The following is a 67,371-nucleotide window of genomic DNA, read 5'->3' as shown; positions in this document are numbered from 1 at the left end:
CACACCCAGATGCTGACTCCGTGAGCGCCCAGAAGGTGCCTGACAGACGTCATTTCCAGAGTGCTCTCCTCCCCAGCAGAGACGTGTGCAGGAGGTTGGGGCCTGCCCCTGCGTGTCTGGGCTCCCGCCCACAGCCCCAGCTCAGGGGAAGCGGCCCCTGAGCCAAGACCTGCAGGAGGCGTGGGGCGTCCCTGCCTGGAAGCCACGTGCACAGTTTGCGGGGAAGCGAGCCTCCTTGGACGAGTCGGGGGAGCCAAGCCGCTTGCAGCTGCAATCCCTGCTTTTGCGGATCCGAGTGCGCCTCCAGTACGGCAGAGCTCCAGCTCTGCTCACAGGCTGGATCTTGTCAAGTTCCTTTTGCGAGGCTGCTCTGCCCTAGGTGAGACTTGCCCAGGCTTGCCTCGCTGCTAGCCTTCCTGCCCAGGAAGGAGCAGGCTGTGCGATGCTGGGAGAGGCCACTGGCGCCTTCCTGGCCTCAGCTCCGCTCCTGCCTTGCCTTAGCAGCCAGGCCCCAGGCGTCCTTGGGGACGGCTTTGGGGTCGGTGCCTTCACCCTGCCAGGCGCTCCAGCAGTGAGGGCTCTATTAGAGGAAGGGGAGGGCAAGTGCAGGGCTCCTCCCGCGCTTGCTTGGCCGCCCAGACTCAGCGCCGCACGGAGAGCACAAGGCTCCCAGGTCCCCTGGCTGTGGTCTGCTGCCCCACACACCCGGAGGCTGACTCCGTGGGCACCCAGAAGTTGCCTGACAGACGTCATTTCCCTAGCGCTCTCCTCCCCAGCAGAGACGTGTGCAGGTGGTTGGGGCCTGCCCCTGCGTGTCTGGGGTCCCGCCCACAGCCTCAGCTCAGGCGAAGCAGCCCCTGAGCCAAGACCTGCAGGAAGCCCGCTGCGCCCCCTCCTTGAAGCCTAGTGCACAGCATGCTGGCAGGGAGCGTCCTCGGGGGAAGAGGAGGCACCCCAGCTGCGTGTGGCAGCAATCCCTTGGGCGGAGCCCAGTTTGCCTCCAGTACGGCAGAGCTCCAGCTTTGCTTAGAGGCCCGATCTGGCAGAGTTGCTGGCGTGAGGCTGCTCTTACCTGGGCGAGCCTGGCCCAGACTTGCCTCGCGTCTAGGCTTCCTGACCAGGAAGGAGCAGGCTGCGCGAGACTGGGAGACGCTACAGGCGCCTTCCTTGCCTCAGCTCCGCTCCTGCCTTGCCTTTGCAGCCAGGCCCCAGGCGTCCTTGGGGACGGCTTTGGGGTCGGTGCCTTGCACCCTGCCAAGCGCTCCAGCAGTGAGGGCTCTATTAGAGGAAGGGGAGGGCAAGTGCAGGGCTCCTCCAGCGGTTGTTTGCTCGCCCAGACACAGCGCCGCATGGAGTGCACAAGGCTCCCAGGTCCCCTGGCTGGGGTCTGCAGCCCCACACACCCGGAGGCTGACTCCGTGAGCGCCCAGAAGTTGCCTGACAGACGTCATTTCCCTAGCGCTCTCCTCCCCAGCAGAGACGTGTGCAGGTGGTTGGGGCCTGCCCTTGCGTGTCTGGGCTCCCGCCCTCTGCCACAGCTCAGGCGAAGCAGCCCCTGAGCCAAGACCTGCAGGAAGCGCGGGGCGCCCCTTCCTGGAAGCCTAGTGCACAGCATGCTGGCAGCGAGCCTCCTCGGGGGAAGAGGAGGCAGCCCAGCTGCTTGTGGCTGCAATCCCTTGGGCGGAGTCAGTGCGCCTCCAGTAGGGCAGAGCTCCAGCTCTGCTCAGAGGCCCGATGTGGCAGAGTTGCTGGCGTGAGGCTGCTCTGCCCTGGGCGAGCCTGGCCCAGACTTGCCTCGCGTTTAGGCTTCCTGACCAGCAAGGAGCAGGCTGCGCGAGACTGGGAGACGCTACAGGCGCCTTCCTGGCCTCAGCTCCACTCCTGTCTTGCCTTTGCACATAGTCCCCAGGCGTCCTTGCAGTGGGTTTAGGGGCCGGTGTGTTGCACACTGCCAAGGGCTCCAGCAGTGAGAGCTCTGTCATAGGGAAGGGAATGGCACTGCAGGGCTCCTCCAGCGGTTGCTTGGCCGACCAGACTCAGCACAGCACGGAGAGCACCAGGCTCCCAGCGCCCCTGGCTGGGGTCGGCAGCCCCACACACCCGGAGGCTAACTCCGTGAGCGCCCAGAAGGTGCCTGACAGACGTCATTTCCCGAGTGCTCTCCTCCCCAGCAGAGACGTGTGCAGGAGGTTGGGGCCTGCCCCTGCGTGTCTGGGCTCCCGCCCACAGCGCAGCTCAGGGGAAGCGGCCCCTGAGCCAAGACCTGCAGGAGGCGCGGGGCGTCCTTGCCTGGAAGCCATGTGCACGGTTCGCGTGGAAGCAAGCCTCCTTGGAAGAGTCGGGGGAGCTAAGCCGCTTGCACCTGCAATCCCTGCTTTTGTGGAGCCGAGTGCGCCTCCAGTACGGCAGAGCTCCAGCTCTGCTCAGAGGCCGGATCTAGTCAAGTTCCTTGCTCGAGGCTGCTCTGCCCTGGGCGAGACTTGCCCAGGCTTGCCTCGCTGCTAGCCTTCCTGTCCAGGAAGGAGCAGGCTGTGCGATGCTGGGAGAGGCCACTGGCGCCTTCCTGGCCTCAGCTCCGCTCCTGCCTTGCCTTTGCAGCCAGGCCCCAGGCGTCCTTGGGGACGGCTTTGGGGTCGGTGCCTTGCACCCTGCCAAGCGCTCCAGCAGTGAGGGCTCTATTAGAGGAAGGGGAGGGCAAGTGCAGGGCTCCTCCAGCGGTTCCTTGGCCGCCCAGACTCAGCGCCGCTCGGAGACCACAAGGCTCCCAGGTCACCTGGTTGTGGTCTGCAGCCCCACACACCCGGAGGCTGACTCCGTGGGCACCCAGAAGTTGCCTGACAGACGTCATTTCCCTAGCACTCTCCTCCCCAGCAGAGATGTGTGCAGGTGGTTGGGGCCTGCCCCTGCATGTCTGGGCTCCCGCCCACAGCCCCAGCTCAGGCGAAGCAGCCCCTGAGCCAAGACCTGCAGGAAGCGCGGGGCCCCCCTCCTGGAAGCCTAGTGCACAGCATGCTGGCAGCGAGCCTCCTCGGGGGAAGAGGAGGCAGCCCAGCTGCTTGTGGCTGTAATCCCTTGGGCGGAGCCCAGTGCGCCTCCAGTACGGCAGAGCTCCAGCTCTGCTCAGAGGCCTGATGTGGCAGAGTTGCTGGCGTGAGGCTGCTCTGCCCTGGGCGAGCCTGGCCCAGACTTGCCTCGTGTCTAGGATTCCTGACCAGGAAGGAGCAGGCTGCGGGAGACTGGGAGATGCTACAGACACCTTCCTGGCCACAGCTCCACTCCTGCCTTGCCTTTGCACATAGTCCCCAGGCTTCCTTGCAGTGGGTTTAGGGGCCGGTGTGTTGCACACTGCCAAGGGCTCCAGCAGTGAGAGCTCTGTCATAGGGAAGGGAATGGCAAGTGCAGGGCTCCACCAGCGGTTGCTTGGCCGCCCAGACTCAGCACAGCACGGAGAGCACCAGGCTCCCAGCGCCCCTGGCTGGGGTCGGCAGCCCCACACACCCGGAGGCTGACTCCGTGAGCGCCCAGAAGGTGCCTGACAGACGTCATTTCCCGAGTGCTCTCCTCCCCAGCAGAGACGTGTGCAGGAGGTTGGGGTCTGCCCCTGCGTGTCTGGACTCCTGCCCACAGCCCCAGCTCAAGGGAAGCGGCCCCTGAGCCAAGACCTGCAGGAGGCGCGGGGCGTCCTTGCCTGGAAGCCATGTGCACAGTTCGCGGGGAAGCAAGCCTCCTTGGAAGAGTCGGGGGAGCTAAGCCGCTTGCAGCTGCAATCCCTGCTTTTGTGGAGCCGAGTGCACCTCCAGTACGGCAGAGCTCCATCTCTGCTCGGAGGTCGGATCTAGTCAAGTTCCTTGCGCGAGGCTGCTCTGCCCTGGGCAAGACTTGCCCAGGCTTGCCTCGCTGCCAGCCTTCCTGCCCAGGAAGGTGCAGGCTTTCCGATGATGGGAGAGGCCACTGGCGCCTTCCTGGCCTCAGCTCCGCTCCTGCCTTGCCTTTGCAGCCAGGCCCCAGGCGTCCTTGGGGACGACTTTGGGGTTGGTGCCTTGCACCCTGCCAAGCGCTCCAGCAGACAGAGCTCTATTAGAGGAAGGGGAGGGCAAGGGCAGGGCTCCTCCAGCGGTTGCTTGGCCGCCCAGACTCAGCGCCGCACCGAGAGCACAAGGCTCCCAGGTCCCCTGGCTGTGGTCTGCAGCCCCACACACCCGGAGGCTGACTCCGTGGGCACCCAGAAGTTGCCTGACTGACGTCATTTCCCTAGCGCTCTCCTCCCCAGCAGAGACGTGTACAGGTGGTTGGGGCCTGCCCCTGCGTTTCTGGGCTCCCGCCCACAGCCCCAGCTCAGGCGAAGCAGCCCCTGAGCCAAGACCTGCAGGAAGCGCGGGGCGCCCCCTCCTGGAAGCCTAGTGCACAGCATGCTGGCAGCGAGCCTTCTTGGGGGAAGAGGAGGCAGCCCAGCCGCGTGTGGCTGCAATCCCTTGGGCAGAGCCCAGTGCGACTCCAATACGCCTCCAGTACGGCAGAGCTCCAGCTCTGCTCAGAGGCCCGATGTGGCAGAGTTGCTGGCGTGAGGCTGCTCTGCCCTGGGCGAGCCTGGCCCAGACTTGCCTCGCATCTAGGCTTCCTGACCAGGAAGGAGCAGGCTGCGCCAGACTGGGAGACGCTACAGGCGCCTTCCTGGCCTCAGCTCCACTCCTGCCTTGCCTTTGCACCTAGTCCCCAGGCGTCCTTGCAGTGGGTTTAGGGGCCGGTGTGTTGCACACTGCCAAGGGCTCTAGCAGTGAGAGCTCTGTCATAGGGAAGGGAATGGAAACTGCAGGGCTCCTAGAGCGGTTGCTTGGCCGACCAGACTCAGCGCTGCACGGAGAGCACCAGGCTCCCAGCGCCCCTGGCTGGGGTCTGCAGCCCCACACACCCGGAGGCTGACTCCGTGAGCGCCCAGAAGGTGCCTGACAGACATCATTTCCCGAGTGCTCTCCTCCCCAGCAGAGACGTGTGCAGGAGGTTGGGGCCTGCCCCTGCGTGTCTGGGCTCCCTCCCACAGCCCCAGCTCAGGGGAAGCGGCCCCTGAGCCAAGACCTGCAGGAGGCGCGGGGCGTCCTTGCCTGGAAGCCATGTGCACGGTTCGCGTGGAAGCAAGCCTCCTTGGAAGAGTCGGGGGAGCTAAGCCGCTTGCAGCTGCAATCCCTGCTTTTGTGGAGCCGAGTGCGCCTCCAGTACGGCAGAGCTCCAGCTCTGCTCAGAGGCCGGATCTAGTCAAGTTCCTTGCGCGAGGCTGCTCTGCCCTGGGCGAGACTTGCCCAGGCTTGCCTCGCTGCTAGCCTTCCTGCCCAGGAAGGAGCAGGCTGTGCGATGATGGGAGAGGCCACTGGCGCCTTCCTGGCCTCAGCTCCGCTCCTGCCTTGCCTTTACAGCCAGGCCCCAGGCGTCCTTGGGGACGGCTTTGGGGTCGGTGCCTTGCACCCTGCCAAGCGCTCCAGCAGTGAGGGCTCTATTAGAGGAAGGGGAGGGCAAGTGCAGGGCTCCTCCAGCGGTTGCTTGGCCGCCCAGACTCAGCGCCGCTCGGAGAGCACAAGGCTCCCAGGTCCCCTGGCTGTGGTCTGCAGCCCCACACACCCGGAGGCTGACTCCGTGGGCACCCAGAAGTTGCCTGACTGACGTCATTTCCCTAGCACTCTCCTCCCCAGCAGAGACGTGTGCAGGTGGTTGGGGCCTGCCCCTGCGTGTCTGGGCTCCCGCCCACAGCCCCAGCTCAGGCGAAGCAGCCCCTGAGCCAAGACCTGTAGGAAGCGCGGGGCGCCCCCTCCTGGAAGCCTAGTGCACAGCATGCTGGCAGCGAGCCTCCTCGGGGGAAGAGGAGGCAGCCCAGCCGCGTGTGGCTGCAATCCCTTGGGCGGAGCCCAGTGCGCCTCCAGTACGGCAGAGCTCCAGCTCTGCTCAGAGGCCCGATGTGGCAGAGTTGCTGGCGTGAGGCTGCTCTGACCTGGGCGAGCCTGGCCCAGACTTGCCTCGCGTCTAGGATTCCTGACCAGGAAGGAGCAGGCTGCGGGAGACTGGGAGATGCTACAGACACCTTCCTGGCCACAGCTCCACTCCTGCCTTGCCTTTGCACATAGTCCACAGGCGTCCTTGCAGTGGGTTTAGGGGCCGGTGTTTTGCACACTCCAAGGGCTCCAGCAGTGAGAGCTCTGTCATAGGGAAGGGAATGGCACCTGCAGGGCTCCACCAGCAGTTGCTTGGCCGCCCAGAGTCAGCACAGCACGGAGAGCACCAGGCTTCCAGCGCCCCTGGCTGTGGTCGGCCGCTCCACACACCTGGAGGCTGACTCCGTGAGCGCCCAGAAGGTGCCTGACAGACGTCATTTCCCAAGCACTCTCCTCCCCAGCAGAGATGTGTCCAGGTGGTTGGGGCCTGCCCCTGCGTGTCTGGGCGCCCGCCCACAGCCCCAGCTCAGACGAAGCAGCCCCTGAGCCAAGACCTGCAGGAAGCGCGGGGCGCCCCCTGCTGGAAGCCTAGTGCAAAGCATGCTGGCAACGAGCCTCCTCGGGGGAAGAGGAGGCAGCCCAGCTGCCTGTGGCTGCAATTCCTTGGGCGGAGCCCAGTGCGCCTCCAGTACGGCAGAGCTCCAGCTCTGCTCAGAGGCCCGATGTGGCAGAGTTGCTGGCGTGAGGCTGCTCTGCCCTGGGCGAGCCTGGCCCAGAATTGCCTCGCGTCTAGGCTTCCTGACCAGGAAGGAGCAGGCTGCGCGAGACTGGGAGACGCTACAGGCACCTTCCTGGCCTCAGCTCCACTCCTGCTTTGCCTTTGCACATAGTCCCCAGGCGTCCTTGCATTGGGTTTAGGGGCCGGTGTGTTGCACACTGCCAAGGGCTCCAGCAGTGAGAGCTCTGTCATAGGGAAGGGAATGGCAACTGCAGGGCTCCTGCAGCGGTTGCTTGGCCGACCAGACTCAGCACAGCACGGAGAGCACCAGGCTCCCAGGGCCCCTGGCTGGGGTCTGCAGCCCCACACACGCAGAGGTGACTCCGTGAGCGCCCAGAAGGTGCCTGACAGACGTCATTTCCCGAGTGCTCTCCTCCCCAGCAGAGACGTGTGCAGGTGGTTGGGGCCTGCCCCTGCGTGTCTGGGCTCCCGCCCTCTGCCCCAGCTCAGGCGAAGCAGCCCCTGAGTCAAGACCTGCAGGAAGCGCGGGGCGCCCCCTCCTGGAAGCCTAGTGCACAGCATGCTGGCAGCGAACCTCCTCGGGGGAAGAGGAGGCAGCCCAGCTGCCTGTGGCTGCAATTCCTTGGGCGGAGCCGAGTGTGCCTCCAGGACGGCAGAGCTCCAGCTCTGCTCAGAGGCCCGATATGGCAGAGTTGCTGGCGTGAGGCTGCTCTGCCCTGGGCGAGACTGGCCCAGACTTGCCTCGCGTCTAGGCTTCCTGCCCAGGAAGGAGCAGGCTGCGCGAGACTGGGAGACGCTACAGGCGCCTTCCTGGCCTCAGTTCCACTCCTGCCTTGCCTTTGTACATAGTCCCCAGGCGTCCTTGCAGTGGGTTTAGGGGCCGGTGTGTTGCACACTGCCAAGGGCTCCAGCAGTGAGACCTCTGTCATAGGGAAGGGAATGGCAACTGCAGGGCTCCTCCAGCGGTTGCTTGGCCGACCAGACTCAGCACAGCACGGAGAGCACCAGGCTCCCAGGGCCCCTGGCTGGGGACTGCAGCCCCACACACCCAGATGCTGACTCTGTGAGCGCCCAGAAGGTGCCTGACAGACGTCATTTCCAGAGTGCTCTCCTCCCCAGCAGAGACGTGTGCAGGAGGTTGGGGCCTGCCCCTGCGTGTCTGGGCTCCCGCCCACAGCCCCAGCTCAGGGGAAGCGGCCCCTGAGCCAAGACCTGCAGGAGGCGTGGGGCGTCCCTGCCTGGAAGCCACGTGCACAGTTTGCGGGGAAGCGAGCCTCCTTGGACGAGTCGGGGGAGCCAAGCCGCTTGCAGCTGCAATCCCTGCTTTTGCGGATCCGAGTGCGCCTCCAGTACGGCAGAGCTCCAGCTCTGCTCACAGGCTGGATCTTGTCAAGTTCCTTTTGCGAGGCTGCTCTGCCCTAGGTGAGACTTGCCCAGGCTTGCCTCGCTGCTAGCCTTCCTGCCCAGGAAGGAGCAGGCTGTGCGATGCTGGGAGAGGCCACTGGCGCCTTCCTGGCCTCAGCTCCGCTCCTGCCTTGCCTTAGCAGCCAGGCCCCAGGCGTCCTTGGGGACGGCTTTGGGGTCGGTGCCTTCACCCTGCCAGGCGCTCCAGCAGTGAGGGCTCTATTAGAGGAAGGGGAGGGCAAGTGCAGGGCTCCTCCCGCGCTTGCTTGGCCGCCCAGACTCAGCGCCGCACGGAGAGCACAAGGCTCCCAGGTCCCCTGGCTGGGGTCTGCAGCCCCACACACCCGGAGGCTGACTCCGTGGGCACCCAGAAGTTGCCTGACAGACGTCATTTCCCTAGCGCTCTCCTCCCCAGCAGAGACGTGTGCAGGTGGTTGGGGCCTGCCCCTGCGTGTCTGGGGTCCTGCCCACAGCCCCAGCTCAGGCGAAGCAGCCCCTGAGCCAAGACCTGCAGGAAGCCCGCTGCGCCCCCTCCTTGAAGCCTAGTGCACAGCATGCTGGCAGGGAGCGTCCTCGGGGGAAGAGGAGGCACCCCAGCTGCGTGTGGCAGCAATCCCTTTGGCGGAGCCCAGTTTGCCTCCAGTACGGCAGAGCTCCAGCTTTGCTTAGAGGCCCGATCTGGCAGAGTTGCTGGCGTGAGGCTGCTCTTACCTGGGCGAGCCTGGCCCAGACTTGCCTCGCGTCTAGGCTTCCTGACCAGGAAGGAGCAGGCTGCGCGAGACTGGGAGACGCTACAGGCGCCTTCCTTGCCTCAGCTCCGCTCCTGCCTTGCCTTTGCAGCCAGGCCCCAGGCGTCCTTGGGGACGGTTTTGGGGTCGGTGCCTTGCACCCTGCCAATGCTCCAGCAGTGAGGGCTCTATTAGAGGAAGGGGAGGGCAAGTGCAGGGCTCCTCCAGCGGTTGTTTGCTCGCCCAGACACAGCGCCGCATGGAGTGCACAAGGCTCCCAGGTCCCCTGGCTGTGGTCTGCAGCCCCACACACCCGGAGGCTGACTCCGTGAGCGCCCAGAAGTTGCCTGACAGACGTCATTTCCCTAGCGCTCTCCTCCCCAGCAGAGACGTGTGCAGGTGGTTGGGGCCTGCCCTTGCGTGTCTGGGCTCCCGCCCTCTGCCACAGCTCAGGCGAAGCAGCCCCTGAGCCAAGACCTGCAGGAAGCGCGGGGCGCCCCCTCCTGGAAGCCTAGTGCACAGCATGCTGGCAGCGAGCCTCCTCGGGGGAAGAGGAGGCAGCCCAGCTGCTTGTGGCTGCAATCCCTTGGGCGGAGCCCAGTGCGCCTCCAGTACGGCAGAGCTCCAGCTCTGCTCAGAGGCCCGATGTGGCAGAGTTGCTGGCGTGAGGCTGCTCTGCCCTGGGCGAGCCTGGCCCAGACTTGCCTCGCGTCTAGGCTTCCTGACCAGCAAGGAGCAGGCTGCGCGAGACTGGGAGACGCTACAGGCGCCTTCCTGGCCTCAGCTCCACTCCTGCCTTGCCTTTGCACATAGTCCCCAGGCGTCCTTGCAGTGGGTTTAGGGGCCGGTGTGTTGCACACTGCCAAGGGCTCCAGCAGTGAGAGCTCTGTCATAGGGAAGGGAATGGCAACTGCAGGGCTCCTCCAGCGGTTGCTTGGCCGCCCAGACTCAGCACAGCACGGAGAGCACCAGGCTCCCAGCGCCCCTGGCTGGGGTCGGCAGCCCCACACACCCGGAGGCTAACTCCGTGAGCGCCCAGAAGGTGCCTGACAGACGTCATTTCCCGAGTGCTCTCCTCCCCAGCAGAGACGTGTGCAGGAGGTTGGGGCCTGCCCCTGCGTGTCTGGGCTCCCGCGCACAGCCCCAGCTCAGGGGAAGCGGCCCCTGAGCCAAGACCTGCAGGAGGCGCGGGGCGTCCTTGCCTGGAAGCCATGTGCACGGTTCGCGTGGAAGCAAGCCTCCTTGGAAGAGTCGGGGGAGCTAAGCCGCTTGCACCTGCAATCCCTGCTTTTGTGGAGCCGAGTGCGCCTCCAGTACGGCAGAGCTCCAGCTCTGCTCAGAGGCCGGATCTAGTCAAGTTCCTTGCTCGAGGCTGCTCTGCCCTGGGCGAGACTTGCCCAGGCTTGCCTCGCTGCTAGCCTTCCTGTCCAGGAAGGAGCAGGCTGTGCGATGCTGGGAGAGGCCACTGGCGCCTTCCTGGCCTCAGCTCCGCTCCTGCCTTGCCTTTGCAGCCAGGCCCCAGGCGTCCTTGGGGACGGCTTAGGGGTCGGTGCCTTGCACCCTGCCAAGCGCTCCAGCAGTGAGGGCTCTATTAGAGGAAGGGGAGGGCAAGTGCAGGGCTCCTCCAGCGGTTCCATGGCCGCCCAGACTCAGCGCCGCTCGGAGAGCACAAGGCTCCCAGGTCCCCTGGTTGTGGTCTGCAGCCCCACACACCCGGAGGCTGACTCCGTGGGCACCCAGAAGTTGCCTGACAGACGTCATTTCCCTAGCACTCTCCTCCCCAGCAGAGATGTGTGCAGGTGGTTGGGGCCTGCCCCTGCATGTCTGGGCTCCCGCCCACAGCCCCAGCTCAGGCGAAGCAGCCCCTGAGCCAAGACCTGCAGGAAGCGCGGGGCCCCCCTCGTGGAAGCCTAGTGCACAGCATGCTGGCAGCGAGCCTCCTCGGGGGAAGAGGAGGCAGCCCAGCTGCTTGTGGCTTCAATCCCTTGGGCGGAGCCCAGTGCGCCTCCAGTACGGCAGAGCTCCAGCTCTGCTCAGAGGCCTGATGTGGCAGAGTTGCTGGCGTGAGGCTGCTCTGCCCTGGGCGAGCCTGGCCCAGACTTGCCTCGTGTCTAGGATTCCTGACCAGGAAGGAGCAGGCTGTGGGAGACTGGGAGATGCTACAGACACCTTCCTGGCCACAGCTCCACTCCTGCCTTGCCTTTGCACATAGTCCCCAGGCTTCCTTGCAGTGGGTTTAGGGGCCGGTGTGTTGCACACTGCCAAGGGCTCCAGCAGTGAGAGCTCTGTCATAGGGAAGGGAATGGCAAGTGCAGGGCTCCACCAGCGGTTGCTTGGCCGCCCAGACTCAGCACAGCACGGAGAGCACCAGGCTCCCAGCGACCCTGGCTGGGGTCGGCAGCCCCACACACCCGGAGGCTGACTCCGTGATCGCCCAGAAGGTGCCTGACAGACGTCATTTCCCGAGTGCTCTCCTCCCCAGCAGAGACGTGTGCAGGAGGTTGGGGTCTGCCCCTGCGTGTCTGGACTCCTGCCCACAGCCCCAGCTCAAGGGAAGCGGCCCCTGAGCCAAGACCTGCAGGAGGCGCGGGGCGTCCTTGCCTGGAAGCCATGTGCACAGTTTGCGGGGAAGCAAGCCTCCTTGGAAGAGTCGGGGGAGCTAAGCCGCTTGCAGCTGCAATCCCTGCTTTTGTGGAGCCGAGTGCACCTCCAGTACGGCAGAGCTCCATCTCTGCTCAGAGGTCGGATCTAGTCAAGTTCCTTGCGCGAGGCTGCTCTGCCCTGGGCAAGACTTGCCCAGGCTTGCCTCGCTGCCAGCCTTCCTGCCCAGGAAGGTGCTTCCTGTGCGATGATGGGAGAGGCCACTGGCGCCTTCCTGGCCTCAGCTCCGCTCCTGCCTTGCCTTTGCAGCCAGGCCCCAGGCGTCCTTGGGGACGGCTTTGGGGTTGGTGCCTTGCACCCTGCCAAGCGCTCCAGCAGACAGAGCTCTATTAGAGGAAGGGGAGGGCAAGGGCAGGGCTCCTCCAGCGGTTGCTTGGCCGCCCAGACTCAGCGCCGCACCGAGAGCACAAGGCTCCCAGGTCCCCTGGCTGTGGTCTGCAGCCCCACACACCCGGAGGCTGACTCCGTGGGCACCCAGAAGTTGCCTGACTGACGTCATTTCCCTAGCGCTCTCCTCCCCAGCAGAGACGTGTACAGGTGGTTGGGGCCTGCCCCTGCTTTTCTGGGCTCCCGCCCACAGCCCCAGCTCAGGCGAAGCAGCCCCTGAGCCAAGACCTGCAGGAAGCGCGGGGCGCCCCCTCCTGGAAGCCTAGTGCACAGCATGCTGGCAGCGAGCCTTCTCGGGGGAAGAGGAGGCAGCCCAGCCGCATGTGGCTGCAATCCCTTGGGCAGAGCCCAGTGCGACTCCAATACGCCTCCAGTACGGCAGAGCTCCAGCTCTGCTCAGAGGCCCGATGTGGCAGAGTTGCTGGCGTGAGGCTGCTCTGCCCTGGGTGAGCCTGGCCCAGACTTGCCTCGCATCTAGGCTTCCTGACCAGGAAGGAGCAGGCTGCGCCAGACTGGGAGACGCTACAGGCGCCTTCCTGGCCTCAGCTCCACTCCTGCCTTGCCTTTGCACATAGTCCCCAGGCGTCCTTGCAGTGGGTTTAGGGGCCGGTGTGTTGCACACTGCCAAGGGCTCTAGCAGTGAGAGCTCTGTCATAGGGAAGGGAATGGCAACTGCAGGGCTCCTAGAGCGGTTGCTTGGCCGACCAGACTCAGCGCTGCACGGAGAGCACCAGGCTCCCAGGGCCCCTGGCTGGGGTCTGCAGCCCCACACACCCGGAGGCTGACTCCGTGAGCGCCCAGAAGGTGCCTGACAGACGTCATTTCCCGAGTGCTCTCCTCCCCAGCAGAGACGTGTGCAGGAGGTTGGGGCCTGCCCCTGCGTGTCTGGGCTCCCGCCCACAGCCCCAGCTCAGGGGAAGCAGACCCTTAGCCAAGACCTGCAGGAGGCGCAGGGCGTCCCTGCCTGGAAGCCACATGCACCGTTCACGGGGAAGCAAGCCTCCTTGGAAGAGTCGGGGGAGCCAAGCCGCATGCAGCTGCAATCCCTGCTCTTGCGGAGCCGGTGCGCCTCCAGTACGGCAGAGCTCCAGCTCTGCTCAGAGGCCGGATCTTGTCAAGTTCCTTGCGTGAGGCTGCTCTGCCCTGGGCGAGACTTGCCCAGGCTTGCCTCGCTGCTACCCTTCCTGCCCAGGAAGGAGCAGGCTGTGCGATGCTGGTAGAGGCCACTTGTGCCTTCCTGGCCTCAGCTCCCCTCCTGCCTTGCCTTTGCAGCCAGGCCCCAGGCGTCCTTGGGGACGGCTTTGGGGTCGGTGCCTTGCACCCTGACAAGCGCTCCAGCAGTGAGGGCTCCATTAGAGGAAGGGGAGGGCAAGTGCAGGGCTCCTCCAGCGGTTTTTTGGCCCCCCATACTCAGCGCCGCACGGAGAGCACAAGGCTCCCAGGTCCCCTGGCTGTGGTCTGCAGCCCCACACACCCGGAGGCTGACTCCGTGGGCACCCAGAAGTTGCCTGACAGACGTCATTTCCCTAGCGCTCTCCTCCCCAGCAGAGACGTGTGCAGGTGGTTGGGGCCTGCCCCTGCGTGTCTGGGCTCCCGCCCTCTGCCCCAGCTCAGGAGAAGCAGCCCCTGAGCCAAGACCTGCAGGAAGCGCGGGGCGCCCCCTCCTGGAAGCCTAGTGCACAGCATGCTGGCAGCGAGCCTCCTCAGGGGAAGAGGAGGCAGCCCAGCTGCGTGTGGCTGCAATCCCTTGGGTGGAGCCCAGGGCGCCTCCAGTACGGCAGAGCTCCAGCTCTGCTCAGAGGCCCGATGTGGCAGAGTTGCTGGCGTGAGGCTGCTCTGACCTGGGCGAGCCTTGCCCAGACTTGCCTCGCGTCTAGGCTTCCTGACCAGGAAGGAGCAGGCTGCGCCAGACTGGGAGATGCTACAGGCGCCTTCCTTGCCTCAGCTCCACTCCTGCCTTACCTTTGCACATAGTCCACAGGCGTCCTTGCAGTGGGTTTAGGGGCCGGTGTTTTGCACACTCCAAGGGCTCCAGCAGTGAGAGCTCTGTCATAGGGAAGGGAATGGCAACTGCAGGGCTCCACCAGCGGTTGCTTGGCCGCCCAGAGTCAGCACAGCACGGAGAGCACCAGGCTCCCAGCGCCCCTGGCTGTGGTCGGCCGCTCCACACACCTGGAGGCTGACTCCGTGATCGCCCAGAAGGTGCCTGACAGACGTCATTTCCCAAGCACTCTCCTCCCCAGCAGAGATGTGTGCAGGTGGTTGGGGCCTGCCCCTGCGTGTCTGGGCGCCCGCCCACAGCCCCAGCTCAGACGAAGCAGCCCCTGAGCCAAGACCTGCAGGAAGCGCGGGGCGCCCCCTGCTGGAAGCCTAGTGCAAAGCATGCTGGCAACGAGCCTCCTCGGGGGAAGAGGAGGCAGCCCAGCTGCCTGTGGCTGCAATTCCTTGGGCGGAGCCCAGTGCGCCTCCAGTTCGGCAGAGCTCCAGCTCTGCTCAGAGGCCCGATGTGGCAGAGTTGCTGGCGTGAGGCTGCTCTGCCCTGGGCGAGCCTGGCCCAGACTTGCCTCGCGTCTAGGCTTCCTGACCAGGAAGGAGCAGGCTGCGCCAGACTGGGAGACGCTACAGGCGCCTTCCTGGCCTCAGCTCCACTCCTGCCTTGCCTTTGCACCTAGTCCCCATGCGTCCTTGCAGTGGGTTTAGGGGCCGGTGTGTTGCACACTGCCAAGGGCTCCAGCAGTGAGAGCTCTGTCATAGGGAAGGGAATGGCAACTGCAGGGCTCCTAGAGCGGTTGCTTGGCCGCCCAGACTCAGCGCTGCACGGAGAGCACCAGGCTCCCAGGGCCCCTGGCTGGGGTCGGCAACCCACACACCCGGAGGCTGACTCCGTGAGCGCCCAGAAGGTGCCTGACAGACGTCATTTCCCGAGTGCTCTCGTCCCCAGCAGAGACGTGTGCAGGAGGTTGGGGCCTGCCCCTGCGTGTCTGGGCTCCCGCCCACAGCCCCAGCTCAGGGGAAGCGGCCCCTGAGCCAAGACCTGCAGGAGGCGCGGGGCGTCCCTGCCTGGGAGCCACGTGCACCGTTCACGGGGAGGCAAGCCTCCTTGGAAGAGTCAGGGGAGCCAAGCAGCTTGCAGCTGCAATCCCTGCTCTTGCGGAGCCGGTGCGCCTCCAGTACGGCAGAGCTCCAGCTCTGCTCAGAGGCCGGATCTTGTCAAGTTCCTTGCGTGAGGCTGCTCTGCCCTGGGCGAGCCTGGCCCAGACTTGCCTCGTGTCTAGGATTCCTGACCAGGAAGGAGCAGGCTGCGCGAGACTGGGAGACGCTACAGGCACCTTCCTGGCCTCAGCTCCACTCCTGCTTTGCCTTTGCACATAGTCCCCAGGCGTCCTTGCATTGGGTTTAGGGGCCGGTGTGTTGCACACTGCCAAGGGCTCCAGCAGTGAGAGCTCTGTCATAGGGAAGGGAATGGCAACTGCAGGGCTCCTGCAGCGGTTGCTTGGCCGACCAGACTCAGCACAGCACTGAGAGCACCAGGCTCCCAGGGCCCCTGGCTGGGGTCTGCAGCCCCACACACGCAGAGGCTGACTCCGTGAGCGCCCAGAAGGTGCCTGACAGACGTCATTTCCCGAGTGCTCTCCTCCCCAGCAGAGACGTGTGCAGGTGGTTGGGGCCTGCCCCTGCGTGTCTGGGCTCCCGCCCTCTGCCCCAGCTCAGGCGAAGCAGCCCCTGAGTCAAGACCTGCAGGAAGCGCGGGGCGCCCCCTCCTGGAAGCCTAGTGCACAGCATGCTGGCAGCGAGCCTCCTCGGGGGAAGAGGAGGCAGCCCAGCTGCCTGTGGCTGCAATTCCTTGGGCGGAGCCGAGTGCGCCTCCAGTACCGCAGAGCTCCAGCTCTGCTCAGAGGCCCGATATGGCAGAGTTGCTGGCGTGAGGCTGCTCTGCCCTGGGCGACACTGGCCCAGACTTGCCTTGCGTCTAGGCTTCCTGACCAGGAAGGAGCAGGCTGCACGAGACTGGGAGACGCTACAGGCGCCTTCCTGGCCTCAGTTCCACTCCTGCCTTGCCTTTGCACATAGTCCCCAGGCGTCCTTGCAGTGGGTTTAGGGGCCGGTGTGTTGCACACTGCCAAGGGCTCCAGCAGTGAGACCTCTGTCATAGGGAAGGGAATGGCAACTGCAGGGCTCCTCCAGCGGTTGCTTGGCCGACCAGACTCAGCACAGCACGGAGAGCACCAGGCTCCCAGGGCCCCTGGCTGGGGACTGCAGCCCCACACACCCAGATGCTGACTCCGTGAGCGCCCAGAAGGTGCCTGACAGACGTCATTTCCAGAGTGCTCTCCTCCCCAGCAGAGACGTGTGCAGGAGGTTGGGGCCTGCCCCTGCGTGTCTGGGCTCCCGCCCACAGCCCCAGCTCAGGGGAAGCGGCCCCTGAGCCAAGACCTGCAGGAGGCGTGGGGCGTCCCTGCCTGGAAGCCACGTGCACAGTTTGCGGGGAAGCGAGCCTCCTTGGACGAGTCGGGGGAGCCAAGCCGCTTGCAGCTGCAATCCCTGCTTTTGCAGATCCGAGTGCGCCTCCAGTACGGCAGAGCTCCAGCTCTGCTCACAGGCTGGATCTTGTCAAGTTCCTTTTGCGAGGCTGCTCTGCCCTAGGTGAGACTTGCCCAGGCTTGCCTCGCTGCTAGCCTTCCTGCCCAGGAAGGAGCAGGCTGTGCGATGCTGGGAGAGGCCACTGGCGCCTTCCTGGCCTCAGCTCCGCTCCTGCCTTGCCTTAGCAGCCAGGCCCCAGGCGTCCTTGGGGACGGCTTTGGGGTCGGTGCCTTCACCCTGCCAGGCGCTCCAGCAGTGAGGGCTCTATTAGAGGAAGGGGAGGGCAAGTGCAGGGCTCCTCCCGCGCTTGCTTGGCCGCCCAGACTCAGCGCCGCACGGAGAGCACAAGGCTCCCAGGTCCCCTGGCTGGGGTCTGCAGCCCCACACACCCGGAGGCTGACTCCGTGGGCACCCAGAAGTTGCCTGACAGACGTCATTTCCCTAGGACTCTCCTCCCCAGCAGAGATGTGTGCAGGTGGTTGGGGCCTGCCCCTGCATGTCTGGGCTCCCGCCCACAGCCCCAGCTCAGGCGAAGCAGCCCCTGAGCCAAGACCTGCAGGAAGCGCGGGGCCCCCCTCCTGGAAGCCTAGTGCACAGCATGCTGGCAGCGAGCCTCCTCGGGGGAAGAGGAGGCAGCCCAGCTGCTTGTGGCTTCAATCCCTTGGGCGGAGCCCAGTGCGCCTCCAGTACGGCAGAGCTCCAGCTCTGCTCAGAGGCCTGATGTGGCAGAGTTGCTGGCGTGAGGCTGCTCTGCCCTGGGCGAGCCTGGCCCAGACTTGCCTCGTGTCTAGGATTCCTGACCAGGAAGGAGCAGGCTGTGGGAGACTGGGAGATGCTACAGACACCTTCCTGGCCACAGCTCCACTCCTGCCTTGCCTTTGCACATAGTCCCCAGGCTTCCTTGCAGTGGGTTTAGGGGCCGGTGTGTTGCACACTGCCAAGGGCTCCAGCAGTGAGAGCTCTGTCATAGGGAAGGGAATGGCAAGTGCAGGGCTCCACCAGCGGTTGCTTGGCCGCCCAGACTCAGCACAGCACGGAGAGCACCAGGCTCCCAGCGACCCTGGCTGGGGTCGGCAGCCCCACACACCCGGAGGCTGACTCCGTGAGCGCCCAGAAGGTGCCTGACAGACGTCATTTCCCGAGTGCTCTCCTCCCCAGCAGAGACGTGTGCAGGAGGTTGGGGTCTGCCCCTGCGTGTCTGGACTCCTGCCCACAGCCCCAGCTCAAGGGAAGCGGCCCCTGAGCCAAGACCTGCAGGAGGCGCGGGGCGTCCTTGCCTGGAAGCCATGTGCACAGTTCGCGGGGAAGCAAGCCTCCTTGGAAGAGTCGGGGGAGCTAAGCCGCTTGCAGATGCAATCCCTGCTTTTGTGGAGCCGAGTGCACCTCCAGTACGGCAGAGCTCCATCTCTGCTCAGAGGTCGGATCTAGTCAAGTTCCTTGCGCGAGGCTGCTCTGCCCTGGGCAAGACTTGCCCAGGCTTGCCTCGCTGCCAGCCTTCCTGCCCAGGAAGGTGCTGCCTGTGCGATGATGGGAGAGGCCACTGGCGCCTTCCTGGCCTCAGCTCCGCTCCTGCCTTGCCTTTGCAGCCAGGCCCCAGGCGTCCTTGGGGACGGCTTTGGGGTTGGTGCCTTGCACCCTGCCAAGCGCTCCAGCAGACAGAGCTCTATTAGAGGAAGGGGAGGGCAAGGGCAGGGCTCCTCCAGCGGTTGCTTGGCCGCCCAGACTCAGCGCCGCACCGAGAGCACAAGGCTCCCAGGTCCCCTGGCTGTGGTCTGCAGCCCCACACACCCGGAGGCTGACTCCGTGGGCACCCAGAAGTTGCCTGACTGACGTCATTTCCCTAGCGCTCTCCTCCCCAGCAGAGACGTGTACAGGTGGTTGGGGCCTGCCCCTGCTTTTCTGGGCTCCCGCCCACAGCCCCAGCTCAGGCGAAGCAGCCCCTGAGCCAAGACCTGCAGGAAGCGCGGGGCGCGCCCTCCTGGAAGCCTAGTGCACAGCATGCTGGCAGCGAGCCTTCTCGGGGGAAGAGGAGGCAGCCCAGCCGCGTGTGGCTGCAATCCCTTGGGCAGAGCCCAGTGCGACTCCAATACGCCTCCAGTACGGCAGAGCTCCAGCTCTGCTCAGAGGCCCGATGTGGCAGAGTTGCTGGCGTGAGGCTGCTCTGCCCTGGGCGAGCCTGGCCCAGACTTGCCTCGCATCTAGGCTTCCTGACCAGGAAGGAGCAGGCTGCGCCAGACTGGGAGACGCTACAGGCGCCTTCCTGGCCTCAGCTCCACTCCTGCCTTGCCTTTGCACATAGTCCCCAGGCGTCCCTGCAGTGGGTTTAGGGGCCGGTGTGTTGCACACTGCCAAGGGCTCTAGCAGTGAGAGCTCTGTCATAGGGAAGGGAATGGCAACTGCAGGGCTCCTAGAGCGGTTGCTTGGCCGACCAGACTCAGCGCTGCACGGAGAGCACCAGGCTCCCAGGGCCCCTGGCTGGGGTCTGCAGCCCCACACACCCGGAGGCTGACTCTGTGAGCGCCCAGAAGGTGCCTGACAGACGTCATTTCCCGAGTGCTCTCCTCCCCAGCAGAGACGTGTGCAGGAGGTTGGGGCCTGCCCCTGCGTGTCTGGGCTCCCGCCCACAGCCCCAGCTCAGGGGAAGCAGACCCTTAGCCAAGACCTGCAGGAGGCGCAGGGCGTCCCTGCCTGGAAGCCACATGCACCGTTCACGGGGAAGCAAGCCTCCTTGGAAGAGTCGGGGGAGCCAAGCCGCATGCAGCTGCAATCCCTGCTCTTGCGGAGCCGGTGCGCCTCCAGTACGGCAGAGCTCCAGCTCTGCTCAGAGGCCGGATCTTGTCAAGTTCCTTGCGTGAGGCTGCTCTGCCCTGGGCGAGACTTGCCCAGGCTTGCCTCGCTGCTACCCTTCCTGCCCAGGAAGGAGCAGGCTGTGCGATGCTGGGAGAGGCCACTTGTGCCTTCCTGGCCTCAGCTCCCCTCCTGCCTTGCCTTTGCAGCCAGGCCCCAGGCGTCCTTGGGGACGGCTTTGGGGTCGGTGCCTTGCACCCTGACAAGCGCTCCAGCAGTGAGGGCTCCATTAGAGGAAGGGGAGGGCAAGTGCAGGGCTCCTCCAGCGGTTTTTTGGCCCCCCATACTCAGCGCCGCACGGAGAGCACAAGGCTCCCAGGTCCCCTGGCTGTGGTCTGCAGCCCCACACACCCGGAGGCTGACTCCGTGGGCACCCAGAAGTTGCCTGACAGACGTCATTTCCCTAGCGCTCTCCTCCCCAGCAGAGACGTGTGCAGGTGGTTGGGGCCTGCCCCTGCGTGTCTGGGCTCCCGCCCTCTGCCCCAGCTCAGGAGAAGCAGCCCCTGAGCCAAGACCTGCAGGAAGCGCGGGGCGCCCCCTCCTGGAAGCCTAGTGCACAGCATGCTGGCAGCGAGCCTCCTCAGGGGAAGAGGAGGCAGCCCAGCTGCGTGTGGCTGCAATCCCTTGGGTGGAGCCCAGGGCGCCTCCAGTACGGCAGAGCTCCAGCTCTGCTCAGAGGCCCGATGTGGCAGAGTTGCTGGCGTGAGGCTGCTCTGACCTGGGCGAGCCTTGCCCAGACTTGCCTCGCGTCTAGGCTTCCTGACCAGGAAGGAGCAGGCTGCGCCAGACTGGGAGACGCTACAGGCGCCTTCCTGGCCTCAGCTCCACTCCTGCCTTGCCTTTGCACCTAGTCCCCATGCGTCCTTGCAGTGGGTTTAGGGGCCGGTGTGTTGCACACTGCCAAGGGCTCCAGCAGTGAGAGCTCTGTCATAGGGAAGGGAATTGCAACTGCAGGGCTCCTAGAGCGGTTGCTTGGCCGCCCAGACTCAGCGCTGCACGGAGAGCACCAGGCTCCCAGGGCCCCTGGCTGGGGTCGGCATCCCCACACACCCGGAGGCTGACTCCGTGAGCGCCCAGAAGGTGCCTGACAGACGTCATTTCCCGAGTGCTCTCGTCCCCAGCAGAGACGTGTGCAGGAGGTTGGGGCCTGCCCCTGCGTGTCTGGGCTCCCGCCCACAGCCCCAGCTCAGGGGAAGCGGCCCCTGAGCCAAGACCTGCAGGAGGCGCGGGGCGTCCCTGCCTGGGAGTCACGTGCACCGTTCACGGGGAGGCAAGCCTCCTTGGAAGAGTCAGGGGAGCCAAGCAGCTTGCAGCTGCAATCCCTGCTCTTGCGGAGCCGGTGCGCCTCCAGTACGGCAGAGCTCCAGCTCTGCTCAGAGGCCGGATCTTGTCAAGTTCCTTGCGTGAGGCTGCTCTGCCCTAGGTGAGACTTGCCCAGGCTTGCCTCGCTGCTAGCCTTCCTGCCCAGGAAGGAGCAGGCTGTGCGATGCTGGGAGAGGCCACTGGCGCCTTCCTGGCCTCAGCTCCGCTCCTGCCTTGCCTTAGCAGCCAGGCCCCAGGCGTCCTTGGGGACGGCTTTGGGGTCGGTGCCTTCACCCTGCCAGGCGCTCCAGCAGTGAGGGCTCTATTAGAGGAAGGGGAGGGCAAGTGCAGGGCTCCTCCCGCACTTGCTTGGCCGCCCAGACTCAGCGCCGCACGGAGAGCACAAGGCTCCCAGGTCCCCTGGCTGGGGTCTGCAGCCCCACACACCCGGAGGCTGACTCCGTGGGCACCCAGAAGTTGCCTGACAGACGTCATTTCCCTAGCGCTCTCCTCCCCAGCAGAGACGTGTGCAGGTGGTTGGGGCCTGCCCCTGCGTGTCTGGGGTCCCGCCCACAGCCCCAGCTCAGGCGAAGCAGCCCCTGAGCCAAGACCTGCAGGAAGCCCGCTGCGCCCCCTCCTTGAAGCCTAGTGCACAGCATGCTGGCAGGGAGCGTCCTCGGGGGAAGAGGAGGCACCCCAGCTGCGTGTGGCAGCAATCCCTTGGGCGGAGCCCAGTTTGCCTCCAGTACGGCAGAGCTCCAGCTTTGCTTAGAGGCCCGATCTGGCAGAGTTGCTGGCGTGAGGCTGCTCTTACCTGGGCGAGCCTGGCCCAGACTTGCCTCGCGTCTAGGCTTCCTGACCAGGAAGGAGCAGGCTGCGCGAGACTGGGAGACGCTACAGGCGCCTTCCTTGCCTCAGCTCCGCTCCTGCCTTGCCTTTGCAGCCAGGCCCCAGGCGTCCTTGGGGACGTCTTTGGGGTCGGTGCCTTGCACCCTGCCAAGCGCTCCAGCAGTGAGGGCTCTATTAGAGGAAGGGGAGGGCAAGTGCAGGGCTCCTCCAGCGGTTGTTTGCTCGCCCAGACACAGCGCCGCATGGAGTGCACAAGGCTCCCAGGTCCCCTGGCTGTGGTCTGCAGCCCCACACACCCGGAGGCTGACTCCGTGAGCGCCCAGAAGTTGCCTGACAGACGTCATTTCCCTAGCGCTCTCCTCCCCAGCAGAGACGTGTGCAGGTGGTTGGGGCCTGCCCTTGCGTGTCTGGGCTCCCGCCCTCTGCCACAGCTCAGGCGAAGCAGCCCCTGAGCCAAGACCTGCAGGAAGCGCGGGGCGCCCCCTCCTGGAAGCCTAGTGCACAGCATGCTGGCAGCGAGCCTCCTCGGGGGAAGAGGAGGCAGCCCAGCTGCGTGTGGCTGCAATCCCTTGGGCGGAGTCAGTGCGCCTCCAGTAGGGCAGAGCTCCAGCTCTGCTCAGAGGCCCGATGTGGCAGAGTTGCTGGCGTGAGGCTGCTCTGCCCTGGGCGAGCCTGGCCCAGACTTGCCTCGCGTCTAGGCTTTCTGACCAGCAAGGAGCAGGCTGCGCGAGACTGGGAGACGCTACAGGCGCCTTCCTGGCCTCAGCTCCACTCCTGTCTTGCCTTTGCACATAGTCCCCAGGCGTCCTTGCAGTGGGTTTAGGGGCCGGTGTTTTGCACACTGCCAAGGGCTCCAGCAGTGAGAGCTCTGTCATAGGGAAGGGAATGGCAACTGCAGGGCTCCTCCAGCGGTTGCTTGGCCGCCCAGACTCAGCACAGCACGGAGAGCACCAGGCTCCCAGCGCCCCTGGCTGGGGTCGGCAGCCCCACACACCCGGAGGCTAACTCCGTGAGCGCCCAGAAGGTGCCTGACAGACGTCATTTCCCGAGTGCTCTCCTCCCCAGCAGAGACGTGTGCAGGAGGTTGGGGCCTGCCCCTGCGTGTCTGGGCTCCCGCCCACAGCCCCAGCTCAGGGGAAGCGGCCCCTGAGCCAAGACCTGCAGGAGGCGCGGGGCGTCCTTGCCTGGAAGCCATGTGCACGGTTCGCGTGGAAGCAAGCCTCCTTGGAAGAGTCGGGGGAGCTAAGCCGCTTGCACCTGCAATCCCTGCTTTTGTGGAGCCGAGTGCGCCTCCAGTACGGCAGAGCTCCAGCTCTGCTCAGAGGCCGGATCTAGTCAAGTTCCTTGCTCGAGGCTGCTCTGCCCTGGCGAGACTTACCCAGACTTGCCTCGCTGCTAGCCTTCCTGTCCAGGAAGGAGCAGGCTGTGCGATGCTGGGAGAGGCCACTGGCGCCTTCCTGGCCTCAGCTCCGCTCCTGCCTTGCCTTTGCAGCCAGGCCCCAGGCGTCCTTGGGGACGGCTTTGGGGTCGGTGCCTTGCACCCTGCCAAGCGCTCCAGCAGTGAGGGCTCTATTAGAGGAAGGGGAGGGCAAGTGCAGGGCTCCTCCAGCGGTTCCTTGGCCGCCCAGACTCAGCGCCGCTCGGAGACCACAAGGCTCCCAGGTCCCCTGGTTGTGGTCTGCAGCCCCACACACCCGGAGGCTGACTCCGTGGGCTCCCAGAAGTTGCCTGACAGACGTCATTTCCCTAGCACTCTCCTCCCCAGCAGAGATGTGTGCAGGTGGTTGGGGCCTGCCCCTGCATGTCTGGGCTCCCGCCCACAGCCCCAGCTCAGGCGAAGCAGCCCCTGAGCCAAGACCTGCAGGAAGCGCGGGGCCCCCCTCCTGGAAGCCTAGTGCACAGCATGCTGGCAGCGAGCCTCCTCGGGGGAAGAGGAGGCAGCCCAGCTGCTTGTGGCTGTAATCCCTTGGGCGGAGCCCAGTGCGCCTCCAGTACGGCAGAGCTCCAGCTCTGCTCAGAGGCCTGATGTGGCAGAGTTGCTGGCGTGAGGCTGCTCTGCCCTGGGCGAGCCTGGCCCAGACTTGCCTCGTGTCTAGGATTCCTGACCAGGAAGGAGCAGGCTGCGGGAGACTGGGAGATGATACAGACACCTTCCTGGCCACAGCTCCACTCCTGCCTTGCCTTTGCACATAGTCCCCAGGCTTCCTTGCAGTGGGTTTAGGGGCCGGTGTGTTGCACACTGCCAAGGGCTCCAGCAGTGAGAGCTCTGTCATAGGGAAGGGAATGGCAAGTGCAGGGCTCCACCAGCGGTTGCTTGGCCGCCCAGACTCAGCACAGCACGGAGAGCACCAGGCTCCCAGCGACCCTGGCTGGGGTCGGCAGCCCCACACACCCGGAGGCTGACTCCGTGAGCGCCCAGAAGGTGCCTGACAGACGTCATTTCCCGAGTGCTCTCCTCCCCAGCAGAGACGTGTGCAGGAGGTTGGGGTCTGCCCCTGCGTGTCTGGACTCCTGCCCACAGCCCCAGCTCAAGGGAAGCGGCCCCTGAGCCAAGACCTGCAGGAGGCGCGGGGCGTCCTTGCCTGGAAGCCATGTGCACAGTTCGCGGGGAAGCAAGCCTCCTTGGAAGAGTCGGGGGAGCTAAGCCGCTTGCAGCTGCAATCCCTGCTTTTGTGGAGCCGAGTGCACCTCCAGTACGGCAGAGCTCCATCTCTGCTCAGAGGTCGGATCTAGTCAAGTTCCTTGCGCAAGGCTGCTCTGCCCTGGGCAAGACTTGCCCAGGCTTGCCTCGCTGCCAGCCTTCCTGCCCAGGAAGGTGCAGGCTGTGCGATGATGGGAGAGGCCACTGGCGCCTTCCTGGCCTCAGCTCCGCTCCTGCCTTGCCTTTGCAGCCAGGCCCCAGGCGTCCTTGGGGACGGCTTTGGGGTTGGTGCCTTGCACCCTGCCAAGCGCTCCAGCAGACAGAGCTCTATTAGAGGAAGGGGAGGGCAAGGGCAGGGCTCCTCCAGCGGTTGCTTGGCCGCCCAGACTCAGCGCCGCACCGAGAGCACAAGGCTCCCAGGTCCCCTGGCTGTGGTCTGCAGCCCCACACACCCGGAGGCTGACTCCGTGGGCACCCAGAAGTTGCCTGACTGACGTCATTTCCCTAGCGCTCTCCTCCCCAGCAGAGACGTGTACAGGTGGTTGGGGCCTGCCCCTGCGTTTCTGGGCTCCCGCCCACAGCCCCAGCTCAGGCGAAGCAGCCCCTGAGCCAAGACCTGCAGGAAGCGCGGGGCGCCCCCTCCTGGAAGCCTAGTGCACAGCATGCTGGCAGCGAGCCTTCTTGGGGGAAGAGGAGGCAGCCCAGCCGCGTGTGGCTGCAATCCGTTGGGCAGAGCCCAGTGCGACTCCAATACGCCTCCAGTACGGCAGAGCTCCAGCTCTGCTCAGAGGCCCGATGTGGCAGAGTTGCTGGCGTGAGGCTGCTCTGCCCTGGGCGAGCCTGGCCCAGACTTGCCTCGCATCTAGGCTTCCTGACCAGGAAGGAGCAGGCTGCGCCAGACTGGGAGACGCTACAGGCGCCTTCCTGGCCTCAGCTCCACTCCTGCCTTGCCTTTACACCTAGTCCCCAGGCGTCCTTGCAGTGGGTTTAGGGGCCGGTGTGTTACACACTGCCAAGGGCTCTAGCAGTGAGAGCTCTGTCATAGGGAAGGGAATGGCAACTGCAGGGCTCCTAGAGCGGTTGCTTGGCCGACCAGACTCAGCGCTGCACGGAGAGCACCAGGCTCCCAGCGCCCCTGGCTGGGGTCTGCAGCCCCACACACCCGGATGCTGACTCCGTGAGCGCCCAGAAGGTGCCTGACAGACGTCATTTCCCGAGTGCTCTCCTCCCCAGCAGAGACGTGTGCAGGAGGTTGGGGTCTGCCCCTGCGTGTCTGGGCTCCCTCCCACAGCCCCAGCTCAGGGGAAGCGGCCCCTGAGCCAAGACCTGCAGGAGGCGCGGGGCGTCCTTGCCTGGAAGCCATGTGCACGGTTCGCATGGAAGCAAGCCTCCTTGGAAGAGTCGGGGGAGCTAAGCCGCTTGCAGCTGCAATCCCTGCTTTTGTGGAGCCGAGTGCGCCTCCAGTACGGCAGAGCTCCAGCTCTGCTCAGAGGCCGGATCTAGTCAAGTTCCTTGCGCGAGGCTGCTCTGCCCTGGGCGAGACTTGCCCAGGCTTGCCTCGCTGCTAGCCTTCCTGCCCAGGAAGGAGCAGGCTGTGCGATGATGGGAGAGGCCACTGGCGCCTTCCTGGCCTCAGCTCCGCTCCTGCCTTGCCTTTACAGCCAGGCCCCAGGCGTCCTTGGGGACGGCTTTGGGGTCGGTGCCTTGCACCCTGCCAAGCGCTCCAGCAGTGAGGGCTCTATTAGAGAAAGGGGAGGGCAAGTGCAGGGCTCCTCCAGCGGTTGCTTGGCCGCCCAGACTCAGCGCCGCTCGGAGAGCACAAGGCTCCGAGGTCCCCTGGCTGTGGTCTGCAGCCCCACACACCCGGAGGCTGACTCCGTGGGCACCCAGAAGTTGCCTGACTGACGTCATTTCCCGAGTGCTCTCCTCCCCAGCAGAGACGTGTGCAGGAGGTTGGGGCCTGCCCCTGCGTGTCTGGGCTCCCGCCCACAGCCCCAGCTCAGGCGCAGCAGCCCCTGAGCCAAGACCTGCAGGAAGCGCGGGGCGCCCCCTCCTGGAAGCCTAGTGCACAGCATGCTGGCAGCGAGCCTCCTCGGGGGAAGAGGAGGCAGCCCAGCCGCCTGTGGCTGCAATCCCTTGGGCGGAGCCCAGTGCGCCTCCAGTACGGCAGAGCTCCAGCTCTGCTCGGAGGCCCGATGTGGCAGAGTTGCTGGCGTGAGGCTGCTCTGCCCTGGGCGAGCCTGGCCCAGACTTGCCTCGCGTCAAGGCTTCCTGACCAGGAAGGAGCAGGCTGCGCCAGAGTGGGAGACGCTACAGGCGCCTTCCTGGCCTCAGCTCCACTCCTGCCTTGCCTTTGCACATAGTCTCCAGGCGTCCTTGCAGTGGGTTTAGGGGCCGGTGTGTTGCACACTGCCAAGGGCTCCAGCAGTGAGAGCTCTGTCATAGGGAAGGGAATGGTAACTGCAGGGCTCCACCAGCGGTTGCTTTGCCGCCCAGACTCAGCACAGCATGGAGATCACCAGGCTCCCAGCGCCCCTGGCTGGGGTCTGCAGCCCCACACACCCGGAGGCTGACTCCGTGAGCGCCCAGAAGGTGCCTGACAGACGTCATTTCCCGAGTGCTCTCCTCCCCAGCAGAGACGTGTGCAGGAGGTTAGGGCCTGCCCCTACGTGTCTGGGCTCCCGCCCACAGCCCCAGCTCAAGGGAAGCGGCCCCTGAGCCAAGACCTTCAGGAGGCGCGGGGCGTCCTTCCCTGGAAGCCATGTGCAAAGTTCGCGGGGAAGCAAGCCTCCTTGGAAGAGTCGGGGGAGCTAAGCCGCTTGCAGCTGCAATCCCTGCTTTTGTGGAGCCGAGTGCACCTCCAGTACGGCAGAGCTCCATCTCTGCTCAGAGGTGGGATCTAGTCAAGTTCCTTGCGCGAGGCTGCTCTGCCCTGGGCGAGAGTTGCCCAGGCTTGCCTCGCTGCTAGCCTTCCTGCCCAGGAAGGAGCAGGCTGTGCGATGATGGGAGAGGCCACTGGCGCCTTCCTGGCCTCAGCTCCGCTCCTGCCTTGCCTTTGCAGCCAGGCCCCAGGCGTCCTTGGGGACGGCTTTGGGGTTGGTGCCTTGCACCCTGCCAAGCGCTCCAGCAGACAGAGCTCTATTAGAGGAAGGGGAGGAGAAGTGCAGGGCTCCTCCAGCGGTTGCTTGGCCGCCCAGACTCAGCGCCGCTCGGAGAGCACAAGGCTCCCAGGTCCCCTGGCTGTGGTCTGCAGCCCCACACACCCGGAGGCTGACTCCGTGGGCACCGAGAAGTTGCCTGACTGACGTCATTTCCCGAGTGCTCTCCTCCCCAGCAGAGACGTGTGCAGGAGGTTGGGGCCTGCCCCTGCGTGTCTGGGCTCCCGCCCACAGCCCCAGCTCAGGGGAAGCGGCCCCTGAGCCAAGACCTGCAGGAGGCGCGGGGCGTCCTTGCCTGGAAGCCATGTGCACGGTTCGCGTGGAAGCAAGCCTCCTTGGAAGAGTCGGGGGAGCTAAGCCGCTTGCACCTGCAATCCCTGCTTTTGTGGAGCCGAGTGCGCCTCCAGTACGGCAGAGCTCCAGCTCTGCTCAGAGGCCGGATCTAGTCAAGTTCCTTGCGCGAGGCTGCTCTGACCTGGGCGAGACTTGCCCAGGCTTGCCTCGCTGCTAGCCTTCCTGCCCAGGAAGGATCAGGCTGTGCGATGCTGGGAGAGGCAACTGGCGCCTTCCTGGCCTCAGCTCCGCTCCTGCCTTGCCTTTGCAGCCAGGCCCCAGGCGTCCTTGGGGATGGCTTTGGGGTCGTTGCCTTGCACCCTGCCAAGCACTCCAGCAGTGAGGGCTCTATTAGAGGAAGGGGAGGGCAAGTGCAGGGCTCCTCCAGCAGTTGCTTGGCCGCCCAGACTCAGCACAGCACGGAGAGCACCAGGCTCCCAGCGCCCCTGGCTGTGGTATGCAGCCCCACACACCCGGAGGCTGACTCCGTGGGCACCCAGAAGTTGCCTGACAGACGTCATTTCCCTAGCACTCGCCTCCCCAGCAGAGACGTGTGCAGGTGGCTGGGGCCTGCCCCTGCGTGTCTGGGCTCCCGCCCACAGCCCCAGCTCAGGCGAAGCAGCCCCTGAGCCAAGACCTGCAGGAAGCGCGGGGCGCCCCCTCCTGGAAGCCTATTGCACAGCATGCTGGCAGCGAGCCTCCTTGGGGGAAGAGGAGGCAGCCCAGCCGCGTGTGGCTGCAATCCCTTGGGCGGAGCCCAGTGCGCCTCCAGTACGGCAGAGCTCCAGCTCTGCTCAGAGGCCCGATGTGGCAGAGTTGCTGGCGTGAGGCTGCTCTGCCCTGGGCGAGCCTGTCCCAGAATTGCCTCGCGTCAAGGCTTCCTGACCAGGAAGGAGCAGGCTGCGCCAGAGTGGGAGACGCTACAGGCGCCTTCCTGGCCTCAGCTCCACTCCTGCCTTGCCTTTGCACATAGTCTCCAGGCGTCCTTGCAGTGGGTTTAGGGGCCGGTGTGTTGCACACTGCCAAGGGCTCCAGCAGTGAGAGCTCTGTCATAGGGAAGGGAATGGCAACTGCAGGGCTCCACCAGCGGTTGCTTTGCCGCCCAGACTCAGCACAGCACGGAGATCACCAGGCTCCCAGCGCCCCTGGCTGGGGTCTGCAGCCCCACACACCCGGAGGCTGACTCCGTGAGCGCCCAGAAGGTGCCTGACAGACGTCATTTCCCGAGTGCTCTCCTCCCCAGCAGAGATGTGTGCAGGAGGTTAGGGCCTGCCCCTGCGTGTCTGGGCTCCCGCCCACAGTCCCAGCTCAAGGGAAGCGGCCCCTGAGCCAAGACCTTCAGGAGGCGCGGGGCGTCCATCCCTGGAAGCCATGTGCAAAGTTCGCGGGAAAGCAAGCCTCCTTGGAAGAGTCGGGGGAGCTAATCCGCTTGCAGCTGCAATCCCTGCTTTTGTGGAGCCGAGTGCACCTCCAGTACGGCAGAGCTCCATCTCTGCTCAGAGGTCGGATCTAGTCAAGTTCCTTGCGCGAGGCTGCTCTGCCCTGGGCGAGACTTGCCCAGGCTTGCCTCGCTGCTAGCCTTCCTGCCCAGGAAGGAGCAGGCTGTGCGATGCTGGGAGAGGCCACTGGCGCCTTCCTGGCCTCAGCTCCACTCCTGCCTTGCCTTTGCAGCCAGGCCCCAGGCGTCCTTGGGGACGGCTTTGGGGTTGGTGCCTTGCACCCTGCCAAGCGATCCAGCAGACAGAGCTCTATTAGAGGAAGGGGAGGAAAGTGCAGGGCTCCTCCAGCGGTTGCTTGGCCGCCCAGACTCAGCGCCGCACCGAGAGCACAAGGCTCCCAGGTCCCCTGGCTGTGGTCTGCAGCCCCACACACCCGGAGGCTGACTCCGTGGGCACCCAGAAGTTGCCTGACTGACATCATTTCCCTAGCGCTCTCCTCCCCAGCAGAGACGTGTGCAGGTGGTTGGGGCCTGCCCCTGCGTGTCTGGGCTCCCTCCCACAGCCCCAGCTCAGGCGAAGCAGCCCCTGAGCCAAGACCTGCAGGAAGCGCGGGGCGCCCCCTCCTGGAAGCCTAGTGCACAGCATGCTGGCAGCGAGCCTCCTCGGGGGAAGAGGAGGCAGCCCAGCTGCGTGTGGCTGCAATCCCTTGGGCGGAGCCCAGTGCGACTCCAGTACGCCTCCAGTACGGCAGAGCTCCAGGTCTGCTCAGAGGCCCGATGTGGCAGAGTTGCTGGCGTGAGGCTGCTCTGCCCTGGGCGAGCCTGGCCCAGACTTGCCTCGCGTCTAGGCTTCCTGACCAGGAAGGAGCAGGCTGCGCCAGACTGGGAGACGCTACAGGCGCCTTCCTGGCCTCAGCTCCACTCCTGCCTTGCCTTTGCACATAGTCCCCAGGCGTCCTTGCAGTGGGTTTAGGGGCCGGTGTGTTGCACACTGCCAAGGGCTCCAGCAGTGAGAGCTCTGTCATAGGGAAGGGAATGGCAACTGCAGGGCTCCTCCAGCGGTTGCTTGGCCGCCGAGACTCAGCACAGCACGGAGAGCACCAGGCTCCCAGCGCCCCTGGCTGGGGTCGGCAGCCGCACACACCCGGAGGCTGACTCCGTGAGCGCCCAGAAGGTGCCTGACAGACGTCATTTCCCGAGTGCTCTCCTCCCCAGCAGAGACGTGTGCAGGAGGTTGGGGCCTGCCCCTGCGTGTCTGGGCTCCCGCCCACAGCCCCAGCTCAGGGGAAGCGGCCCCTGAGCCAAGACCTGCCGGAGGCGCGGGGCGTCCTTTCCTGGAAGCCATGTGCACGGTTCGCGTGGAAGCAAGCCTCCTTGGAAGAGTCGGGGGAGCTAAGCCACTTGCAGCTGCAATCCCTGCTTTTGCGGAGACGAGTGCGCCTCCAGTACGGCAGAGCTCCAGCTCTGCTCAGAGGCTGGATCTTGTCAAGTTCCTTTTGCGAGGCTGCTCTGCCCTCGGCGAGACTTGCCCATGCTTGCCTCACTGCTAGCCTTCCTGCCCAGGAAGGAGCAGGCTGTGCGATGCTGGGAGAGGCCACTGGCGCCTTCCTGGCCTCAGCTCCGCTCCTGCCTTGCCTTTGCAGCCAGGCCCCAGGCGTCCTTGGGGACGGCTTTGGGGTCGGTGCCTTGCACCCTGCCAAGCGCTCCAGCAGTGAGGGCTCTATTAGAGGAAGGGGAGGGCAATTGCAGGGCTCCTTCAGCGGTTGATTGGCCACCCAGACTCAGCGCCGCACGGAGAGCACAAGGCTCCCAGGTCCCCTGGCTGTGGTCTGCAGCCCCACACACCCGGAGGCTGATTCCGTGGGCACCCAGAAGTTGCCTGACAGACGTCATTTCTCTAGCGCTCTCCTCCCCAGCAGAGACTTGTGCAGGTGGTTGGGGCCTGCCGCTGCGTGTCTGGGCTCCCGCCCACAGCCTCAGCTCAGGCGAAGCCGCCCCTGATTCAAGACCTGCAGGAAGCGCGGGGCGCCCCCGCCTGGAAGCGTAGTGCACAGTTGCGGGCAGCTAGCCTCCTCGGGGGAATAGGAGGCAGCCCAGCTTCTTGTGGCTGCACTCACCTCTTGGACGGTGCCCAGGGCGCCTCCAGTACAGCAGAGCTCCAGCTCTGCTCAGAGGCCCGATGTGGCAGAGTTGCTGGCGTGAGGCTGCTCTGCCCTGGGCGAGCCTGGCCCAGAATTGCCTCGCGTCTAGGCTTCCTGACCAGCAAGGAGCAGGCTGCGCGAGACTGGGAGACGCTACAGGCGCCTTCCTGGCCTCAGCTCCACTCCTGCCTTGCCTTTGCACCTAGTCCCCAGGCGTCCTTGCAGTGGGTTTAGGGGCTGGTGTGTTGCACACTGTCAAGGGCTCCAGCAGTGAGAGCTCTGTCATAGGGAAGGGAATGGCAACTGCAGGGCTCCTAGAGCGGTTGCTTGGCCGCTCAGACTCAGCGCTGTACGGAGAGCACCAGGCTCCCAGGGCCCCTGGCTGGGGTCTGCAGCCCCACACAACCGGAGGCTGACTCCGTGAGCGCCCAGAAGGTGCCTGACAGACGTCATTTCCCGAGTGCTCTCCTCCCCAGCAGAGACGTGTGCAGGAGGTTGGGGCCTGCCCCTGCGTGTCTGGGCTCCCGCCCACAGCCCCAGCTCAGGGGAAGCGGCACCTGAGCCAAGACCTGCAGGAGGCGCAGGGCGTCCCTGCCTGGAACCCACGTGCACCGTTCACGGGGAAGCAAGCCTCCTTTGAAGAGTCGGGGGAGCCAAGCCGCTTGCAGCTGCAATCCCTGCTCTTGCGGAGCCGGTGCGCCTCCAGTACGGCAGAGCTCCAGCTCTGCTCAGAGGCCGGATCTTGTCAAGTTCCTTGCGTGAGGCTGCTCTGCCCTGGGCGAGACTTGCCCAGGCTTGCCTCGCTGCTACCCTTCATGCCCAGGAAGGAGCAGGCTGTGCGATGCTGGGAGAGGCCACTTGTGCCTTCCTGGCCTCAGCTCCCCTCTTGCCTTGCCTTTGCAGCCAGGCCCCAGGCGTCCTTGGGGACGGCTTTGGGGTCGGTGCCTTGCACCCTGACAAGCGCTCCAGCAGTGAGGGCTCCATTAGAGGAAGGGGAGGGCAAGTGCAGGGCTCCTCCAGCGGTTTTTTGGCCCCCCATACTCAGCGCCGCACGGAGACCATAGGCTCCCAGGTCCCCTGGCTGTGGTCTGCAGCCCCACACACCCGGAGGCTGACTCCGTGGGCACCCAGAAGTTGCCTGACAGACGTCATTTCCCTAGCGCTCTCCTCCCCAGCAGAGACGTGTGCAGGTGGTTGGGGCCTGCCCCTGCGTGTCTGGGCTCCCGCCCTCTGCCCCAGCTCAGGCGAAGCAGCCCCGGAGCCAAGACCTGCAGGAAGCGCGGGGCGCCCCCTCCTGGAAGCCTAGTGCACAGCATGCTGGCAGCGAGCCTCCTCGGGGGAAGAGGAAGCAGCCCAGCTGCGTGTGGCTGCAATCCCTTGGGTGGAGCCCAGGGCGCCTCCAGTACGGCAGAGCTCCAGCTCTGCTCTGAGGCCCGATGTGGCAGAGTTGCTGGCGTGAGGCTGCTCTGCCCTGGGCGAGCTTTGCCCAGACTTGCCTCGCGTCTAGGCTTCCTGACCAGGAAGGAGCAGGCTGCGCCAGACTGGGAGATGCTACAGGCGCCTCCCTTGCCTCAGCTCCACTCCTGCCTTACCTTTGCACCTAGTCCCCAGGCGTCCTTGCAGTGGGTTTAGGGGCCGGTGTTTTGCACTGTGCCAAGGGCTCCAGCAGTGAGAGCTCTGTCATAGGGAAGGGAATTGCAACTGCAGGGCTCCTAGAGCGGTTGCTTTGCCGCCCAGACTCAGCGCTGCACGGAGAGCACCAGGCTCCCAGGGCCCCTGGCTGGGGTCGGCAGCCCCACACACCTGAAGGCTGACTCCGTGAGCGCCCAGAAGGTGCCTGACAGACGTCATTTCCCGAGTGCTCTCGTCCCCAGGAGAGATGTGTGCAGGAGGTTGGGGCCTGCCCTGCGTGTCTGGGCTCCCGCCCATAGCCCCAGCTCAGGGGAAGCGGCCCCTGAGCCAAGACCTGCAGGAGGCGCGGGGCGTCCCTGCCTGGGAGCCACGTGCACCGTTCACGGGGAGTCAAGCCTCCTTGGAAGAGTCAGAGAAGCCAAGCCGCTTGCAGCTGCAATCCCTGCTCTTGCGGAGCCGGTGCGCCTCCAGTACGGCAGAGCTCCAGCTCTGCTCAGAGGCCGGATCTTGTCAAGTTCCTTGCGTGAGGCTGCTCTGCCCTGGGCGAGCCTGGCCCAGACTTGCCTCGCGTCTAGGCTTCCTGACCAGGAAGGAGCAGGCTGCGCGAGACTGGGAGACGCTACAGGCACCTTCCTGGCCTCAGCTCCACTCCTGCCTTGCCTTTGCACATAGTCCCCAGGCGTCCTTGCATTGGGTTTAGGGGCCGGTGTGTTGCACACTGCCAAGGGCTCCAGCAGTGAGAGCTCTGTCATAGGGAAGGGAATGGCAACTGCAGGGCTCCTGCAGCGGTTGCTTGGCCGACCAGACTCAGCACAGCACGGAGAGCACCAGGCTCCCAGGGCCCCTGGCTGGGTTCTGCAGCCCCACACACCCAGAGGCTGACACCGTGAGCGCCCAGAAGGTGCCTGACAGACGTCATTTCCCGAGTGCTCTCCTCCCCAGCAGAGACGTGTGCAGGTGGTTGGGGCCTGCCCCTGCGTGTCTGGGCTCCCGCCCTCTGCCCCAGCTCAGGCGAAGCAGCCCCTGAGCCAAGACCTGCAGGAAGCGCGGGGCGCCCCCTCCTGGAAGCCTAGTGCACAGCATGCTGGCAGCGAGCCTCCTCGGGGGAAGAGCAGGCAGCCCAGCTGCGTGTGGCTGCAATCCCTTGGGGGGAGCCCAGGGCGCCTCCAGTACGGCAGAGCTCCAGCTGTGCTCAGAGGCCCGATGTGGCAGAGTTGCTGGCGTGAGGCTGCTCTGCCCTGGGCGAGCCTGGCCCAGACATGCCTCGCGTCTAGGCTTCCTGACCAGGAAGGAGCAGGCTGGGCCAGACTGGGAGATGCTACAGGCGCCTTCCTGGCCTCAGCTCCACTCCTGCCTTGCCTTTGCACATAGTCCCCAGGCGTCCTTGCAGTGGGTTTAGGGGCCGGTGTGTTGCACACTGCCAAGGGCTCCAGCAGTGAGAGCTCTGTCTTAAGGAAGGGAATGGCAACTGTAGGGCTCCACCAGCGGTTGCTTGGCTGCCCAGACTCAGCACAGCACGGAGAGCACCAGGCTCCCAGCGCCCCTGGCTGGGGTCGGCAGCCCCACACACCCAGATACTGACTCCGTGAGCGCCCAGAAGGTGCCTGACAGACGTCATTTCCAGAGTGCTCTCCTCCCCAGCAGAGACGTGTGCAGGAGGTTGGGGCCTGCCCCTGCGTGTCTGGGCTCCCGCCCACAGCCCCAGCTCAGGGGAAGCGGCCCCTGAGCCAAGACCTGCAGGAGGCGTGGGGCGTCCCTGCCTGGAAGCCACGTGCACATTTTGCGGGGAAGCGAGCCTCCTTGGACGAGTCGGGGGATCCAAGCCGCTTGCAGCTGCAATCCCTGCTTTTGCGGATCCGGGTGCGCCTCCAGTACGGCAGAGCTCCAGCTCTGCTCAGAGGCTGGATCTTGTCAAGTTCCTTTTGCGAGGCTGCTCTGCCCTAGGCGAGACTTGCCCAGACTTGCCTCGCTGCTAGCCTTCCTGCCCAGGAAGGAGCAGGCTGTGAGATGCTGGGAGAGGCCACTGGCGCCTTCCTGGCCTCAGCTCCGCTCCTGCCTTGCCTTAGCAGCCAGGCCCCAGGCGTCCTTGGGGACGGCTTTGGGGTCGGTGCCTTCACCCTGCCAGGCGCTCCAGCAGTGAGGGCTCTATTAGAGGAAGGGGAGGGCAAGTGCAGGGCTCCTCCCGCGCTTGCTTGGCCGCCCAGACTCAGCGCCGCACGGAGAGCACAAGGCTCCCAGGTCCCCTGGCTGTGGTCTGCAGCCCCACACACCCGGAGGCTGACTCCGTGGGCACCCAGAAGTTGCCTGACAGACGTCATTTCCCTGGGGCTCTCCTCCCCAGCACAGACGTGTGCAGGTGGTTGGGGCCTGCCCCTGCGTGTCTGGGCTCCCGCCCACAGCCCCAGCTCAGGCGAAGCAGCCCCTGAGCCAAGACCTGCAGGAAGCCCGCTGCGCCCCCTCCTTGAAGCCTAGTGCACAGCATGCTGGCAGGGAGCGTCCTCGGGGGAAGAGGAGGCACCCCAGCTGCGTGTGGCAGCAATCCCTTGGGCGGAGCCCAGTTTGCCTCCAGTACGGCAGAGCTCCAGCTTTGCTTAGAGGCCCGATCTGGCAGAGTTGCTGGCGTGAGGCTGCTCTTACCTGGGCGAGCCTGGCCCAGACTTGCCTCGCGTCTAGGCTTCCTGACCAGGAAGGAGCAGGCTGCGCGAGACTGGGAGACGCTACAGGCGCCTTCCTGGCCTCAGCTCCGCTCCTGCCTTGCCTTTGCAGCCAGGCCCCAGGCGTCCTTGGGGACGGCTTTGGGGTTGGTGGCTTGCACCCTGCCAAGCGCTCCAGCAGTGAGGGCTCTATTAGAGGAAGGGGAGGGCAAGTGCAGGGCTCCTCCAGCGAGTGTTTGCTCGCCCAGACTCAGCGCCGCATGGAGTGCACAAGGCTCCCAGGTCCCCTGGCTGTGGTCTGCAGCCCCACACACCCGGAGGCTGACTCCGTGAGCGCCCAGAAGTTGCCTGACAGACGTCATTTCCCTAGGGCTCTCCTCCCCAGCAGAGACGTGTGCAGGTGGTTGGGGCCTGCCCTTGCGTGTCTGGGCTCCCGCCCTCTGCCACAGCTCAGGCGAAGCAGCCCCTGAGCCAAGACCTGCAGGAAGCGCGGGGCGCCCCCTCCTGGAAGCCTAGTGCACATCATGCTGGCAGCGAGCCTCCTCGGGGGAAGAGGAGGCAGCCCAGCTGCTTGTGGCTGCAATCCCTTGGGCGGAGCCCAGTGGCCCTCCAGTACGGCAGAGCTCCAGCTCTGTTCAGAGGCCCGATGTGGCAGAGTTGCTGGCGTGAGGCTGCTCTGCCCTGGGCGAGCCTTGCCCAGACTTGCCTCGCGTCTAGGATTCCTGACCAGGAAGGAGCAGGCTGAGCGAGACTGGGAGACGCTACAGGCGCCTTCTTGGCCTCAGCTCCACTCCTGCCTTGCCTTTGCACATAGACCCCAGGCGTCCATGCAGTGGGTTTAGGGGCGGTGTGTTGCACACTGCCAAGGGCTCCAGCAGTGAGAGCTATGTCATAGGGAAGGGAATGGCAACTGCAGGGCTCCACCAGCGGTTGTTTGGCCGCCCAGACTCAGCACAGCACGGAGAGCACCAGGCTCCCAGGGTCCCTGGCTGGGGTCTGCAGCCCCACAGACCCGGAGGCTGACTCCGTGAGCGCCCAGAAGGTGCCTGACAGACGTCATTTCCCGAGTGCTCTCCTCCCCAGCAGAGAGGTGTGCAGGAGGTTGGGGCCTGCCCCTGCGTGTCTGGGCTCCCGCCCAGAGACTCAGCTCAGGGGAAGCGGACCTTGAGCCAAGACCTGCAGGAGGCGCGGGGCGTCCCTGCCTGGATGCCATGTGCACAGTTCGAGGGGAAGTAAGCCTCCGTGTAGGAGTCGGGGGAGCCAAGCCGCTTGCAGCTGCAATCCCTGCTTTTGCGGAGCCGAGTACGCCTCCAGTACGGCAGAGCTCCAGGTCTGCTCAGAGGCCGGATCTAGTCAAGTTCCTTGCGCGAGGCTGCTCTGCCCTGGGCGAGACTTGCCCAGGCTTGCCTCGCTGCTAGCCTTCCTGCCCAGGAAGGAGCAGGCTGTGCGATGCTGGGAGAGGCCACTGGCGCCTTCCTGGCCTCAGCTCCGCTCCTGCCTTGCCTTTGCAGCCAGGGCCCAGTCGTCCTTGGGACGGCTTTGGGGTCGGTGCCTTGCACTCTGTCAAGCGCTGCAGCAGTGAGGGCTCTATTAGAGGAAGGGGAGGGCAAGTGCAGGGCTCCTCCAGCGGTTGCTTGGCCACCCAGACTCAGTGCCGCACGGAGAGCACAAGGCTCCCAGGTCCCCTGGCTGTGGTCTGCATCCTCACACACCCGGAGGCTGACTCCGTGGGCACCCAGAAGTTGCCTGACAGACGTCATTTCCCTAGCGCTCTCCTCCCCAGCAGAGACGTGTGCAGGAGGTTGGGGCCTGCCCCTGCGTGTCTGGGCGCCCGCCCACAGCCCCAGCTCAGGCGAAGCAGCCCCTGAGCCAAGACCTGCAGGAAGCGCGGGGCGCCCCCTCCTGGAAGCCTAGTGCACAGCATGCTGGCAGCGAGCCTCCTCGGGGGAAGAGGAGGCAGCCCAGCCGTGTGTGGCTGCAATCCCTTGAGCGGAGCTCAGTGCGCCTCCAGTACGGCAGAGCTCCAGCTCTGCTCAGAGGCCCGATGTGGCAGAGTTGCTGGCGTGAGGCTGCTCTGCCCTGGGCGAGCCTGGCCCAGAATTGCCTCGCGTCTAGGCTTCCTGACCAGCAAGGAGCAGGCTGCGCGAGACTGGGAGACGCTACAGGCGCCTTCCTGGCCTCAGCTCCACTCCTGCCTTACCTTTGCACCTAGTCCCCAGGCGTCCTTGCAGTGGGTTTAGGGGCCGGTGTTTTGCACTGTGCCAAGGGCTCCAGCAGTGAGAGCTCTGTCATAGGGAAGGGAATTGCAACTGCAGGGCTCCTAGAGCGGTTGCTTTGCCGCCCAGACTCAGCGCTGCACGGAGAGCACCAGGCTCCCAGGGCCCCTGGCTGGGGTCGGCAGCCCCACACACCTGAAGGCTGACTCCGTGAGCGCCCAGAAGGTGCCTGACAGACGTCATTTCCCGAGTGCTCTCGTCCCCAGGAGAGACGTGTGCAGGAGGTTGGGGCCTGCCCTGCGTGTCTGGGCTCCCGCCCATAGCCCCAGCTCAGGGGAAGCGGCCCCTGAGCCAAGACCTGCAGGAGGCGCGGGGCGTCCCTGCCTGGGAGCCACGTGCACCGTTCACGGGGAGTCAAGCCTCCTTGGAAGAGTCAGAGAAGCCAAGCCGCTTGCAGCTGCAATCCCTGCTCTTGCGGAGCCGGTGCGCCTCCAGTACGGCAGAGCTCCAGCTCTGCTCAGAGGCCGGATCTTGTCAAGTTCCTTGCGTGAGGCTGCTCTGCCCTGGGCGAGCCTGGCCCAGACTTGCCTCGCGTCTAGGCTTCCTGACCAGGGAGGAGCAGGCTGTGCGATGATGGGAGAGGCCACTGGCGCCTTCCTGGCCTCAGCTCCGCTCCTGCCGTGCCTTTGCAGCCAGGCCCCAGGCGTCCTTGGGGACGGCTTTGGGGTCGGTGCCTTGCACCCTGCCAAGCGCTCCAGCAGTGAGGGCTCTATTAGAGGAAGGGGAGGGCAAGTGTAGGGCTCCTCCAGCGGTTGCTTGGCCGCCCAGACTCAGCGCCGCACGGAGAGCACAAGGCTCCCAGGTCCCCTGGCTGTGGTCTGCAGCCCCACACACCCGGAGGCTGACTCCGTGGGCACCCAGAAGTTGCCTGACAGACGTCATTTCCCTAGCGCTCTCCTCCCCAGCAGAGATGTGTCCAGGTAGTTGGGGCCTGCCATTGCGTGTCTGGGCTCCCGCCCTCTGCCCCAGCTCAGGCGAAGCAGCCCCTGAGCCAAGACCTGCAGGAAGCGCGGCGCGCCCCCTCCTGGAAGCCTAGTGCACAGCATGCTGGCAGCGAGCCTCCTCGGGGGAAGAGCAGGCAGCCCAGCTGCGTGTGGCTGCAATCCCTTGGGGGGAGCCCAGGGCGCCTCCAGTACGGCAGAGCTCCAGCTCTGTTCAGAGGCCCGATGTGGCAGAGTTGCTGGCGTGAGGCTGCTCTGCCCTGGGCGAGCCTGGCCCAGACATGCCTCGCGTCTAGGCTTCCTGACCAGGAAGGAGCAGGCTGGGCCAGACTGGGAGATGCTACAGGCGCTTTCCTGGCCTCAGCTCCACTCCTGCCTTGCCTTTGCACATAGTCCCCAGGCGTCCTTGCAGTGGGTTTAGGGGCCGGTGTGTTGCACACTGCCAAGGGCTCCAGCAGTGAGAGCTCTGTCTTAAGGAAGGGAATGGCAACTGTAGGGCTCCACCAGCGGTTGCTTGGCCGCCCAGACTCAGCACAGCACGGAGAGCACCAGGCTCCCAGCGCCCCTGGCTGGGGTCGGCAGCCCCACACACCTGGAGGCTGACTCGGTGAGCGCCCAGAAGGTGCCTGACAGACGTCATTTCCCTAGCACTCTCCTCCCCAAGAGAGATGTGTGCAGGTGGTTGGGGCCTGCCACTGCGTGTCTGAGCACCCGTCCACAGCCCCAGCTCAGACGAAGCAGCCCCTGAGCCAAGACCTGCAGGAAGCGCGGGGCGCCCCCTCCTGGAAGCCTAGTGCACAGCATGCTGGCCGCGAGCCTCCTCGGGGGAAGAGGAGGCAGCCCAGCTGCCTGTGGCTGCAATTCCTTGGGCGGAGCCGAGTGCGCCTCCAGTACAGCAGAGCTACAGCTCTGCTCAGAGGCCCGATGTGGCAGAGTTGCTGGCGTGAGGCTGCTCTGCCCTGGGCGAGACTGGCCCAGACTTGCCTCGCGTCTAGGCTTCCTGACCAGGAAGGAGCAGGCTGCGCGAGACTGGGAGATGCTACAGGCGCCTTCCTGGCCTCAGTTCCACTCCTGCCTTGCCGTTGCACATAGTCCCCAGGCGTCCTTGCAGTGGGTTTAGGGGCCGGTGTGTTGCACACTGCCAAGGGCTCCAGCAGTGATTCCTCTGTCATAGGGAAGGGAATGGCAACTGCAGGGCTCCTCCAGCGGTTGCTTGGCCGACCAGACTCAGCACAGCACGGAGAGCACCAGGCTCCCAGGGCCCCTGGCTGGGGTCTGCAGCCCCACACACCCAGATGCTGACTCCGTGAGCGCCCAGAAGGTGCCTGACAGACGTCATTTCCAGAGTGCTCTCCTCCCCAGCAGAGACGTGTGCAGGAGGTTGGGGCCTGCCCCTGCGTGTCTGGGCTCCCGCCCACAGCCCCAGCTCAGGGGAAGCGGCCCCTGAGCCAAGACCTGCAGGAGGCGTGGGGCGTCCCTGCCTGGAAGCCACGTGCACAGTTTGCGGGGAAGCGAGCCTCCTTGGACGAGTCGGGGGAGCCAAGCCGCTTGCAGCTGCAATCCGTGCTTTTGCGGATCCGAGTGCGCCTCCAGTACGGCAGAGCTCCAGCTCTGCTCAGAGGCTGGATCTTGTCAAGTTCCTTTTGCGAGGCTGCTCTGCCCTAGGCGAGACTTGCCCAGGCTTGCCTCGCTGCTAGCCTTCCTGCCCAGGAAGGAGCAGGCTGTGAGATGCTGGGAGAGGCCACTGGCGCCTTCCTGGCCTCAGCTCCGCTCCTGCCTTGCCTTAGCAGCCAGGCCCCAGGCGTCCTTGGGGACGGCTTTGGGGTCGGTGCCTTCACCCTGCCAGGCGCTCCAGCAGTGAGGGCTCTATTAGAGGAAGGGGAGGGCAAGTGCAGGGCTGCTCCCGCGCTTGCTTGGCCGCCCAGACTCAGCGCCGCACGGAGAGCACAAGGCTCCCAGGTCCCCTGGCTGTGGTCTGCAGCCCCACACACCCGGAGGCTGACTCCGTGGGCACCCAGAAGTTGCCTGACAGACGTCATTTCCCTGGGGCTCTCCTCCCCAGCAGAGACGTGTGCAGGTGGTTGGGGCCTGCCCCTGCGTGTCTGGGCTCCCGCCCACAGCCCCAGCTCAGGCGAAGCAGCCCCTGAGCCAAGACCTGCAGGAAGCCCGCTGCGCCCCCTCCTTGAAGCCTAGTGCACAGCATGCTGGCAGGGAGCGTCCTCGGGGGAAGAGGAGGCACCCCAGCTGCGTGTGGCAGCAATCCCTTGGGCGGAGCCCAGTTTGCCTCCAGTACGGCAGAGCTCCAGCTCTGCTCAGAGGCCCGATGTGGCAGAGTTGCTGGCGTGAGGCTGCTCTGCCCTGGGCGAGCCTGGTCCAGACTTGCCTCGCGTCTAGGCTTCCTGACCAGCAAGGAGCAGGCTGCGCGAGACTGGGAGACGCTACAGGCGCCTTCCTGGCCTCAGCTCCACTCCTGCCTTGCCTTTGCACCTAGTCCCCAGGCGTCCTTGCAGTGGGTTTAGGGGCCGGTGTGTTGCACACTGCCAAGGGCTCTAGCAGTGAGAGCTCTGTCATAGGGAAGGGAATGGCAACTGCAGGGCTCCTAGAGCGGTTGCTTGGCCGCCCAGACTCAGCGCTGCACGAAGAGCACCAGGCTCCCAGGGCCCCTGGCTGGGGTCTGCAGCCCCACACACCCGGAAGCTGACTCCGTGAGCGCCCAGAAGGTGCCTGACAGACGTCATTTCCCGCGTGCTCTCCTCCCCAGCAGAGACGTGTGCAGGAGGTTGGGGCCTGCCCCTGCGTGTCTCGGCTCCCGCCCACAGCCCCAGCTCAGGGGAAGCGGCCCCTGAGCTAAGACCTGCAGGAGGCGCAGGGCGTCCCTGCCTGGAAGCCAGGTGCACCGTTCACGGGGAAGCAAGCCTCCTTGGAAGAGTCGGGGGAGCCAGGCTGCTTGCAGTGACAATCCCTGCTCTTGCGGAGCCGGTGCGCCTCCAGTACGGCAGAGCTCCAGCTCTGCTCAGAGGCCGGATATTGTCAAGTTCCTTGCGTGAGGCTGCTCTGCCCTGGACGAGACTTGCCCATGCTTGCCTCGCTGCAAGCCTTGCTGCCCAGGAAGGAGCAGGCTGTGCGATGCTGGGAGAGGCCACTTGTGCCTTCCTGGCCTCAGCTCCGCTCCTGCCTTGCCTTTGAGGCCAGGCCCCAGGCGTCCTTGGGGACGGCGTTGGGGTCGGTGCCTTGCACCCTGCCACGCGCTCCAGCAGTGAAGGCTCTATTAGAGGAAGGGGAGGGCAAGTACAGGGCCCCTCCAGCGGTTTCTTGGCCCCACATACTCAGCGCCGCACGGAGAGCACAAGGCTCCCAGGTCCCCTGGCTGTGGTCTGCAGCCCCACACACCCGGAGGCTGACTCCGTTGGCACCCAGAAGTTGCCTGACAGACGTCATTTCCCTAGCGCTCTCCTCCCCAGCAGAGACGTGTGCAGGTGGTTGGGGCCGGTCCTTGCGTGTCTGGGCTCCCGCCCTCTGCCACAGCTCAGGCGAAGCAGCCCCTGAGCCAAGACCTGCAGGAAGCGCGGGGCGCCCCCTCCTGGAAGCCTAGTGCAGAGAATGCTGGCAGCGAGCCTCCTCGGGGGAAGAGGAGGAAGCCCAGCTGCGTGTGGCTGCAATCCCGTGGGCGGAGCCCAGGGCTCCTCCACTACGGCAGAGCTCCAGCTCTGCTCAGAGGACCGATGTGGCAGAGTTGCTGGCGTGAGGCTGCTCTGCCCTGGGCGAGGCTGGCCCAGACTTGCCTCGCGTCTAGGCTTGCTGACCAGCAAGGAGCAGGCTGCGCGAGACTGGGAGACGCTACAGGCGCCTTCCTGGCCTTAGCTCCCCTCCTGCCTTGCCTTTGCAGCCAGGCCCCAGGCGTCCTTGGGGACGGCTTTGGGGTCGGTGCCTTGCACCCTGCCAAGCGCTCCAGCAGTGAGGGCTCTATTAGAGGAAGGGGAGGGCAAGTGCAGGGCTCCTCCAGCGGTTGCTTGGCCGCCCAGACTCAGCGCCGCACGGAGAGCACAAGGCTCCCAGGTCCCCTGGCTGTGGTCTGCAGCCCCACACACCCGGAGGCTGACTCCGTGGGCACCCAGAAGTTGCCTGACAGACGTCATTTCCCTAGCGCTCTCCTCCCCAGCAGAGACGTGTGCAGGTGGTTGGGGCCTGCCCCTGCGTGTCTGGTCTCCAGCCCACGGCCCCAGCTCAGGGGAAGCAACCCCTGAGCCAAGACCTGCAGGAAGCGCGGGGCGCCCCCTCCTGGAAGCCTACTGCAAAGCATGCGGGCAGCTAGACTCCACGGGGGAAGAGGAGGCAGCCCAGCTGCTTGTGGCTGCAATCACCTCTTGGACGGAGCCCAGGCCGCCTCCAGTACGGCAGAGCTCCAGCTCTGCTCAGAGGCCCGATGTGGCAGAGTTGCTGGCGTGAGGCTGCTCTGCCCTGGGCGAGCCTGGCCCAGACTTGCCTCGCGTCTAGGCTTCCTGACCAGGAAGGAGCAGGCTGCGTGCGACTGGGAGACGCTACAGGCGCCTTCCTGGCCTCAGCTCCACTCCTGCCTTGCCTTTGCACATAGTCCCCAGGCGTCCTTGCAGTGGGTTTAGGAGCCGGTGTGTTGCACACTGCCAAGGGCTCCAGCAGTGAGAGCTCTGTCATAGGGAGGGGAATGGCAACTGCAGGGATCCACCAGCGGTTGCTTGGCCGCCCAGACTCAGCACAGCACGGAGAGCACCAGGCTCCCAGGGCCCCTGGCTGGGGTCGGCAGCCCCACACACCCAGAGGCTGACTCCGTGAGCGCCCAGAAGGTGCCTAACAGACGTCATTTCCCTAGCGCTCTCCTCCCCAGCAGAGACGTGTGCAGGAGGTTGGGGCCTGCCCCTGCGTGTCTGGGCGCCCGCCCACAGCCCCAGCTCAGGCGAAGCAGCCCCTGAGCCAAGACCTGCAGGAAGCGCGGGGCGCCCCCTCCTGGAAGCCTAGTGCACAGCATGCTGGCAGCGAGCCTCCTCGGGGGAAGAGGAGGCAGCCCAGCCGTGTGTGGCTGCAATCCCTTGAGCGGAGCTCAGTGCGCCTCCAGTACGGCAGAGCTCCAGCTCTGCTCAGAGGCCCGATGTGGCAGAGTTGCTGGCGTGAGGCTGCTCTGCCCTGGGCGAGCCTGGCCCAGAATTGCCTCGCGTCTAGGCTTCCTGACCAGCAAGGAGCAGGCTGCGCGAGACTGGGAGACGCTACAGGCGCCTTCCTGGCCTCAGCTCCACTCCTGCCTTGCCTTTGCACCTAGTCCCCAGGCGTCCTTGCAGTGGGTTTAGGGGCCGGTGTGTTGCACACTGCCAAGGGCTCTAGCAGTGAGAGCTCTGTCATAGGGAAGGGAATGGCAACTGCAGGGCTCCTAGAGCGGTTGCTTGGCCGCCCAGACTCAGCGCTGTACGGAGAGCACCAGGCTCCCAGGGCCCCTGGCTGGGGTCTGCAGCCCCACACAACCGGAGGCTGACTCCGTGAGCGCCCAGAAGGTGCCTGACAGACGTCATTTCCCGCGTGCTCTCCTCCCCAGCAGAGACGTGTGCAGGAGGTTGGGGCCTGCCCCTGCGTGTCTGGGCTCCCGCCCACAGCCCCAGCTCAGGGGAAGCGGCACCTGAGCCAAGACCTGCAGGAGGCGCAGGGCGTCCCTGCCTGGAACCCACGTGCACCGTTCACGGGGAAGCAAGCCTCCTTTGAAGAGTCGGGGGAGCCAAGCCGCTTGCAGCTGCAATCCCTGCTCTTGCGGAGCCGGTGCGCCTCCAGTACGGCAGAGCTCCAGCTCTGCTCAGAGGCCGGATCTTGTCAAGTTCCTTGCGTGAGGCTGCTCTGCCCTGGGCGAGACTTGCCCAGGCTTGCCTCGCTGCTAGCCTTCCTGCCCAGGAAGGAGCAGGCTGTGCGATGCTGGGAGAGGCCACTTGTGCCTTCCAGGCCTCAGCTCCCCTCCTGCCTTGCCTTTGCAGCCAGGCCCCAGGCGTCCTTGGGGACGGCTTTGGGGTCGGTGCCTTGCACCCTGCCAAGCGCTCCAGCAGTGAGGGCTCCATTAGAGGAAGGGGAGGGCAAGTGCAGGGCACCTCCAGCGGTTTCTTGGCCCCCCATACTCAGCGCCGCACGGAGAGCACAAGGCTCCGAGGTCCCCTGGCTGTGGTCTTCAGCCCCACACACACGGAGGCTGACTCCGTGGGCACCCAGAAGTTGCCTGACAGACGTCATTTCCCTAGCGCTCTCCTCCCCAGCAGAGACGTGTGCAGGTGGTTGGGGCCTGCCCCTGCGTGTCTGGGCTCCCGCCCTCTGCCCCAGCTCAGGAGAAGCAGCCCCTGAGCCAAGACCTGCAGGAAGCGCGGGGCGCCCCCTCCTGGAAGCCTAGTGCACAGCATGCTGGCAGCGAGCCTCCTCAGGGGAAGAGGAGGCAGCCCAGCTGCCTGTGGCTGCAATTCCTTGGGCGGAGCCCAGTGCGCCTGCAGTACGGCAGAGCTCCAGCTCTGCTCAGAGGCCCGATGTGGCAGAGTTGCTGGCGTGAGGCTGCTCTGCCCTGGGCGAGCCTGGCCCAGACTTGCCTCGCGTCTAGGCTTCCTGACCAGCAAGGAGCAGGCTGCGCCAGACTGGGAGACGATACAGGCGCCTTACTGGCCTCAGCTCCACTCCTGCCTTGCCTTTGCACATAGTCCCCAGGCGTCCTTGCAGTGGGTTTAGGGGCCGGTGTGTTGCACACTGCCAAGGGCTCCAGCAGTGAGAGCTCTGTCATAGGGAAGGGAATGGCAACTGCAGGGCTCCTCCAGCGGTTGCTTGGCCGCCCAGACTCAGCACAGCACGGAGAGCACCAGGCTCCCAGCGCCCCTGGCTGGGGTCTGCAGCCCCACACACCCGGAGGCTGACTCCGTGAGCGCCCAGAAGGTGCCTGACAGACGTCATTTCCCGAGTGCTCTCCTCCCCAGCAGAGACGTGTGCAGGAGGTTAGGGCCTGCCCCTGCGTGTCTAGGCTCCCACCCACAGCCCCAGCTCAGGGGAAGCGGCCCCTGAGCCAAGACCTGCAGGAGGCGCGGGGCGGCCCTGCCTGGAAGCCACGTGCACAGTTCGCGGGGAAGCGAGCCTCCTTGGAAGAGTGGGGGAGCCAAGCCGCATGCAGCTGCAATCCCTGCTCTTGCGGAGCCGGTGCGCCTCCAGTACGGCAGAGCTCCAGGTCTGCTCAGAGGCCGGATCATGTCAAGTTCCTTGCGTGAGGCTGCTCTGCCCTGGGCGAGACTTGCCCAGGCTTGCCTCGCTGCTACCCTTCATGCCCAGGAAGGAGCAGGCTGTGCGATGCTGGGAGAGGCCACTTGTGCCTTCCTGGCCTCAGCTCCCCTCTTGCCTTGCCTTTGCAGCCAGGCCCCAGGCGTCCTTGGGGACGGCTTTGGGGTCGGTGCCTTGCACCCTGACAAGCGCTCCAGCAGTGAGGGCTCCATTAGAGGAAGGGGAGGGCAAGTGCAGGGCTCCTCCAGCGGTTTTTTGGCCCCCCATACTCAGCGCCGCACGGAGACCATAGGCTCCCAGGTCCCCTGGCTGTGGTCTCCAGCCCCACACACCCGGAGGCTGACTCCGTGGGCACCCAGAAGTTGCCTGACAGACGTCATTTCCCTAGCGCTCTCCTCCCCAGCAGAGACGTGTGCAGGTGGTTGGGGCCTGCCCCTGCGTGTCTGGGCTCCCGCCCTCTGCCCCAGCTCAGGCGAAGCAGCCCCGGAGCCAAGACCTGCAGGAAGCGCGGGGCGCCCCCTCCTGGAAGCCTAGTGCACAGCATGCTGGCAGCGAGCCTCCTCAGGGGAAGAGGAAGCAGCCCAGCTGCGTGTGGCTGCAATCCCTTGGGTGGAGCCCAGGGCGCCTCCAGTACGGCAGAGCTCCAGCTCTGCTCTGAGGCCCGATGTGGCAGAGTTGCTGGCGTGAGGCTGCTCTGCCCTGGGCGAGCTTTGCCCAGACTTGCCTCGCGTCTAGGCTTCCTGACCAGGAAGGAGCAGGCTGCGCCAGACTGGGAGATGCTACAGGCGCCTCCCTTGCCTCAGCTCCACTCCTGCCTTACCTTTGCACCTAGTCCCCAGGCGTCCTTGCAGTGGGTTTAGGGGCCGGTGTTTTGCACTGTGCCAAGGGCTCCAGCAGTGAGAGCTCTGTCATAGGGAAGGGAATTGCAACTGCAGGGCTCCTAGAGCGGTTGCTTTGCCGCCCAGACTCAGCGCTGCACGGAGAGCACCAGGCTCCCAGGGCCCCTGGCTGGGGTCGGCAGCCCCACACACCTGAAGGCTGACTCCGTGAGCGCCCAGAAGGTGCCTGACAGACGTCATTTCCCGAGTGCTCTCGTCCCCAGGAGAGACGTGTGCAGGAGGTTGGGGCCTGCCCTGCGTGTCTGGGCTCCCGCCCATAGCCCCAGCTCAGGGGAAGCGGCCCCTGAGCCAAGACCTGCAGGAGGCGCGGGGCGTCCCTGCCTGGGAGCCACGTGCACCGTTCACGGGGAGTCAAGCCTCCTTGGAAGAGTCAGAGAAGCCAAGCCGCTTGCAGCTGCAATCCCTGCTCTTGCGGAGCCGGTGCGCCTCCAGTACGGCAGAGCTCCAGCTCTGCTCAGAGGCCGGATATTGTCAAGTTCCTTGCGTGAGGCTGCTCTGCCCTGGGCGAGCCTGGCCCAGACTTGCCTCGCGTCTAGGCTTCCTGACCAGGAAGGAGCAGGCTGCGCGAGACTGGGAGACGCTACAGGCACCTTCCTGGCCTCAGCTCCACTCCTGCCTTGCCTTTGCACATAGTCCCCAGGCGTCCTTGCATTGGGTTTAGGGGCCGGTGTGTTGCACACTGCCAAGGGCTCCAGCAGTGAGAGCTCTGTCATAGGGAAGGGAATGGCAACTGCAGGGCTCCTGCAGCGGTTGCTTGGCCGACCAGACTCAGCACAGCACGGAGAGCACCAGGCTCCCAGGGCCCCTGGCTGGGTTCTGCAGCCCCACACACCCAGAGGCTGACACCGTGAGCGCCCAGAAGGTGCCTGACAGACGTCATTTCCCGAGTGCTCTCCTCCCCAGCAGAGACGTGTGCAGGTGGTTGGGGCCTGCCCCTGCGTGTCTGGGCTCCCGCCCTCTGCCCCAGCTCAGGCGAAGCAGCCCCTGAGCCAAGACCTGCAGGAAGCGCGGGGCGCCCCCTCCTGGAAGCCTAGTGCACAGCATGCTGGCAGCGAGCCTCCTCGGGGGAAGAGCAGGCAGCCCAGCTGCGTGTGGCTGCAATCCCTTGGGGGGAGCCCAGGGCGCCTCCAGTACGGCAGAGCTCCAGCTGTGCTCAGAGGCCCGATGTGGCAGAGTTGCTGGCGTGAGGCTGCTCTGCCCTGGGCGAGCCTGGCCCAGACATGCCTCGCGTCTAGGCTTCCTGACCAGGAAGGAGCAGGCTGGGCCAGACTGGGAGATGCTACAGGCGCCTTCCTGGCCTCAGCTCCACTCCTGCCTTGCCTTTGCACATAGTCCCCAGGCGTCCTTGCAGTGGGTTTAGGGGCCGGTGTGTTGTACACTGCCAAGGGCTCCAGCAGTGAGAGCTCTGTCTTAAGGAAGGGAATGGCAACTGTAGGGCTCCACCAGCGGTTGCTTGGCCGCCCAGACTCAGCACAGCACGGAGAGCACCAGGCTCCCAGCGCCCCTGGCTGAGGTCGGCAGCCCCACACACCCAGATACTGACTCCGTGAGCGCCCAGAAGGTGCCTGACAGACGTCATTTCCAGAGTGCTCTCCTCCCCAGCAGAGACGTGTGCAGGTGGTTGGGGCCTGCCCCTGCGTGTCTGGGCTCCCGCCCTCTGCCCCAGCTCAGGCGAAGCAGCCCCTGAGCCAAGACCTGCAGGAAGCGCGGGGCGCCCCCTCCTGGAAGCCTAGTGCACAGCATGCTGGCAGCGAGCCTCCTCGGGGGAAGAGCAGGCAGCCCAGCTGCGTGTGGCTGCAATCCCTTGGGGGGAGCCCAGGGCGCCTCCAGTACGGCAGAGCTCCAGCTCTGCTCAGAGGCCCGATGTGGCAGAGTTGCTGGCGTGAGGCTGCTCTGCCCTGGGCGAGCCTGGCCCAGACATGCCTCGCGTCTAGGCTTCCTGACCAGGAAGGAGCAGGCTGGGCCAGACTGGGAGATGCTACAGGCGCCTTCCTGGCCTCAGCTCCACTCCTGCCTTGCCTTTGCACATAGTCCCCAGGCGTCCTTGCAGTGGGTTTAGGGGCCGGTGTGTTGCACACTGCCAAGGGCTCCAGCAGTGAGAGCTCTGTCTTAAGGAAGGGAATGGCAACTGTAGGGCTCCACCAGCGGTTGCTTGGCCGCCCAGACTCAGCACAGCACGGAGAGCACCAGGCTCCCAGCGCCCCTGGCTGGGGTCGGCAGCCCCACACACCCAGATACTGACTCCGTGAGCGCCCAGAAGGTGCCTGACAGACGTCATTTCCAGAGTGCTCTCCTCCCCAGCAGAGACGTGTGCAGGAGGTTGGGGCCTGCCCCTGCGTGTCTGGGCTCCCGCCCACAGCCCCAGCTCAGGGGAAGCGGCCCCTGAGCCAAGACCTGCAGGAGGCGTGGGGCGTCCCTGCCTGGAAGCCACGTGCACATTTTGCGGGGAAGCGAGCCTCCTTGGACGAGTCGGGGGAGCCAAGCCGCTTGCAGCTGCAATCCCTGCTTTTGCGGATCCGGGTGCGCCTCCAGTACGGCAGAGCTCCAGCTCTGCTCAGAGGCTGGATCTTGTCAAGTTCCTTTTGCGAGGCTGCTCTGCCCTAGGCGAGACTTGCCCAGACTTGCCTCGCTGCTAGCCTTCCTGCCCAGGAAGGAGCAGGCTGTGAGATGCTGGGAGAGGCCACTGGCGCCTTCCTGGCCTCAGCTCCGCTCCTGCCTTGCCTTAGCAGCCAGGCCCCAGGCGTCCTTGGGGACGGCTTTGGGGTCGGTGCCTTCACCCTGCCAGGCACTCCAGCAGTGAGGGCTCTATTAGAGGAAGGGGAGGGCAAGTGCAGGGCTCCTCCCGCGCTTGCTTGGCCGCCCAGACTCAGCGCCGCACGGAGAGCACAAGGCTCCCAGGTCCCCTGGCTGTGGTCTGCAGCCCCACACACCCGGAGGCTGACTCCGTGGGCACCCAGAAGTTGCCTGACAGACGTCATTTCCCTGGGGCTCTCCTCCCCAGCAGAGACGTGTGCAGGTGGTTGGGGCCTGCCCCTGCGTGTCTGGGCTCCCGCCCACAGCCCCAGCTCAGGCGAAGCAGCCCCTGAGCCAAGACCTGCAGGAAGCCCGCTGCGCCCCCTCCTTGAAGCCTAGTGCACAGCATGCTGGCAGGGAGTGTCCTCGGGGGAAGAGGAGGCACCCCAGCTGCGTGTGGCAGCAATCCCTTGGGCGGAGCCCAGTTTGCCTCCAGTACGGCAGAGCTCCAGCTTTGCTTAGAGGCCCGATCTGGCAGAGTTGCTGGCGTGAGGCTGCTCTTACCTGGGCGAGCCTGGCCCAGACTTGCCTCGCGTCTAGGCTTCCTGACCAGGAAGGAGCAGGCTGCGCGAGACTGGGAGACGCTACAGGCGCCTTCCTGGCCTCAGCTCCGCTCCTGCCTTGCCTTTGCAGCCAGGCCCCAGGCGTCCTTGGGGACGGCTTTGGGGTCGGTGGCTTGCACCCTGCCAAGCGCTCCAGCAGTGAGGGCTCTATTAGAGGAAGGGGAGGGCAAGTGCAGGGCTCCTCCAGCGAGTGTTTGCTCGCCCAGACTCAGCGCCGCATGGAGTGCACAAGGCTCCCAGGTCCCCTGGCTGTGGTCTGCAGCCCCACACACCCGGAGGCTGACTCCGTGAGCGCCCAGAAGTTGCCTGACAGACGTCATTTCCCTAGCGCTCTCCTCCCCAGCAGAGACGTGTGCAGGTGGTTGGGGCCTGCCCTTGCGTGTCTGGGCTCCCGCCCTCTGCCACAGCTCAGGCGAAGCAGCCCCTGAGCCAAGACCTGCAGGAAGCGCGGGGCGCCCCCTCCTGGAAGCCTAGTGCACATCATGCTGGCAGCGAGCCTCCTCGGGGGAAGAGGAGGCAGCCCAGCTGCTTGTGGCTGCAATCCCTTGGGCGGAGCCCAGTGGCCCTCCAGTACGGCAGAGCTCCAGCTCTGTTCAGAGGCCCGATGTGGCAGAGTTGCTGGCGTGAGGCTGCTCTGCCCTGGGCGAGCCTTGCCCAGACTTGCCTCGCGTCTAGGATTCCTGACCAGGAAGGAGCAGGCTGAGCTAGACTGGGAGACGCTACAGGCGCCTTCCTGGCCTCAGCTCCACTCCTGCCTTGCCTTTGCACATAGACCCCAGGCGTCCATGCAGTGGGTTTAGGGGCGGTGTGTTGCACACTGCCAAGGGCTCCAGCAGTGAGAGCTATGTCATAGGGAAGGGAATGGCAACTGCAGGGCTCCACCAGCGGTTGTTTGGCCGCCCAGACTCAGCACAGCACGGAGAGCACCAGGCTCCCAGGGTCCCTGGCTGGGGTCTGCAGCCCCACAGACCCGGAGGCTGACTCCGTGAGCGCCCAGAAGGTGCCTGACAGACGTCATTTCCCGAGTGCTCTCCTCCCCAGCAGAGAGGTGTGCAGGTGGTTGGGGCCTGCCCCTGCGTGTCTGGGCTCCCGCCCAGAGACTCAGCTCAGGGGAAGCGGACCTTGAGCCAAGACCTGCAGGAGGCGCGGGGCGTCCCTGCCTGGATGCCATGTGCACAGTTCGAGGGGAAGTAAGCCTCCGTGTAGGAGTCGGGGGAGCCAAGCCGCTTGCAGCTGCAATCCCTGCTTTTGCGGAGCCGAGTACGCCTCCAGTACGGCAGAGCTCCAGGTCTGCTCAGAGGCCGGATCTAGTCAAGTTCCTTGCGCGAGGCTGCTCTGCCCTGGGCGAGACTTGCCCAGGCTTGCCTCGCTGCTAGCCTTCCTGCCCAGGAAGGAGCAGGCTGTGCGATGCTGGGAGAGGCCACTGGCGCCTTCCTGGCCTCAGCTCCGCTCCTGCCTTGCCTTTGCAGCCAGGGCCCAGTCGTCCTTGGGACGGCTTTGGGGTCGGTGCCTTGCACTCTGTCAAGCGCTGCAGCAGTGAGGGCTCTATTAGAGGAAGGGGAGGGCAAGTGCAGGGCTCCTCCAGCGGTTGCTTGGCCACCCAGACTCAGTGCCGCACGGAGAGCACAAGGCTCCCAGGTCCCCTGGCTGTGGTCTGCATCCTCACACACCCGGAGGCTGACTCCGTGGGCACCCAGAAGTTGCCTGACAGACGTCATTTCCCTAGCGCTCTCCTCCCCAGCAGAGACGTGTGCAGGAGGTTGGGGCCTGCCCCTGCGTGCCTGGGCGCCCGCCCACAGCCCCAGCTCAGGCGAAGCAGCCCCTGAGCCAAGACCTGCAGGAAGCGCGGGGCGCCCCCTCCTGGAAGCCTAGTGCACAGCATGCTGGCAGCGAGCCTCCTCGGGGGAAGAGGAGGCAGCCCAGCCGTGTGTGGCTGCAATCCCTTGAGCGGAGCTCAGTGCGCCTCCAGTACGGCAGAGCTCCAGCTCTGCTCAGAGGCCCGATGTGGCAGAGTTGCTGGCGTGAGGCTGCTCTGCCCTGGGCGAGCCTGGCCCAGAATTGCCTCGCGTCTAGGCTTCCTGACCAGCAAGGAGCAGGCTGCGCGAGACTGGGAGACGCTACAGGCGCCTTCCTGGCCTCAGCTCCACTCCTGCCTTACCTTTGCACCTAGTCCCCAGGCGTCCTTGCAGTGGGTTTAGGGGCCGGTGTTTTGCACTGTGCCAAGGGCTCCAGCAGTGAGAGCTCTGTCATAGGGAAGGGAATTGCAACTGCAGGGCTCCTAGAGCGGTTGCTTTGCCGCCCAGACTCAGCGCTGCACGGAGAGCACCAGGCTCCCAGGGCCCCTGGCTGGGGTCGGCAGCCCCACACACCTGAAGGCTGACTCCGTGAGCGCCCAGAAGGTGCCTGACAGACGTCATTTCCCGAGTGCTCTCGTCCCCAGGAGAGACGTGTGCAGGAGGTTGGGGCCTGCCCTGCGTGTCTGGGCTCCCGCCCATAGCCCCAGCTCAGGGGAAGCGGCCCCTGAGCCAAGACCTGCAGGAGGCGCGGGGCGTCCCTGCCTGGGAGCCACGTGCACCGTTCACGGGGAGTCAAGCCTCCTTGGAAGAGTCAGAGAAGCCAAGCCGCTTGCAGCTGCAATCCCTGCTCTTGCGGAGCCGGTGCGCCTCCAGTACGGCAGAGCTCCAGCTCTGCTCAGAGGCCGGATCTTGTCAAGTTCCTTGCGTGAGGCTGCTCTGCCCTGGGCGAGCCTGGCCCAGACTTGCCTCGCGTCTAGGCTTCCTGACCAGGGAGGAGCAGGCTGTGCGATGATGGGAGAGGCCACTGGCGCCTTCCTGGCCTCAGCTCCGCTCCTGCCGTGCCTTTGCAGCCAGGCCCCAGGCGTCCTTGGGGACGGCTTTGGGGTCGGTGCCTTGCACCCTGCCAAGCGCTCCAGCAGTGAGGGCTCTATTAGAGGAAGGGGAGGGCAAGTGTAGGGCTCCTCCAGCGGTTGCTTGGCCGCCCAGACTCAGCACCGCACGGAGAGCACAAGGCTCCCAGGTCCCCTGGCTGTGGTCTGCAGCCCCACACACCCGGAGGCTGACTCCGTGGGCACCCAGAAGTTGCCTGACAGACGTCATTTCCCTAGCGCTCTCCTCCCCAGCAGAGATGTGTCCAGGTAGTTGGGGCCTGCCATTGCGTGACTGGGCTCCCGCCCTCTGCCCCAGCTCAGGGGAAGCAACCCCTGAGCCAAGACCTGCAGGAAGCGCGGGGCGCCCCTGCCTGGAAGCCAGGTGCACCGTTCACGGGGAAGCAAGCCTCCTTGGAAGAGTCGGGGGAGCCAGGCTGCTTGCAGTGACAATCCCTGCTCTTGCGGAGCCGGTGCGCCTCCAGTACGGCAGAGCTCCAGCTCTGCTCAGAGGCCGGATATTGTCAAGTTCCTTGCGTGAGGCTGCTCTGCCCTGGACGAGACTTGCCCATGCTTGCCTCGCTGCAAGCCTTGCTGCCCAGGAAGGAGCAGGCTGTGCGATGCTGGGAGAGGCCACTTGTGCCTTCCTGGCCTCAGCTCCGCTCCTGCCTTGCCTTTGAGGCCAGGCCCCAGGCGTCCTTGGGGACGGCTTTGGGGTCGGTGCCTTGCACCCTGCCACGCGCTCCAGCAGTGAAGGCTCTATTAGAGGAAGGGGAGGGCAAGTACAGGGCCCCTCCAGCGGTTTCTTGGCCCCACATACTCAGCGCCGCACGGAGAGCACAAGGCTCCCAGGTCCCCTGGCTGTGGTCTGCAGCCCCACACACCCGGAGGCTGACTCCGTTGGCACCCAGAAGTTGCCTGACAGACGTCATTTCCCTAGCGCTCTCCTCCCCAGCAGAGACGTGTGCAGGTGGTTGGGGCCTGCCCTTGCGTGTCTGGGCTCCCGCCCTCTGCCACAGCTCAGGCGAAGCAGCCCCTGAGCCAAGACCTGCAGGAAGCGCGGGGCGCCCCCTCCTGGAAGCCTAGTGCAGAGAATGCTGGCAGCGAGCCTCCTCGGGGGAAGAGGAGGCAGCCCAGCTGCGTGTGGCTGCAATCCCGTGGGCGGAGCCCAGGGCTCCTCCACTACGGCAGAGCTCCAGCTCTGCTCAGAGGCCCGATGTGGCAGAGTTGCTGGCGTGAGGCTGCTCTGCCCTGGGCGAGGCTGGCCCAGACTTGCCTCGCGTCTAGGCTTGCTGACCAGCAAGGAGCAGGCTGCGCGAGACTGGGAGACGCTACAGGCGCCTTCCTGGCCTTAGCTCCCCTCCTGCCTTGCCTTTGCAGCCAGGCCCCAGGCGTCCTTGGGGACGGCTTTGGGGTCGGTGCCTTGCACCCTGCCAAGCGCTCCAGCAGTGAGGGCTCTATTAGAGGAAGGGGAGGGCAAGTGCAGGGCTCCTCCAGCGGTTGCTTGGCCGCCCAGACTCAGCGCCGCACGGAGAGCACAAGGCTCCCAGGTCCCCTGGCTGTGGTCTGCAGCCCCACACACCCGGAGGCTGACTCCGTGGGCACCCAGAAGTTGCCTGACAGACGTCATTTCCCTAGCGCTCTCCTCCCCAGCAGAGACGTGTGCAGGTGGTTGGGGCCTGCCCCTGCGTGTCTGGTCTCCAGCCCACAGCCCCAGCTCAGGGGAAGCAACCCCTGAGCCAAGACCTGCAGGAAGCGCGGGGCGCCCCCTCCTGGAAGCCTACTGCAAAGCATGCGGGCAGCTAGACTCCACGGGGGAAGAGGAGGCAGCCCAGCTGCTTGTGGCTGCAATCACCTCTTGGACGGAGCCCAGGCCGCCTCCAGTACGGCAGAGCTCCAGCTCTGCTCAGAGGCCCGATGTGGCAGAGTTGCTGGCGTGAGGCTGCTCTGCCCTGGGCGAGCCTGGCCCAGACTTGCCTCGCGTCTAGGCTTCCTGACCAGGAAGGAGCAGGCTGCGTGCGACTGGGAGACGCTACAGGCGCCTTCCTGGCCTCAGCTCCACTCCTGCCTTGCCTTTGCACATAGTCCCCAGGCGTCCTTGCAGTGGGTTTAGGAGCCGGTGTGTTGCACACTGCCAAGGGCTCCAGCAGTGAGAGCTCTGTCATAGGGAGGGGAATGGCAACTGCAGGGATCCACCAGCGGTTGCTTGGCCGCCCAGACTCAGCACAGCACGGAGAGCACCAGGCTCCCAGGGCCCCTGGCTGGGGTCGGCAGCCCCACACACCCAGAGGCTGACTCCGTGAGCGCCCAGAAGGTGCCTAACAGACGTCATTTCCCGAGTGCTCTCCTCCCCAGTAGAGACGTGTGCAGGAGGTTGGGGCCTGCCCCTGCGTGTCTCGGCTCCCGCCCACAGCCCCAGCTCAGGGGAAGCGGCCCCTGAGCTAAGACCTGCAGGAGGCGCAGGGCGTCCCTGCCTGGAAGCCAGGTGCACCGTTCACGGGGAAGCAAGCCTCCTTGGAAGAGTCGGGGGAGCCAGGCTGCTTGCAGTGACAATCCCTGCTCTTGCGGAGCCGGTGCGCCTCCAGTACGGCAGAGCTCCAGCTCTGCTCAGAGGCCGGATATTGTCAAGTTCCTTGCGTGAGGCTGCTCTGCCCTGGACGAGACTTGCCCATGCTTGCCTCGCTGCAAGCCTTGCTGCCCAGGAAGGAGCAGGCTGTGCGATGCTGGGAGAGGCCACTTGTGCCTTCCTGGCCTCAGCTCCGCTCCTGCCTTGCCTTTGAGGCCAGGCCCCAGGCGTCCTTGGGGACGGCTTTGGGGTCGGTGCCTTGCACCCTGCCACGCGCTCCAGCAGTGAAGGCTCTATTAGAGGAAGGGGAGGGCAAGTACAGGGCCCCTCCAGCGGTTTCTTGGCCCCACATACTCAGCGCCGCACGGAGAGCACAAGGCTCCCAGGTCCCCTGGCTGTGGTCTGCAGCCCCACACACCCGGAGGCTGACTCCGTTGGCACCCAGAAGTTGCCTGACAGACGTCATTTCCCTAGCGCTCTCCTCCCCAGCAGAGACGTGTGCAGGTGGTTGGGGCCTGCCCTTGCGTGTCTGGGCTCCCGCCCTCTGCCACAGCTCAGGCGAAGCAGCCCCTGAGCCAAGACCTGCAGGAAGCGCGGGGCGCCCCCTCCTGGAAGCCTAGTGCAGAGAATGCTGGCAGCGAGCCTCCTCGGGGGAAGAGGAGGCAGCCCAGCTGCGTGTGGCTGCAATCCCGTGGGCGGAGCCCAGGGCTCCTCCACTACGGCAGAGCTCCAGCTCTGCTCAGAGGCCCGATGTGGCAGAGTTGCTGGCGTGAGGCTGCTCTGCCCTGGGCGAGGCTGGCCCAGACTTGCCTCGCGTCTAGGCTTGCTGACCAGCAAGGAGCAGGCTGAGCGAGACTGGGAGACGCTACAGGCGTCTTCCTGGCCTTAGCTCCCCTCCAGCCTTGCCTTTGCAGCCAGGCCCCAGGCGTCCTTGGGGACGGCTTTGGGGTCGGTGCCTTGCACCCTGCCAAGCGCTCCAGCAGTGAGGGCTCTATTAAAGGAAGGGGAGGGCAAGTGCAGGGCTCCTCCAGCGGTTGCTTGGCCGTCCAGACTCAGCGCCGCACGGAGAGCACAAGGCTCCCAGGTCCCCTGGCTGTGGTCTGCAGCCCCACACACCCGGAGGCTGACTCCGTGGGCACCCAGAAGTTGCCTGACAGACGTCATTTCCCTAGCGCTCTCCTCCCCAGCAGAGACGTGTGCAGGTGGTTGGGGCCTGCCCCTGCGTGTCTGGTCTCCAGCCCACAGCCCCAGCTCAGGGGAAGCAACCCCTGAGCCAAGACCTGCAGGAAGCGCGGGGCGCCCCCTCCTGGAAGCCTACTGCAAAGCATGCGGGCAGCTAGACTCCACGGGGGAAGAGGAGGCAGCCCAGCTGCTTGTGGCTGCAATCACCTCTTGGACGGAGCCCAGGCCGCCTCCAGTACGGCAGAGCTCCAGCTCTGCTCAGAGGCCCGATGTGGCAGAGTTGCTGGCGTGAGGCTGCTCTGCCCTGGGCGAGCCTGGCCCAGACTTGCCTCGCGTCTAGGCTTCCTGACCAGGAAGGAGCAGGCTGCGTGCGACTGGGAGACGCTACAGGCGCCTTCCTGGCCTCAGCTCCACTCCTGCCTTGCCTTTGCACATAGTCCCCAGGCGTCCTTGCAGTGGGTTTAGGAGCCGGTGTGTTGCACACTGCCAAGGGCTCCAGCAGTGAGAGCTCTGTCATAGGGAGGGGAATGGCAACTGCAGGGATCCACCAGCGGTTGCTTGGCCGCCCAGACTCAGCACAGCACGGAGAGCACCAGGCTCCCAGGGCCCCTGGCTGGGGTCGGCAGCCCCACACACCCAGAGGCTGACTCCGTGAGCGCCCAGAAGGTGCCTAACAGACGTCATTTCCCGAGTGCTCTCCTCCCCAGTAGAGACGTGTGCAGGAGGTTGGGGCCTTCCCCTGCGTGTCTGGGCTCCCGCCCACAGCCCCAGCTCAGGGGAAGCGGCCCCTGAGCCAAGACCTGCAGGAGGCGCGGGGCGTCCCTGCCTGGAAGCCACGTGCACAGTTCGCGGGGAAGCAAGCCTCCTTGGAAGAGTCGGGGGAGCGAAGCCGCTTGCAGCTGCAATCCCTGCTCTTGTGGAGCCGAGTGCGCCTCCAGTACGGCAGAGCTCCAGGTCTGCTCAGAGGCCGGATCTAGTCAAGTTCCTTGCGCGAGGCTGCTCGGCCCTGGGCGAGACTTGCCCAGGCTTGCCTCGCTGCTAGCCTTCCTGCCCAGGAAGGAGCAGGCTGTGCGATGCTGGGAGAGGCCACTGGCGCCTTCCTGGCCTCAGCTCCGCTCCTGCCTTGCCTTTGCAGCCAGGCCCCAGGCGTCCTTGGGGACGGCTTTGGGGTCGGTGTCTTGCACCCTGCCAAGCGCTCTAGCAGTGAGGGCTCTATTAGAGGAAGGGGAGGGCAAGTGCAGGGCTCCTCCCGCGCTTGCTTGGCCGCCCAGACTCAGCGCCGCACGGAGAGCACAAGGCTCCCAGGTCCCCTGGCTGTGGTCTGCAGCCCCACACACCCGGAGGCTGACTCCGTGGGCACCCAGAAGTTGCCTGACAGACGTCATTTCCCTGGGGCTCTCCTCCCCAGCAGAGACGTGTGCAGGTGGTTGGGGCCTGCCCCTGCGTGTCTGGGCTCCCGCCCACAGCCCCAGCTCAGGCGAAGCAGCCCCTGAGCCAAGACCTGCAGGAAGCCCGCTGCGCCCCCTCCTTGAAGCCTAGTGCACAGCATGCTGGCAGGGAGCTTCCTCGGGGGAAGAGGAGGCACCCCAGCTGCGTGTGGTAGCAATCCCTTGGGCGGAGCCCAGTTTGCCTCCAGTACGGCAGAGCTCCAGCTTTGCTTAGAGGCCCGATCTGGCAGAGTTGCTGGCGTGAGGCTGCTCTTACCTGGGCGAGCCTGGCCCAGACTTGCCTCGCGTCTAGGCTTCCTGACCAGGAAGGAGCAGGCTGCGCGAGACTGGGAGACGTTACAGGCGCCTTCCTGGCCTCAGCTCCGCTCCTGCCTTGCCTTTGCAGCCAGGCCCCAGGCGTCCTTGGGGACGGCTTTGGGGTCGGTGGCTTGCACCCTGCCAAGCGCTCCAGCAGTGAGGGCTCTATTAGAGGAAGGGGAGGGCAAGTGCAGGGCTCCTCCAGCGAGTGTTTGCTCGCCCAGACTCAGCGCCGCATGGAGTGCACAAGGCTCCCAGGTCCCCTGGCTGTGGTCTGCAGCCCCACACACCCGGAGGCTGACTCCGTGAGCGCCCAGAAGTTGCCTGACAGACGTCATTTCCCTAGCGCTCTCCTCCCCAGCAGAGACGTGTGCAGGTGGTTGGGGCCTGCCCTTGCGTGTCTGGGCTCCCGCCCTCTGCCACAGCTCAGGCGAAGCAGCCCCTGAGCCAAGACCTGCAGGAAGCGCGGGGCGCCCCCTCCTGGAAGCCTAGTGCACATCATGCTGGCAGCGAGCCTCCTCGGGGGAAGAGGAGGCAGCCCAGCTGCTTGTGGCTGCAATCCCTTGGGCGGAGCCCAGTGGCCCTCCAGTACGGCAGAGCTCCAGCTCTGTTCAGAGGCCCGATGTGGCAGAGTTGCTGGCGTGAGGCTGCTCTGCCCTGGGCGAGCCTTGCCCAGACTTGCCTCGCGTCTAGGATTCCTGACCAGGAAGGAGCAGGCTGAGCGAGACTGGGAGACGCTACAGGCGCCTTCCTGGCCTCAGCTCCACTCCTGCCTTGCCTTTGCACAGAGACCCCAGGCGTCCATGCAGTGGGTTTAGGGGCGGTGTGTTGCACACTGCCAAGGGCTCCAGCAGTGAGAGCTCTGTCATAGGGCAGGGAATGGCAACTGCAGGGCTCCACCAGCGGTTGTTTGGCCGCCCAGACTCAGCACAGCACGGAGAGCACCAGGCTCCCAGGGTCCCTGGCTGGGGTCTGCAGCCCCACAGACCCGGAGGCTGACTCCGTGAGCGCCCAGAAGGTGCCTGACAGACGTCATTTCCCGAGTGCTCTCCTCCCCAGCAGAGAGGTGTGCAGGAGGTTGGGGCCTGCCCCTGCGTGTCTGGGCTCCCGCCCAGAGACTCAGCTCAGGGGAAGCGGACCTTGAGCCAAGACCTGCAGGAGGCGCGGGGCGTCCCTGCCTGGATGCCATGTGCACAGTTCGCGGGGAAGTAAGCCTCCGTGTAGGAGTCGGGGGAGCCAAGCCGCTTGCAGCTGCAATCCCTGCTTTTGCGGAGCCGAGTACGCCTCCAGTACGGCAGAGCTCCAGGTCTGCTCAGAGGCCGGATATAGTCAAGTTCCTTGCGCGAGGCTGCTCTGCCCTGGGCTAGACTTGCCCAGGCTTGCCTCGCTGCTAGCCTTCCTGCCCAGGAAGGAGCAGGCTGTGCGATGCTGGGAGAGGCCACTGGCGCCTTCCTGGCCTCAGCTCCGCTCCTGCCTTGCCTTTGCAGCCAGGGCCCAGTCGTCCTTGGGACGGCTTTGGGGTCGGTGCCTTGCACTCTGTCAAGCGCTGCAGCAGTGAGGGCTCTATTAGAGGAAGGGGAGGGCAAGTGCAGGGCTCCTCCAGCGGTTGCTTGGCCACCCAGACTCAGTGCCGCACGGAGAGCACAAGGCTCCCAGGTCCCCTGGCTGTGGTCTGCATCCTCACACACCCGGAGGCTGACTCCGTGGGCACCCAGAAGTTGCCTGACAGACGTCATTTCCCTAGCGCTCTCCTCCCCAGCAGAGACGTGTGCAGGAGGTTGGGGCCTGCCCCTGCGTGTCTGGGCTCCCGCCCACAGCCCCAGCTCAGGCGAAGCAGCCCCTGAGCCAAGACCTGCAGGAAGCGCGGGGCGCCCCCTCCTGGAAGCCTAGTGCACAGCATGCTGGCAGCGAGCCTCCTCGGGGGAAGAGGAGGCAGCCCAGCCGTGTGTGGCTGCAATCCCTTGAGCGGAGCTCAGTGCGCCTCCAGTACGGCAGAGCTCCAGCTCTGCTCAGAGGCCCGATGTGGCAGAGTTGCTGGCGTGAGGCTGCTCTGCCCTGGGCGAGCCTGGCCCAGAATTGCCTCGCGTCTAGGCTTCCTGACCAGCAAGGAGCAGGCTGCGCGAGACTGGGAGACGCTACAGGCGCCTTCCTGGCCTCAGCTCCACTCCTGCCTTGCCTTTGCACCTAGTCCCCAGGCGTCCTTGCAGTGGGTTTAGGGGCTGGTGTGTTGCACACTGTCAAGGGCTCCAGCAGTGAGAGCTCTGTCATAGGGAAGGGAATGGCAACTGCAGGGCTCCTAGAGCGGTTGCTTGGCCGCCCAGACTCAGCGCTGTACGGAGAGCACCAGGCTCCCAGGGCCCCTGGCTGGGGTCTGCAGCCCCACACAACCGGAGGCTGACTCCGTGAGCGCCCAGAAGGTGCCTGACAGACGTCATTTCCCGAGTGCTCTCCTCCCCAGCAGAGACGTGTGCAGGAGGTTGGGGCCTGCCCCTGCGTGTCTGGGCTCCCGCCCACAGCCCCAGCTCAGGGGAAGCGGCCCCTGAGCCAAGACCTGCAGGAGGCGCAGGGCGTCCCTGCCTGGAACCCACGTGCACCGTTCACGGGGAAGCAAGCCTCCTTTGAAGAGTCGGGGGAGCCAAGCCGCTTGCAGCTGCAATCCCTGCTCTTGCGGAGCCGGTGCGCCTCCAGTACGGCAGAGCTCCAGCTCTGCTCAGAGGCCGGATCTTGTCAAGTTCCTTGCGTGAGGCTGCTCTGCCCTGGACGAGACTTGCCCAGGCTTGCCTCGCTGCTAGCCTTCCTGCCCAGGAAGGAGCAGGCTGTGCGATGCTGGGAGAGGCCACTTGTGCCTTCCAGGCCTCAGCTCCCCTCCTGCCTTGCCTTTGCAGCCAGGCCCCAGGCGTCCTTGGGGACGGCTTTGGGGTCGGTGCCTTGCACCATGCCAAGCGCTCCAGCAGTGAGGGCTCCATTAGAGGAAGGGGAGGGCAAGTGCAGGGCTCCTCCAGCGGTTTCTTGGCCCCCCATACTCAGCGCCGCACGGAGAGCACAAGGCTCCGAGGTCCCCTGGCTGTGGTCTGCAGCCCCACACACACGGAGGCTGACTCCGTGGGCACCCAGAAGTTGCCTGACAGACGTCATTTCCCTAGCGCTCTCCTCCCCAGCAGAGACGTGTGCAGGTGGTTGGGGCCTGCCCCTGCGTGTCTGGGCTCCCGCCCTCTGCCCCAGCTCAGGCGAAGCAGCCCCTGAGCCAAGACCTGCAGGAAGCGCGGGGCGCCCCCTCCTGGAAGCCTAGTGCACAGCATGCTGGCAGCGAGCCTCCTCAGGGGAAGAGGAGGCAGCCCAGCTGCCTGTGGCTGCAATTCCTTGGGCGGAGCCCAGTGCGCCTCCAGTACGGCAGAGCTCCAGCTCTGCTCAGAGGCCCGATGTGGCAGAGTTGCTGGCGTGAGGCTGCTCTGCCCTGGGCGAGCCTGGCCCAGACTTGCCTCGCGTCTAGGCTTCCTGACCAGCAAGGAGCAGGCTGCGCGAGACTGGGAGACGCTACAGGCGCCTTCCTGGCCTCAGCTCCACTCCTGCCTTGCCTTTGCACATAGTCCCCAGGCGTCCTTGCAGTGGGTTTAGGGGCCGGTGTGTTGCACACTGCCAAGGGCTCCAGCAGTGAGAGCTCTGTCATAGGGAAGGGAATGGCAACTGCAGGGCTCCTAGAGCGGTTGCTTGGCCGCCCAGACTCAGCGCTGTACGGAGAGCACCAGGCTCCCAGGGCCCCTGGCTGGGGTCTGCAGCCCCACACAACCGGAGGCTGACTCCGTGAGCGCCCAGAAGGTGCCTGACAGACGTCATTTCCCGAGTGCTCTCCTCCCCAGCAGAGACGTGTGCAGGAGGTTGGGGCCTGCCCCTGCGTGTCTGGGCTCCCGCCCACAGCCCCAGCTCAGGGGAAGCGGCCCCTGAGCCAAGACCTGCAGGAGGCGCAGGGCGTCCCTGCCTGGAACCCACGTGCACCGTTCACGGGGAAGCAAGCCTCCTTTGAAGAGTCGGGGGAGCCAAGCCGCTTGCAGCTGCAATCCCTGCTCTTGCGGAGCCGGTGCGCCTCCAGTACGGCAGAGCTCCAGCTCTGCTCAGAGGCCGGATCTTGTCAAGTTCCTTGCGTGAGGCTGCTCTGCCCTGGACGAGACTTGCCCAGGCTTGCCTCGCTGCTAGCCTTCCTGCCCAGGAAGGAGCAGGCTGTGCGATGCTGGGAGAGGCCACTTGTGCCTTCCAGGCCTCAGCTCCCCTCCTGCCTTGCCTTTGCAGCCAGGCCCCAGGCGTCCTTGGGGACGGCTTTGGGGTCGGTGCCTTGCACCATGCCAAGCGCTCCAGCAGTGAGGGCTCCATTAGAGGAAGGGGAGGGCAAGTGCAGGGCTCCTCCAGCGGTTTCTTGGCCCCCCATACTCAGCGCCGCACGGAGAGCACAAGGCTCCGAGGTCCCCTGGCTGTGGTCTGCAGCCCCACACACACGGAGGCTGACTCCGTGGGCACCCAGAAGTTGCCTGACAGACGTCATTTCCCTAGCGCTCTCCTCCCCAGCAGAGACGTGTGCAGGTGGTTGGGGCCTGCCCCTGCGTGTCTGGGCTCCCGCCCTCTGCCCCAGCTCAGGCGAAGCAGCCCCTGAGCCAAGACCTGCAGGAAGCGCGGGGCGCCCCCTCCTGGAAGCCTAGTGCACAGCATGCTGGCAGCGAGCCTCCTCAGGGGAAGAGGAGGCAGCCCAGCTGCCTGTGGCTGCAATTCCTTGGGCGGAGCCCAGTGCGCCTCCAGTACGGCAGAGCTCCAGCTCTGCTCAGAGGCCCGATGTGGCAGAGTTGCTGGCGTGAGGCTGCTCTGCCCTGGGCGAGCCTGGCCCAGACTTGCCTTGCGTCTAGGCTTCCTGACCAGCAAGGAGCAGGCTGCGCGAGACTGGGAGACGCTACAGGCGCCTTCCTGGCCTCAGCTCCACTCCTGCCTTGCCTTTGCACATAGTCCCCAGGCGTCCTTGCAGTGGGTTTAGGGGCCGGTGTGTTGCACACTGCCAAGGGCTCCAGCAGTGAGAGCTCTGTCATAGGGAAGGGAATGGCAACTGCAGGGCTCCACCAGCGGTTGCTTGGCCGCCCAGACTCAGCACAGCACGGAGAGCACCAGGCTCCCAGCGCCCCTGGCTGGGGTCGGCAGCCCCACACACACGGAGGCTGACTCTGTGAGCGCCCAGAAGTTGCCTGACAGACGTCATTTCCCGAATGCTCTCCTCCCCAGCAGAGACGTGTGCAGGAGGTTGGGGCCTGCCCCTGCGTGTCTAGGCTCCCGCCCACAGCCCCAGCTCAGGGGAAGCGGCCCCTGAGCCAAGACCTGCAGGAGGCGTGGGGCATCCTTGCCTGGAAGCCATGTGCACAGTTCGCGGGGAAGCAAGCCTCCTTGGAAGAGTCGGGGGAGCTAAGCCGCTTGCAGCTGCAATCCCTGCTCTTGTGGACCCGAGTGCACCTCCAGTACGGCAGAGCTCCATCTCTGCTCAGAGGTCGGATCTAGTCAAGTTCCTTGCGCGAGGCTGCTCTGCCCTGGGCGAGACTTGCCCAGGCTTGCCTCGCTGCTAGCCTTCCTGCCCAGGGAGGAGCAGGCTGTGCGATGATGGGAGAGGCCACTGGCGCCTTCCTGGCCTCAGCTCCGCTCCTGCCTTGCCTTTGCAGCCAGGCCCCAGGCGTCCTTGGGGACGGCTTTGGGGTCGGTGCCTTGCACCCTGCCAAGCGCTCCAGCAGTGAGGGCTCTATTAGAGGAAGGGGAGGGCAAGTGCAGGGCTCCTCCAGCGGTTGCTTGGCCGCCCAGACTCAGCGCCGCACGGAGAGCACAAGGCTCCCAGGTCCCCTGGCTGTGGTCTGCAGCCCCACACACCCGGAGGCTGACTCCGTGGGCACCCAGAAGTTGCCTGACAGACGTCATTTCCCTAGCGCTCTCCTCCCCAGCAGAGATGTGTGCAGGTAGTTGGGGCCTGCCATTGCGTGTCTGGGCTCCCGCCCTCTGCCCCAGCTCAGGCGAAGCAGCCCCTGAGCCAAGACCTGCAGGAAGCGCGGCGCGCCCCCTCCTGGAAGCCTAGTGCACAGCATGCTGGCAGCGAGCCTCCTCGGGGGAAGAGCAGGCAGCCCAGCTGCGTGTGGCTGCAATCCCTTGGGGGGAGCCCAGGGCGCCTCCAGTACGGCAGAGCTCCAGCTCTGCTCAGAGGCCCGATGTGGCAGAGTTGCTGGCGTGAGGCTGCTCTGCCCTGGGCGAGCCTGGTCCAGACTTGCCTCGCGTCTAGGCTTCCTGACCAGCAAGGAGCAGGCTGCGCGAGACTGGGAGACGCTACAGGCGCCTTCCTGGCCTCAGCTCCACTCCTGCCTTGCCTTTGCACCTAGTCCCCAGGCGTCCTTGCAGTGGGTTTAGGGGCCGGTGTGTTGCACACTGCCAAGGGCTCTAGCAGTGAGAGCTCTGTCATAGGGAAGGGAATGGCAACTGCAGGGCTCCTAGAGCGGTTGCTTGGCCGCCCAGACTCAGCGCTGCACGGAGAGCACCAGGCTCCCAGGGCCCCTGGCTGGGGTCTGCAGCCCCACACACCCGGAAGCTGACTCCGTGAGCGCCCAGAAGGTGCCTGACAGACGTCATTTCCCGCGTGCTCTCCTCCCCAGCAGAGACGTGTGCAGGAGGTTGGGGCCTGCCCCTGCGTGTCTCGGCTCCCGCCCACAGCCCCAGCTCAGGGGAAGCGGCCCCTGAGCCAAGACCTGCAGGAGGCGCAGGGCGTCCCTGCCTGGAAGCCAGGTGCACCGTTCACGGGGAAGCAAGCCTCCTTGGAAGAGTCGGGGGAGCCAGGCTGCTTGCAGTGACAATCCCTGCTCTTGCGGAGCCGGTGCGCCTCCAGTACGGCAGAGCTCCAGCTCTGCTCAGAGGCCGGATATTGTCAAGTTCCTTGCGTGAGGCTGCTCTGCCCTGGACTAGACTTGCCCATGCTTGCCTCGCTGCAAGCCTTGCTGCCCAGGAAGGAGCAGGCTGTGCGATGCTGGGAGAGGCCACTTGTGCCTTCCTGGCCTCAGCTCCGCTCCTGCCTTGCCTTTGAGGCCAGGCCCCAGGCGTCCTTGGGGACGGCTTTGGGGTCGGTGCCTTGCACCCTGCCACGCGCTCCAGCAGTGAAGGCTCTATTAGAGGAAGGGGAGGGCAAGTACAAGGCCCCTCCAGCGGTTTCTTGGCCCCACATACTCAGCGCCGCACGGAGAGCACAAGGCTCCCAGGTCCCCTGGCTGTGGTCTGCAGCCCCACACACCCGGAGGCTGACTCCGTTGGCACCCAGAAGTTGCCTGACAGACGTCATTTCCCTAGCGCTCTCCTCCCCAGCAGAGACGTGTGCAGGTGGTTGGGGCCTGCCCTTGCGTGTCTGGGCTCCCGCCCTCTGCCACAGCTCAGGCGAAGCAGCCCCTGAGCCAAGACCTGCAGGAAGCGCGGGGCGCCCCCTCCTGGAAGCCTAGTGCAGAGAATGCTGGCAGCGAGCCTCCTCGGGGGAGGAGGAGGCAGCCCAGCTGCGTGTGGCTGCAATCCCGTGGGCGGAGCCCAGGGCTCCTCCACTACGGCAGAGCTCCAGCTCTGCTCAGAGGCCCGATGTGGCAGAGTTGCTGGCGTGAGGCTGCTCTGCCCTGGGCGAGGCTGGCCCAGACTTGCCTCGCGTCTAGGCTTGCTGACCAGCAAGGAGCAGGCTGCGCGAGACTGGGAGACGCTACAGGCGCCTTCCTGGCCTTAGCTCCCCTCCTGCCTTGCCTTTGCAGCCAGGCCCCAGGCGTCCTTGGGGACGGCTTTGGGGTCGGTGGCTTGCACCCTGCCAAGCGCTCCAGCAGTGAGGGCTCTATTAGAGGAAGGGGAGGGCAAGTGCATGGCTCCTCCAGCGGTTGCTTGGCCGCCCAGACTCAGCGCCGCACGGAGAGCACAAGGCTCCCAGGTCCCCTGGCTGTGGTCTGCAGCCCCACACACCCGGAGGCTGACTCCGTGGGCACCCAGAAGTTGCCTGACAGACGTCATTTCCCTAGCGCTCTCCTCCCCAGCAGAGACGTGTGCAGGTGGTTGGGGCCTGCCCCTGCGTGTCTGGTCTCCAGCCCACAGCCCCAGCTCAGGGGAAGCAACCCCTGAGCCAAGACCTGCAGGAAGCGCGGGGCGCCCCCTCCTGGAAGCCTACTGCAAAGCATGCGGGCAGCTAGACTCCACGGGGGAAGAGGAGGCAGCCCAGCTGCTTGTGGCTGCAATCACCTCTTGGACGGAGCCCAGGCCGCCTCCAGTACGGCAGAGCTCCAGCTCTGCTCAGAGGCCCGATGTGGCAGAGTTGCTGGCGTGAGGCTGCTCTGCCCTGGGCGAGCCTGGCCCAGACTTGCCTCGCGTCTAGGCTTCCTGACCAGGAAGGAGCAGGCTGCGTGCGACTGGGAGACGCTACAGGCGCCTTCCTGGCCTCAGCTCCACTCCTGCCTTGCCTTTGCACATAGTCCCCAGGCGTCCTTGCAGTTGGTTTAGGAGCCGGTGTGTTGCACACTGCCAAGGGCTCCAGCAGTGAGAGCTCTGTCATAGGGAGGGGAATGGCAACTGCAGGGATCCACCAGCGGTTGCTTGGCCGCCCAGACTCAGCACAGCACGGAGAGCACCAGGCTCCCAGGGCCCCTGGCTGGGGTCGGCAGCCCCACACACCCAGAGGCTGACTCCGTGAGCGCCCAGAAGGTGCCTAACAGACGTCATTTCCCGAGTGCTCTCCTCCCCAGTAGAGACGTGTGCAGGAGGTTGGGGCCTTCCCCTGCGTGTCTGGGCTCCCGCCCACAGCCCCAGCTCAGGGGAAGCGGCCCCTGAGCCAAGACCTGCAG

The sequence above is a fragment of the Budorcas taxicolor genome, chromosome 2 (genome assembly GCF_023091745.1).
Source record: "Budorcas taxicolor isolate Tak-1 chromosome 2, Takin1.1, whole genome shotgun sequence".
Classification (NCBI taxonomy): Eukaryota; Metazoa; Chordata; class Mammalia; order Artiodactyla; family Bovidae; genus Budorcas; species Budorcas taxicolor.
Note: the sequence above shows the minus strand (reverse complement) of the source record.